The sequence below is a fragment of the Amblyomma americanum genome, chromosome 1 (assembly GCF_052857255.1).
Source record: "Amblyomma americanum isolate KBUSLIRL-KWMA chromosome 1, ASM5285725v1, whole genome shotgun sequence".
Lineage (NCBI taxonomy): Eukaryota > Metazoa > Arthropoda > Arachnida > Ixodida > Ixodidae > Amblyomma > Amblyomma americanum.
In genome coordinates this window covers 101,591,253-101,662,805 of record NC_135497.1, presented here as the reverse complement: position 1 = coordinate 101,662,805, position 71,553 = coordinate 101,591,253, and the positions used below count along the sequence as shown (strand labels likewise).

At 49.2% G+C, this 71,553-nt stretch overlaps 1 protein-coding gene and 2 pseudogenes across 2 annotated transcripts; 1 reads left to right on the top strand and 2 right to left on the bottom strand.

Moving 5' to 3' along the window:
* Positions 1–11,432: 11,432 nt before the first annotated feature.
* Positions 11,433–20,949, bottom strand: LOC144112873 (uncharacterized; annotated as a pseudogene).
* Positions 20,950–38,125: 17,176 nt separating this feature from the next.
* Positions 38,126–39,399, top strand: LOC144134585 (uncharacterized). Of its 2 annotated transcripts, XM_077667483.1 has the most exons (3): positions 38,126–38,407; positions 38,479–38,649; positions 38,733–39,399. In XM_077667483.1, the coding sequence occupies exons 2-3, from the start codon at positions 38,611–38,613 to the stop codon at positions 38,988–38,990; spliced, it is 297 nt and encodes a 98-aa protein (XP_077523609.1). In that variant the 5' UTR covers positions 38,126–38,407; positions 38,479–38,610; the 3' UTR covers positions 38,991–39,399. The 2 variants fall into 2 exon arrangements, with proteins under 2 accessions (XP_077523609.1, XP_077523603.1); XM_077667477.1 differs by having other exon boundaries at positions 38,126–38,649.
* A 17,753-nt stretch (positions 39,400–57,152) lies between these two features.
* Positions 57,153–67,998, bottom strand: LOC144134573 (tubulin beta-4 chain-like; annotated as a pseudogene).
* Between the last annotated feature and the right edge of the window lie 3,555 nt (positions 67,999–71,553).

Below are 71,553 nucleotides of genomic sequence, written 5' to 3'. Positions count from 1 at the left end.
GGGACGCGTCTCGTGCATGTGCCGGTATTCGCCTGGCTGGAATGAACCTGCCCAGTTGGCGTCTCGACACAAGTGGCTAATGCTTGCCAGCGGCTGGACCGCGGAACTGCTTCTGATTAGGAGAATGAGAGCAGGGGCGCTGTAAATTTTAGTAATATCTATAGCTCTTTGTCTAGATATGAGAGACGCTGTCATTTATTGTATCCTGTGAATATCTTTACTTATTTATTTATTTATTCATTTATTTATTTAACCCTCTAGGCCAGGCATGTTTTATAGACAGGGATTGAAATGTAGCATATCGAAACATAAGAAAGCAGATTGGACTTCGCGATCGAGTTGAACGCCAGCTGTTGCAGAATTTCGCGTAACACTGCCGTAAATGTGAAGCCATTTCTTCCTGGAGCTCCTAACTACACTGCGCGGCCTTCGAAACTCTTTCCGCGTTGATGACGGGCTGTAGCTCACTGCTCCCCCGCGCTTCGCTTTCGCCCATTGTTTAGCAGTAGGAAATGTGGCGCTGGTAGCAGTGATTTTACTTACAAAAGGAGGAGGAAAAGGGAATTGTAGAAACTGCCTACGATCGATCACGTAAACTGTGGCCGGTGAAAATAAAAGGTGACTAGAGTGACAGTCAGGAGAGCAAAAATACAGGCAGTAGGAGAAGAGTAGACAGAGGACGGCCATGGAGGCTATTAGCATGTTCTAACGGGAAAACACACGCCCTGCATGTTGTCAGGCTTCGTGAAATTTACAGCACCGTGGTTCTTTTCGACCACACCACCTCGTAGGTTGAGTTCCCAGTTTCAGTCAACAATCGCACACTTTCTGAATTGTTCTCAATTTCAATCATCGAACCTGCAGTATTTTTTTGTTGCTTATTTCAAAAACATTTTTAAGTATCTGTCAGTGACCGCCTGTGTCCTGATCAATTCCCCGCAGTGGGTGCGTGCCACTAACTTATTGAGAAGGACAACGAAAAGAGACCAACAGCAGCAGCACTGATGCCCAGTTAAAAAGAACGAAGCCAAATGTTCAAGGAAATAGGGGAAGGGTAAGGAAAATAAGGAGAGATAATGGCAGTGTTACATGAGTATAGACTGTGCTTTGAATCTACCCCAATCTCCAGACAGCACAGCTTTGTCACGCCAGCTGAGGTTGCAGAGCATTAGTGAGGTGAGGAGAGTGTCTAAACTTCGCGAAGGACGCGTACTTGTTCCGTGCTGAGTGACGGGGTAAAATGGCGCGGTTTTCCCCGATATTCTGCTAATGTTCAGCGATTTGCTCTTTGTATGTTGTGGCGCCTCCCGCTGACGTCGGTGGCTCATGAACGCTGGTATGAGAAAGGGGCTGTCCCTGCTGGCTACAGCGTGCGACGCGCTGCTACAACCGGCGACCGTGCAAAACTTACCCGTTTTACCCTTCGCGTCTTGCGGGCATCGTTTCTCTGCGTCAGGTTTGCAGGAAAAGTTTACGTGATTCGGGTGTGCAGATAAATTATATCGATGCATTCAAGCAAGCCTATCGCGCGAAAAGCCTGCAAGTATGTCAGCGTAGATAATGCATGAGCTCCAGTGCCAACGCTATAGGCTTCTCAATCTCCAATGTAGCATCAAGGTAGGTGGGGTGCGGCTCTATTTGCTCCTTCCCTCTGCGGTGATTACTGCTCAGAGCCGGCTGGAGGGGTATGGGTATGGAAGAAGGGAGGGGGTCCGAAAAAGGCTACAATGCTTAGCCCGAAGCCGCCGCTTTGCAAACCGATGCCTCCGACAGGCGACGAGAATCACAGCCAAAATTGCATGCGCAGTCAGTACGGCCGCCCGCTCTCTTCTTGCATACGTCTGGTGACTCACATTGTTGCCGGCTTTCGGCGGCACCGCTTCGCGAAGTGCGGCGGCCACGTTTTGCCATCTTACTTCTAAGTATATTCTAAGTATGACACATACTGTACAACACACATAAGTCGTGCATTATAGAACAAATTATTTTTTAGCAAGAACCGAGGAAGCGTGTTTGAATACGGACTGCATTGATGCTACAAGACATGCCCCTAGTTGCGGAGAGGTAATAGCCTCTAGCGACACATCTGAGTGCATTCTTGAACATAGCCGCCCAGCTCGGGGACCATGGATGCAGCTCAGCGCTGACATTTGCCCTCTCTTCTTTCCGGCCATGGCTGCATGAAGCGTCTCAAGGAGTAACTGCAGTGGTTCTCAAGTTGCCTTTTATCCCCTCCCCCTCCCCCGCCCCGCTCGCTCTCTATGTCGCATTCCTCCTCCTTTCTGCGGTAATGACACCACAGCGATCGACGCGTTCCCTAGTGGCGAAGAGGAAAACGGAAAGGCGAAGTGTGCGTAATTTGCTTAATATTGACAGGTAGAATAGTACGCTTTGTAATGAGCAAATGTTAATTGATACCATCGCAGTGAAGCTTCATTTAAAACTACAGTGAACAAATACTTGCTGCGGGCCGTAAAAGACGACGACCCCAGACTTCAGGTGCGGACGGCCACGTGGATGGTCGAGGAAGAGACGCCTTCTGCTTGACCCTCTACTCCGCCGGCACCGCCGCCACCAGAAGCGACGCAGTTTTTCGCCAGCCGCAGCCGGTGAGCACTTCTTCTCCAGCGTCGCGGCGCCACATCCAAAACAGAGATGCTTCCTCGCGCATAAACCCCCGCCCCCTTCCCTGTGGTGGTGGCATGGAAGCGAAATTTTGGCTTTGTCTAGGAGGAGCTTGGACGCCTGCACCTGGCTCAGCTGCTCGCTCGTCCAAGACCCCGCGGTGCGGCAGACGTCGAAGTCATCTTTCCTCGGGGACGACGGAAGACGCTTGCGGGCAGGCATGGGGGTACCTGTGCGGCTGAGGTCAGCAGCATCGGCCGAGGACTTGGGGCCGAAGTTCAACGCTTCCTCGACGTCAGCGAGGTTTCAGTTGATGACTCCGGCCTCCGCTGCGGCTGCCGCTGGGGTCAGTCGAGGCGAATTTAGTAGTTAAATGATGTCGTCTGAAGTTCAGCAAAAAACTGGAAATATATAGCTGTATTAGTAAATTCGTTATGCAAAAATAAAACGTGCAGTATTGTCAGTCTCACGGTCAACACCTCAATCGTGCCTTTATGGAGGGGATGAAGAACGTAATGAAGGTAAGATCAAACAGGGAGCTGTAGTGGAGGGCTCAGTATTGGTTTCGGACACCTGGGGTTCTTCAACGTGCGCTCACTTCGTACCCCAAACGGACGTGGTTTGCATTTCGCTTCTATCAAAGGGCTACCAGCGCGGCCATGGTTTGTTCCAGCGTCACCGTGTTCAGCAGATGAATGCTCTAAGCACTGAAGAACCGTGGCAGGTTCGAGCTCAAACGACGAGAAAAAGTACAGCGCTTCAGAACAACACCAGGAATGTCATCTACGTGAAAGATCAATAGATTATTGCGAGGTTGTAAAGTGGAGCACAGTGTACAGCCTTTGTCAGAAGTTTAAAGCACAGGGGGCAGTCTTGTACATAACGTGTTACAGGTAATTGATTACTTGTAATAAATTTCATTTTCATCGAATTTTGTAATGCACTGATTTCTTTTAATGCGATAACATCCACATTTTCTTCTCACAACAAAAAATTCTGCCTTCTATGCCACGAAATTCTCTGATTGGTCGAGGGAAGTTACGTCAACAGTCGCAACTCTTCATTTTGTTCCGTTGGTTCTCGCGTGCCTCAGGGCTCTGTGTTAGGTCCTCTGTTCTTCATAATATACATTAATGACCTACCTGACTGTGTATCCTCTAACGTTCATTTATTTGCTCATGATTGCGTTGTCTTTCGGGAAATTAGCAGTTGGGACGATACTAATGCCTTGCAACATGATATGGATGCTATTACTAATTGGTGTGACTTGTGGAAAATGGACCTTAATACATCTAAATATAAAGCATTACGTGTCTCTAGAAATTCCTGCAGTCCTAGTGTCGATTACTTTAACAGTGCGCTCGAATCCGTCACTTCCTATCGTTATCTCGGCATCGAAATCAGTTCTGATTTTACTTGGTCCCTTCACATAAACACTATAATTAACAATGCTAATCGCATGCTTGCTTATCTTCGCCGTAAGTTTTCTTCTGCCCTCAGCTCAATTAAAGTTCTCCTGTACAAGAAACTAATCCGTAGCAAACTAGAATACCCTGCATCCATTTGGGACCCTAGCTGTGCTAACCAAACCTATGCCCTGGAGCTTGTCCGGAATAACTGCGTTCGTTTCATTCCGCATAACTACCATCGTACTGCTAGCATATCATCAATGAAACGCATGTTAAACCTTCCTTCATTAGCGTCTCGTCGAAAATTTTCTGGAATTTGCTTATTCCATAATTTTTTTTCTTATTTGTGCCATGATTCGTAGCGCACTCATCCCTTCGCCTTCGTACATCTCATCTCGTCTGGACCACGCACACAAGGTTGGAATTGCTCCACTCAGGACGAAAACATGCAGCAACTCCTTCATTCCTCGAACATCCACGGACTGGAACCACCTTCACGGACCGATTGCCAGCATTGTAGACATTACTCATTTTAGAACTGCATTAGCCACCATTGTTTATGTCGATCATTAATTTGTCTGCTTCGTGTTATCTTTTCTGTATTGTATCTGATTCAACCACTCCCCACTGTAATGCCCCAGGCCTTGAGGGTAAAATAAGGAAATTAAAATTAATAAACTTGTGACGTCATCACCACATGGCCACCGTGACAGGAGTCAATCTGTCCACAGGTTTTTGAGTAAAGTTCATAGGATCCTTATAGGGGAGCTCGGGATGATCAACCTGGGTCTCACAGACCCCACCGATGGCTGTGTTTGAAACAGGCACCTGTCGGGAGGAGGAGGAGGAAGAAAAACGTTTAGTGACCAAACAATAAGTGTTGTCTGAGCTTGTGGTAGGAATCTTCAGTTTAGGACCGCACTGATTTGGCCGACGAGCGCTTGTCGGCACTCCAATTGGACGGTGGTCATTTGTATCCCCACTGCTAGGGTGACGTGCCCGGTGTTTAAATGTTGCGGTTTAGCCAGGCACCCCCATGATACTATGCATCAATGGTGTCCCAGCGCTGACATTCGCCCTCTCTTCTTTCCGGCCATGGCTGCATTAAGCGCCTCAAGGCACTGTGGTAACAAGCAGTAACTCTAGTGGTCTTCACGTGGCCTTTCATCCTCCCGCCTCTCCCCTCGCCCTCCATCGCGCATCCTACTCCTCTCTGCAGTAACGTCACCACAGCGATCGAAGCGTTCCCTAGTGGCGAAAAGGAATACGAAAACTCGAAGTGTGCGTAATTTCCTTAATATTGAGAGGTAGAATAGTACGCAATGCAATGAGCAAATATGTATTACCAACCATCGCAGTGAACCTTCATTTAAAACTGCCGTGAACAGTGAGTGAGTGAGTAAAAACTTTATTGAAAGAAAGTAGATTCGTGGTCAGTAAGTGAGGTCCAGACCATGTAGGTATCGTACCGCACAGGCCCATTCGACAGCCTTGACTTGAGTGCCTCGGTCGTCGCTGACCTTTACTGAAAGCCACGCGTCAGGTGAGGGAGCAGCCATGAGATCTGGGGGTGGGGGATGTGCTTTACAGTCCCAGATTATGTGGTCTAAAGTAGCATTTGCACCGCAGAAGCGGCAGTTAGGGCTGGAGGTTGTAATAAATATGTGCTAGTACACATTTGGGTTGCGGAAAGAGTCGGTGTGTTGTCTTCTCCACGCCACCTGCTGCTCCCTTGACAGGGAGGGGTGCGGCGGCGGGAACTGCCTACGTGCGAGTCTAAAATGGGTGGTGTGGTCGTGATAGGAGGTTAGCGCTTCACCGGTTGCCTCCGGGTTCGGACCGTCTACTGCTCGGCCGGCTTTAACTCGAGCTTGTGCGTTGGCGGCCTCGTTTCCGGGGTTTCCGGCGTGCGCCGGGACCCATACCAGGTCAATGTCTCGGAGGGGGGATGTGTCTTTAACATTTTCCAGGATATTTCTGGCCGTGAGTGAGATGCGGCCTTTGGCAAAGTTCGCAATGACATATTTGAAATCGCTAACGATGGTTGTAGCGTCCGTAAAGGCGATAGCAGCTGCAATTGCAGCTTCTTCCGCGGTTTCCGCGTTCTTGGTAAATACTGTAGCGGCCATGAGTGGAGTGGCCGGGTCCGGGTCCTGAGGATGAGATACCCCACAGATGCCGAATCTGTGGGGGCTGTCTTGGTAGTTGGCTGCATCGACGTAGATGATGTCTGGAAGACTCTGCAAGCGTCGATGCAGAGCTCTGGCTCTTGCTTCCCGCCGACCCTGTTGGGTTTGCGGGTTCATGTTCTAGGGTAGAGGTAATATTTTTATCTTTTTTCGGATATGGCTAGGAACGGGGCCTGGATGGTCCGCCATAGGCTCGCCTTCGATGTCAAGTCTGTCCAGGATGATTCTGCCCGTTGCAGTGCTGGAGAGTCGAGCCGTCTGTGTTGTTAGCTGGGCTTCCTTAAGTTCAGAAAAGATATTGTGTACTCCCAGGGCGAGGAGTTTCTCGTTGGCTGTGAATTTAGAAAGGCCCAACGCCGTTTTGTATGCATGCCGTATTAGGGTATCGATCTTTTGTTGTTCTCCTTTCTTGAGATGGAGATATGGGAAGGCATATGTAATTTTGCTGATGACGAATGCTTGAAGGAGTTTGTATAGGTCATGCTCCTTCATGCCTCGTCTCTTGTTGGCGATGCGCCTGATCATGCGCGCCACCCGGTGTACTGAGCTTTCGAGTCTCCCCAGTGCTACAGTGTTGCGGGAGGTGTTGGAGATGTGGAGTCCTAAGACCCGTATGTTCTCCACTTCATCTATGTTTTTGCCTTGGATCGTAATGTTGATGGGGATCCTGTCTTCAGGTTTCTTGCTCCGCCGTACGATTAGGAGTTCTGATTTTGGTTGGGAACACTCGAGGCCGGCTCACATTGCCTCCAACTCACCCGTTTCAGCCGCTGCTTGGAGATCTTCAATTTGTCCATCGGAGCCGCGGTTCGTCCAGATAGTTATGTCGTCTGCGTACAGAGTGTGATGGATGTTTCGAATTGCGTTGAGCCTGTCTGGAAGCTTGATTAAAGCCAGATTAAAGAGGAAGGGCGACAGGACTGCTCCTTGTTGTGTCCCTCTATTTCCGAGCCTGATTGGGGTGGATTTCAGTGGTCCAACGGTGATCTCCACCGCTCTATTTTCTAGTAAGGCTTTAACATAATTGTACGCCCGTTCGCCTGGGTTGAGGTCGGCTAGGTGTTTCAGAATGGTATTGTGTGACACGTTGTCGAATGCCTTTTTGAGATCGAGGCTCAATATTGCTCTTGTGTTCTTAATGGAGGGGTCGAGTATGTCACGTGATAGTTGGAGCATGACGTCTTGGGTGGAGAGTCATCTTCTGAAGCGCACCATGGAGTGTGGCATGAGGTTGTGGTCTTTGGTGTAGTCCCGTAGTCTGTTCAGAAACACGTGCTCCATGAGTTTCCCGAGACAGGATGTGAGGGAAATGGGTCTTAGGTTGTCCACATTGAGTTTCTTGTTGGGTTTTGGAATAAATGTCACTCGGGCATGTTACCATCTGCTGGGAATGATTCCTGTCTCCCAGCATCCCAGCATACGTTGAAATAATCCGTGACTGCAGTGACAGATTTCAGGTCCAGGTTACGGAGGACCTTATTCGTAATCAGATCTGGTCCTGCCGCTGAGGTTGTTCTAAGCTGGCCCAGCGCTGCCCAGACTTCTGCATCACTGAACGGCTCGTCCAGCTGCGGATTTGGTTGTCCCGAATACTGGGGCCTCGTTTCTCCGTCGTATGCGGTATTTAGGTATTTGTCCCTGAGGAGGTCCAAGAAGTAGTGTTTGTCCCCGGGGTGTTGATGGATGACTTTAGCGAGCTGTCCTTGCGCAGCCGACTTGGACTGTGTGGGGTCGAGAAGGTGGCGGAGCAGGTGCCACGCCCTCTTACTACCCAGTTGTCCGTTCAGGCTGTCACAGGTTTGAAACCATTGTTGCCGGGTAAGTTCTATCGCATATTGTTCAATTTCTCTTTCGAGTTGGGCGATTCGACTTCGTAGCCTTTTGTTGAGTCGCTGTCTCTTCCACCTCTTCATAAGACTATTTTTTGCCTCCCACATGTGTGCCAATCTTGAATCGAGGTTAGCTTGTGCGGCGTCTGTTGTTATTTCGCTTGTGTGCGACTCTACATCCTTGCATATTGATTGAACCCAATCTTGGATGTCTTCGATTTCAGTCGGGGCCGTTTGATCCCGTTCTTTCCGAAATTTTTCCCAGTCTGTAAATTTTGTTACCTTCCAGCCCTTCTTCCGAATCTCGGTGCGAAGGGTAATGGCCAGGATGTAGTGATCGCTGTTTAGATCCGTGCCTGTGTTTCGCCAGGCGGGGTTCTGCACATTCCTGGCTAGCGTGAGGTCCGGGGTGGTGTCTCGGCTAACGCTGTTGCCAGTTCTGGTCGCTGTGCTAGGATCGTTTAGTAGCGAGAGTCCTAATCCTTGGATTTTGTTCCAGAGGATGTTGCCTTTCTTGCTTGACTACTGGTATCCCCACTCTACGTGTGGCGCGTTGAAGTCGCCCGTAATCACTAGCTGCCCATTCTTGGCTAATTTCGTGGTGGACTCTAGTAATGCCGCGATTTCTCTGGATTGATCTTTTGGGGAGCTGTATAGGTTAAGAACGTATAGGCTCCCCTGCCTCTTTCTGGCGGGAATAATTTCGGTGAGCGTGTAGTCTGCTTGAGAATCGTCGAATTCATGTTGAATGGCCGTGAGTTGGTTACCCACTAGCGTGGCTGTCATTGCTGCTTTGTGTGGTATGTTTTTTTGTGATATGGTTTTGTATCCTGGTAAACTAACGGGTCCCATCGGCTCTTGGATCGTAATAATGTCCGGTTTGACTTCTAATTTTTGAATATAAAGCTGCAGATTGGATTTTTTGTCTCGAAAACCTCTACAGTTCCATTGCCAGATGATGATATCTTGATTACGAGCTGCCATGTTGGGGCACTGTCTGCTGCGTAACGGCGCTCGCTATTGCGCTCACTTGGGCTTGTAATGCCTTGATGGCGTCAATCATTTCTTCTCTGGTCTGTTGTAGGTTCTTGGCGATATCTGTGCATGTCGCGTATAACCTATCTGCTCGGGCTTCCAGTTTGTTGACCCTCTCATTCTGCTGGAGAGGTAGCTTGGCTTTAACAGCGAAAGTTGACGTCGGTTGGGACGCCGCGTCTGTTTCAATTCGCTTCTTGGGATTCTGGGCCTCTTGCTGGTCTTTTGGGGCCTGTCTTTTTTGAGCCTTCGGTTGTTCTATGTCCATACCCGCACCTTCGGAAGGAGGGAGGGATTGAGACCTGTTATTAGCGGTTGTCGCGCTTTCAATGTGGCGTTGGGTTTGCGTGAGGCTCGCTAGTTTACTGCCTAGCTCACTGATCTGGGACTGCATGCGTTCTATTAAAATGGCTTGCTCCCTCGCCTGATTGCGAAGTGCCTGCTTCTCCGGATCTTCCTGCCACTTGAGAGCCTTTTCTTCTGGCTTTGTCCAGGGGTTCTTGGGGTCCCGCTTCCGGCTGGACGATGGCAGGTCCTGTCGAAGGTCTTGCGACTGGCTGCGTCGTGTAGCAGACTTGCTTCTACTTCGTGGCAGCGGCGGGAAGGACTCCTCCCTCTCGTCGCCTAGGGTCAGCGTCTCTTTTTGTCGGGTTCTGTCCCGCGATTGGCGGCCGAAGGTGTCACTCTGCCCGGCGTTTTGGTCATCGTTCCTGGCCAGGTCGGGTTTCTGGGTGGCTTGCTGCTTGACGAATTTGAACTTGCAGCTGGTGCTCCCGGTTCTGTGCGCCCCCGTGCAGACGATGCAAACGGGGACGAAGGTTGGTGGTTGTCCGTCATGTGGTGGGGGGGTGCTCTTCTCGGCACCTGACGCAGCAGGTTCGTTTTGTTTGTGGTCAGACGTCTTGTCGGTGCCGTGTCTTGCGGCAGTTGAAGCAGGCCTCTACTCGGTTGAAAAATAGGACCACTTTATGTCTTGTGCCGGGGTATCGGAGTAGTCGGGGGAGCTCCGTTCCGGCTACCGTAATGATTATATGATTTGTTCTCCCATACTGTCTTGCCGATAGGATAGTCCAGTCGGGGTTGTAGGTGTTGTAGTTATGAACAAGCTGCGCGTCCGTTTCGCCACAATACTCGTTGTGGATGAGGCCTCTTACCGAGAGATCCGGGGAAGGCGCGTAAGCTTTGATGGGGTACTGCTTTTCCCCCATGACGAACGCTTGCAGGTTGAGGTAAGCGTTCGCACGTTTCTCGTTGGGCGTGCTTATCGTGAAGGTGTGGTTTACTGGGTGTTTCTGAAGAATATCTTCGGTAAGGGTGTTGTCGTCGGTAATCTTGGCGGCTTGACGAAACGCTTCGAGCAGTAGCGCTCCGCCATGGGTGGGAAGGTCAAGGGGAGACTGCGGTCTGATTACAATTTTATAATGCTCTGCCGGTAGCCTCGGGATCGGGGGTCTTCTTCTTCTATGGGGAGGCCTAGGCTTCCTATGGGTAGAGTCAAGGGGCTTGCCTTTCTTCGCGTAGTCATGGGCGCCAGTAATGGCGGCGGCCTCGTCCCCAACGCCGGGCGTCCCGATGGCGGCTCGGCCCGGCGCCGAGCGTCCGTCTTCTTTGTCGACGCCGCGCCGGCGGAATCGTTGCTGGTTCTTGAATGTCATGGAGGTCCATGTTCCGTCGTTCAAATCATGTTCTGTGATCGGATCACCCTCGACGGTGACTTCCATGTTGCAGGCGTGTCAGCTCCCTCCGGGGAGCCGAGGTCGTCGGGAGTGGTTACCGCCAGGCGGCCGTACTCGTGCTAGGCCTATCAGGCCTAGGGGCGGAAAAATTGTGGTCGACGCAAAATGCGCCGAAAAATAGGCACACGAGCACTTGCACGCAAACACCGGTCGTCGTCGTGGTCCGGACGAGGTCCTGAAGGCGTTAGTAAAGGTTTCAGCAGCCGGTCGAGGGCTATTCCGCGGGTGGTAGCCGTAATCCTCGGAGCTCATGCGAAACGCGTCCGCACGCTCTCGCAACGCGGGTAACTTTCCTGCCGTGAACAAATAACTGCTGCGGGCCGTAAAAGACGGCGACGTGCAATGGGAGTGCGCGAGCAGGGAGAAGCAGAAGAGAAAAGAACGTTTTTTCAGATGATGCCAGCAGGTTCGGTCAGCGTGCTTGTTCCGAGGCTTGATGTCACATCTGCGGGGCCCAAGATGCGAATCCGACCTCAGACCTCAAATGCGGACGGCCACGCGGACGCTCGACGAGGAGGCGCCTTCCGCTTGACCCGCAACTCCACCGTCACCACCGGCACCAGGAGCGACGCAGTCCTTCGCCAACCGCAGCGGGTGAGCACTGCTTCTTCAGCGTCGCGGCGCCACATCCAAAACACCGATGCTTCCTCGCGCCTTCACCCCGCCACCTTCCCTGTGGTGGTGTTGTGGAAGCGAAATTTTGGCGTTGTCCGGGAGGAGCTTCGACGGCTGCACCTGGCTCGACTGCTCTCTCGTCCAGGACACCACGGTGCGGCTAACGTCGAAGTCATCCTTCTTCGGGGAAGACGGAAGACGTTTGCGGGCAGGCACAGGCGTACCTGTGCGGCTGAGGACAGCAGCATCGCCCGCAGACTTGGGGCTGGAGTGGAACTCATATCCGACGTCGCCCTCTTCATGTCTCTGGACAATGTTGCGCCTACTGCTCGCATCAGTCGAGAGGAGTGCATTTAGCAGAACAAAGAGACTGCACGAAGCTCGGAAAATGAAAAGAAACTATGAAGCTATAAATTCGTTATCCCATTAAGTAACGGTGCAGCAACCGCCTCACTTCTCTCAGCCGCAGCCGCGCCTTGATTGAAGTTTTAATAAAAGCGGGGTCGAAAGGAGTTAGAGAGAGAGACGCCGTGGCTAAGGGCTTTTTATTAGTTTAACCACCTGTGGTTCTTTAGAAATCACTGATATCGCATAGCACACGATCGCCTTTAGCTAATTCGCCTCCATCGAAACCCGGCTGCCGCGGCCGCGGTTTGATACCGCATCGTATACAGCTACTCAGCAGCCGAACCGACGACCACCGCAACTGGATCGAGCTAAACGGTGACAAAGAAAAATTCACCGTTCTAAAACTACGAAATGAATGGCCATCTAAGTATAATATGAAGAGATTGCGTCGTAGTCGTAAAGCGAATCACAGTGTGAGTAATTGAAAAACTATTTTAACTTCCTTGAATTAGTAAAAAAAAAATCTCCGTGATCATCATCATATTACAGCGATAGGTGGCTCAGTTTCCTTCCCAGGTTTCACCTAGTCGTCGCCGGTCTCGATGTCGCGCCGTCAGTCTCGCGTCTCGTGCCTCGCGCTGCATTCGTCCTCGTCGGCTTAGGACACGATAGTCCCCGTTCATGGGACTGCCTCGAGCACGCAGTCCGTACGCTACGCCTCGTGGTGCGTTCACAGTCAGCAAGGAGGGAAGCGGGAGATATTTTCAACAAGACGTCACCAAATGCCTCTCAGGAAAACATCCCGGAACTGGAGAACTGCATCCAGATTCGTTCACTGCAACCTCAAGGCTACATGGGAGTTTAAAAAAACGAAACTCACTGCTAAGGTGACCTAGTACATAGGGCCAGGTTTGCAAACTCATCAGCGGGCTATGAAGGGACAATGGTAGAGAGACGGCAGGTTGATGAGCTTTTTTACAGCACAAACACAGCGAACAAGGGAGGGGCGGTCCTGAGAGTCCTTAGCCAAGGTTTCGGCAAGAGGGCTTGTCATAGTCGAACAACTCCTCTGCTCAAAACTTTGGCTAAGATCCCTGTAGCTATCCCGTCCCTTGTTCACATTGTGTTATGAGGGACAGGTATTTTAATACGGCAGAGCGTACGGCGCTTCGTTTTCTGGTAAAATTCGATTTTAACCGACTCTTGCACCCCGCGCAGTTTTCTTGAAGATCGGTTTGGACCCGGTTTCTAACCAAAAAAAAAAGGCTTCTAGGTTACTCAGTTGCCCTTTGGACAAAGCTGAATACACCACAAGGGAACTTAGCGGACACCTTGTGCGGAAGCCAGAGGAATGTTTTCAATACTCTGATCATTTCAAACTTTTTTTAACGCTTTTAATTAATGAAGTTGCTATTTGAGGAAATGCGACAAGAGTGCGTTTTAGATGTAAGAAGCAAAGACACCAACTCGCCCAATCTGCCGTTCTCCAAAAGCACGAGCACTAACTGAGGAGGCGTCCTCTTGGCATCACTGTATCGTGCGCTGCACACGCTAACGGCATCCTGTTGCAAGACTCGTCTGCGTTTAAATTCATCACATTTACGTTGAATGCATGGTGTTGCAGTGTACAAACAACGGCAGGTCGTTGTTTCACGGACGCAGAAGTGCGGCGTTATAGTTTATAACTTACGAAGCGAAATATTTAAAATGAAAGAGAAAATAAAGAAATACCTGATTTTATGGTAGGTTGCAGTGCAACCTGCCATTACTTCATTGTTTTCAAAAAGGGACAAAAAATAGGGCATTTTATGTCTCGCACAAAAACGACACTTAAAGCGAATTGTCTGTTTTCACTCAATATGACCCGATCAAACCATAGTTTGTGGGAAGCCTGCTAGATTCCCGCCGTGGCGTCTGCGCTGCATCCCGCGTCGCTCTCTTTCCCTTTCTCCCGCCTCGGGCGGCGGAGACACGGCTGGTGGCTAATCGCTGTCATTCGGCCGCAGCTCCGCCCCCGGCTTCCCAAGGGCCTTTGCCATTGGTGACTTTTGGCGGGAATTCGAGACCCGTTTTGGGTGGTCGCGCGGCGCGCGACCGTCTGAGCGGGGCCCAGACAGAGATGGAGACCCCCTCCGAGACAGCGTAAGGTGCGTACGTTACTGTTCGTCCGGGCCGGCCTCTGCCGTTCAGACTAGTTGATACTCGAGCTCGCCAGCGTGGGTCCTCGATCCGCCGCGGCTCGAGCCTGTCCAGGGGTCCAACGACCTCTGACAGGCGCACCTTGCGTTGACTGCCCACTCTCTCTCGCAAACGGCCCAATGGCCGACACGAGAGAGATCACAGCACTGCCGCGGGGACAATCTCCTGCAGCGGCGTGCTAGCGGCGCGCATTTCTCTTGTTGCCCCGAGTGCGCACCGGAGCCTTGCTCTGAGCGCGCCCCGGGACGGGGTGACTGTTGAGTGTGTGTGTGTGTACCGCTGGAGGACGGCGTCAATAAACGTCTCCTTTGTGAATTTGGAGGCGTTTCTTGCGGCGAGCCGCTCTCCTCTCTGCAGAGGTTGAACGCCGCCGCAGCGGTGCCCCAGGGTGCGTGTGGTGACGGCTGATCGGGGCCCTTGGCTCGCGCGAAGCTCGAACCCGCGGTGGGTAGTGGCCTGTGCCTACTTAGAAACCCACAACTGGCGCCCAAAGTGCTAAGTCACTGGCTCTTAGCCTTTGATAGCACATTTGCCGAGCAGGTCGCCTTGACGATCACGCTTGCGCACCATGTCTGCCACCCCCAACGGGGCACTCGGCAGCTACGTGTCGGCTCCCTTAGTTGTCGTAGCGTCCTTTGATCCGTTGGCGGCTGTTTCTTCAAATAGCCAAACACCGTTGTTGGCCGCGGCCCCCATTGGGGCATACGGCGGTACAACCCCCAAGGTCGATCACACAGCTCCCATTGGAGCTGTTTCGGGAGCACCCTGCGGTGCACCCGTCAATCACATGCCTCCGCTGTGCGTGCTTTGCGCCCCGTGCGAAAGCGGTGCGTGCGACACTGCCGCAACCGGTCGTCCTGCACAGCAGCAGCCGTGCCCCGCGAGCAGTCAATTCTGCTCTGGGAACGGTGAGGCGCCGGCCCGGCTCCCTGTGGAAACCGCGCCGCTCATCGAACGGGGCTGGGCGCCTTGCCTCCTGCGTTCGTGCAGCCCGCCCAAGCCTCCTCTGAGACCGGGGCGCAGTCGCTGCTAAGTGCTGCCCAGATGATTCAGTCGCTCTCAGGGGCGGCTGAGAAGCTTGTGGCCGCGCCGAAGGTGTCAGTAGAATTTCAAAAGGTCGTTCGTTTCTTCGAGGATGGTTCACAAACCCTTCCTCTAGTGTCGTTCGGCTTGGAAGATGAACAGGAGGCGAACTTGTAGATGATGACAGCAGAGCATATATTTACAACATACATATACAGAGGGTTAATCTGGAAAAAGCAGAACTGAATTTACAAAAGAACAAACTTTGCACTACTTTACTCATCGACCGGGCAGGTTAGAGCCTAAGTGGCATCACATTACATGCTAAGCATGGAGCCTCAGCTCAGACTGGACTGGACTGCATCCGTTTACATGCGCTTTTAAGCACTTGATTAACAAAGGACTAAGGGCGGTCATTTTCAGTGGCCCGCCCTAAGCATCAATTCTCCAATGAAAAATAACATGAGAGATGGGGACAACCCCTTGGGCTGGGCTTAGCCTCGAACCCAGTCTGTTAACAATACAAACTAAATAAACAACAAAAACGCCACCACTCTCTCTCAAGTGAAAGTATCCACAGGCTCTCCCTTCGGAGCTAATCCTTGCCTCAGGCATGCATACCGCCACCCACCATCGGTCCGCGTCGCTCGTCAGCAACAGAGGAGGGGCGAAAGGGCCCACGATGCTGCCGCGCTACCGACGGCGGGACACAGCTAATAAGCATGAAGGGGTTCGTCTGTCGCTCCGGGAAACCAGATTAAGGGTCGCCCCTGTCTTCCCACATTCTTGGCGAGTCTTGCCTGTCCGCCATGACAGGTGTCCGTCACGGCCATCCTGGGAATGCGCTTTTGTTCACTAGCGCCTGTCTTTCCACATTCTTGGTGAGTACTGCCTGTCCGCCATGACAGGTGTCCGTCACGGCCCTCCTGGGAATGCGCTTTTGTTCACGAGGCACTGCGGGAAGCTGTGGGTGCCTTCCCGGCGATAGCCCACGTCGTAAGGGGGTGGGGGGGGTCTGTGCGTCAAGCGACAATTTTCGTTCCCTGTATGTACTCGGGGGCTCTCGCTTATACTGGGGAGCGGTTTCCGCGTGTGCCGGCGTCCTGCTTTCTGCAAAGGTATGCAGCTGGAAAAGAGGGGCGGCCTTACACGCCCCCTCTAAGAGTATAAACCGAGCTTGCTATCAGCTCGTTTATGCTTCCTAACAAAGAGGCCGCAACACTTTCACATTACAAATGTCAGCCCTCCCGGGGCAGAGTTTCTCCTGGGTACTCAAATCTTCGAGAACCAAAGCAAAGAAACAATCAACAACAAAAAAAACTACAAGGCACAACATTGGTGCATGCTGCTGTACAGTTCGCTGAACGGGCAGCCACATCATGCACTGCGCAGAGTCCACATTTGAAGCACACACAAAGCCACATTGTTCATTACTGTTCACAAGTCTGCGCACAACACTCACGGGCGCCGTTCTATGTAGACACCAGGCAGAAGTCTCTTCGTAAGTGCCCGACTTCAACACACGGCACCCTGCTCATCGAGCGTCGGTTGAGTGGGAACATTCACGCCTTGTCTAGGCTGGCATGGTGGTACCGACTGGCTCCCATGTCAAGTTGGGGAGCCTGGATAGCGCATCTGCGTTTCCATTCTTGGTGCCTTTTCTATGTTTCACCGTTATGTTATAACGCTGGAGTGCCAGCGCCCATCTAGCCAATTTTGCCCCGTGTGGAGTGCACGTCGTCAAGTATGACAGGGGGTTGTGGTCAGAGACGACATTGACCACAGAGCCAAAGAGCCAATAATCGAACTTCTTAAGAGCCCATATAATAGCGAACGCTTCGCGCTCTATGGTCGACCATCTCGCCTGAGTCGCATCGAAGCGATGACTCGCGAACGCTATAGGCCTTTCTTTGCCCTCTTCTGTCATTTGTGCCAAGCAAGCCCCGGCAGCCGTCGCTGATGCGTCAGTGAAAAGCCAATACGGTTGGTGAGGTTGTGGAGTGCTCAATGCCACTGCTCTGCAGAGCGAGTCTTTCAGCTCTTCAAATGCGCGCTGCGCATCTTCTGGCCACGGGATCAAGCTGGGAACGCCCCGCTTGGTCAAAGTCGTTAGGGGGCCAGCTATTTCAGCGTATCTAGGGACATATTCTCTATAATATCCACACAGTCCTAGCAAGCTTCGCAGCTCTTTCTTTGTGTTAGGCTGCACTAAGCCTTTTATGGCGGATATCTTCTCCGGGTAAGGTGCATGCGTCCCTGAACCCACTATGTGTCCTAGATAGCGAATGTGAGGCTGTCCTACTTGACATTTTTCAGGGCTAGCCTTTAGTCCGGCCCTTCTAAGCAGCCAAAAGATAGCATTGATGTGCTCTAGGTGTTCCTTCCAAGTACTGAAGAAAATTGCTATATCATCCAGATATGCAGTGGCATAGTCTTGGTGCTTAGATAGGAGCGTATTGACTATTCTTTGGAAGGTCGCTGCAGAGTTCTTTAGCCCAAAGGGCATCACTGTCCACGCATATTGCCCCTCATGCGTCACAAATGCGGTAAGCGCTTGGCTGTGCGGGTCCATCGGTACCTGCCAGTAGCCACGCCTTAAATCCACTAGCGTGATAAACTGCGCGCGGCCGACCCGAAAAATTAGCTCCTGGGAGTTAGTCATCGGAAACGCGTCTGAACGAGTTCCTGCATTCAAAGTTCGGTAGTCAATACACATTCGCACCGACCCATCTTTCTTTCCCACACACACAACTGGGTGTGCAAATTCACTTTCTACAAGATAAATTAATCCTAACTTAAGTAACTCCTCCACTTGGCGGCTTACTTCTTTCTTGAGTAATTCAGGCACCCGATAAGGAAAAGCTTTTTTCGGTTTGAACCCTTCTTCTAGCTCAATTCGGTGTACGCCTACTTTTGCCAGTCCCGGCTTGCCATCGAAAAGTGAGCGGTGCTTTGTGAACAGTCTTCGCACTTCATTCTGCTCCTGCTCCCGTAGGTGGGCTAACTTTTCTAATGGTATTAGTTCCTCGTCTAGTAGCGGTGGCGCAACTTGTGGCGCGCACTCTAGTTACCCAAACTCATGATCTTCATCAAACACCACCCCAATATGGCTCACCCTCGCATAGTACGGTCTCATCCGGTTGGCGTGCACCACTGATCTTTTTCCCTGTTCGTTCTCTACCCGATACGAATGTTGTCCCTCACACCCAATTACTGTGACGGGACCGAACCACTTCGGGGCCAACTTAGTGGTGCGGTCTGTGTCAAAAATGAGCACTTGATCGCCCACGTTAAAGACTTTGTTCCGCGTCCTTCTGTTGTAGGCTTCTGCGTAGCTAGCCTGTCGCACCGTGCTTGTGAGCCCAGCCACACTGGCCGCTAGCTCAAACTTTTCCCGTAGCTGTTTCAAGTATTTAGCTGGCTCCTCCCTTAGCGTCGCTGGTACACTGACTTCTCCTGCCCACGTTTGGCGAGGAACCGTAAGCTGTCCTGTCGGGTTTCGGCCATACAAAAGCTGAAAGGGTGCTACGCCCGTAGTGTCGTGGGGAACTTCGCGGTAAGCCCACAACACAAAAGGGAGCAGCTTATCCCAATTATGCGGATCCTTTTCCATGACATGAAACAGCATATTCTTAAGCACCCGATTCCACCTTTCCACGGTGCCATTGCTTTCAGGATGTTCTGGGGTAAAAAATCGAGGGGAACAACCTAATTTTTCTAGCATTAGTTGCCTGAGTTGAGCCTTAAAATTTGTTCCCTGATCCGAAGAGATTGTCTGCGGAATTCCGGTTCGACTGAATATTTCTAAAAGGGCGTCACATGCAGCCTTTGCAGTCAGGGAACGAAGGCATACGACTTCTGGCCATTTCGTGCATAAATCGACAAGGCACAGAGCATATTTGTGACCCTTTCCAGATGGCGTGTCAAGAGGCCCTATGACATCTATGTTAACAACCTGAAAGGGGTGTTCAGGCCGAGTCAATGGGGTGATGGGTATGTTGTCAGAGTGACGCCGGTCTGAGCGTATTTGGCACCCATGACAAGACTGGCAGTACTGTGAGATCTCCTTTTCCATACCAGGCCAATAAAAGTTGTACTTTATGCGGGCCTTGGTCTTCCTTGGACCCAGGTGCCCACCCCACAGCGATTCGTGCGCCAAGAACAGAACTTCCTTTCGTCTTTCTTGCGGAAGCACCAGTTGTCGCACTTTAGTGCCCGCTATTGAGTCCCAATGGTGTAAAATTCCCTCAGTAAAGAACATACCCGCCTTTCCGTGCTTAGAATTTTCCCATGCCTTCCTCAAGCTCTCGTCAGCGAGCTGCGCTGCTCGAAACATTTCTCGCTGGCTAGACAGTGCCACTGCATCTTCTGTCCCAGGTGGCTCTGCTTCGTCTCGCGGAACGTCATCATTTGGTACCCTGCCAACTTCGCATGCCAGTGCCTCACAATTCTGATTTGCCGCATTTTTAGGTTCTTGATTTGCCGCCATACTGACTGCAGTACTAGTACTTGTTGTGAACGCTCTATCGCTGTGCTTCCTAAGCAGCTGCCAGTCTTCTGACGACAGCAAACAGTCCACCCCCTCAGTAAGCTCATTGGTGAGGGCACATACTATGCCTATCTTTTGATCGTCTGCGATGGTTGAGAAACACTTAGAGGGACTGTCGCCAATTTCGCCTGAATAGATCTGCCGAAAGCCGACACTAGCTTCACTGTCCCCGATGGTTCCGCCAGCGCCTGCGGTAGTATGCTCTCTCTTATTACCGTGATTTCACTACCCGTATCAAGCAATGCCTCTGTGCAGACATCTCCGCATAAAAGCTCTACGAACTGCAGTCTCGATGCGGCTGCCCTTGAATTTTGCAGAAGCATTCCTACTTTTGCAGTTAAAACCGCGGCTTGGTTTACCGCTGCGTCCTTTCCTTCTGTCTCATCTACCAGCGCGACCTTTTGCACCCTCCGCCTGTGCCCATATGCTTGTTGCTGGCGCGGCTCATTTGCTGTTACACGGGGGATTCCTAGCAACATGGCCCAGTCCATGGCACTGGTGGCACTTTACTGCGGGTTTTTCAACATTACCCTGCTTTTGGCCCGTTTGCAGTACAGGCACTGTAATCTGTTTCGCAGCCCGCCCTTTACCCTTTGCTTGCTCGAAGGTCTGTAGAGCCTTTGATATTTCTTTAGGCTTCAGCCAACTCTTTCCTTCTCGAAGGCGCACATATTCAATGCCCTCCGGGCTGAGGCTTGCCTTAATGCGATCGGACACCATGAGATCGGTCAAAGCCTCTTTTGAATCTACCTCTCTAGCCTGGATGTAGTACATTAAATACGTTTTCACGCGAGACGCAAACTGAGCCCACGTTTCCTCCTTCCTTTTCGCTGCTTTTTCAAATCTCTCAAGGTACTCAGTCGGAGTGAGTTTTAATTCTTCTAGAACCGCTGTTTTTACAGCCTCGTAATCAGTGCATTCGGCTCGGTCGAGGTTACGAAGTAAGTATCTGACTCACTCTGTCAGTGCCGGCAAAATTAAGTGCACTCGGCTACTGTCTGGAACATTGAAAGTAGTGAAAAGCTTCTCCACCTCCTCAAACCACAATGGTACATCTGCATCGCATGGAATTCTGTAGCCCTTAAGGACTTTCGCATATTGTGATATTGAATCTGAGCCTATACACCGTTCATCACTCTGTCCCGACCCAAGCGGTGACATTCGACCATTCGACAGCCCAAGCTCCATCTGCTTAAGTGCCAGTCGCTCCCTGGATTCAATTTCACGCATTCGTAGTTCCATTTCCATTTTTAACTCCATACGGCGAATAGCCATTTTTTCTGTATCAGTTCCTGTAGCGCCTAGCAACAATGTCTGTCTCTGGTCATCGGCCTGTAACCTGCTCTCCACACTGAAATCATCCTCCATATTCGTTCCCTCGTTCTGATCCATCCCCGTTCCTACACCGCCCTCTAGCGATTGCTGCTCCTGGCGAGGATACGACCTCATTTCATTCTCAGGATTAGATTCGCTATCTTTAGAGGCTAACGTTCTCCTCGTATCGACCATGGACCTCACAAACTAACCACCATACCTGCCTCAACAAAACGCAAGAAATCCCACTCACCCGGCGGAGATCTGTTGTCTGCCGCCCAGAGCCCGGATGATGCGTCCGTTCCACCAACGTTGGCAGCAGCCGAGGTGGAGTCGTCCTTTGACAGCTCCTCGCTGCTCCGTGTCGGATGGCCTGTGGTTGTCACTGCGATGCCTGGCCTTGAGATGAGACGTGCCGAAGCCTGTCGTGCTTCGCCAGTAGAATTTCAAAAGGTCGTCCGTTTCTTCGAGGATGGTTCACAAACTCTTCCTCTAGTGTCGTTCGGCTTGGAAGATGAACAGGAGACGAGCTTGTAGATGATGACAGCAGAGCATATATTTACAACATACATATACAGAGAGCCTAAGTAGCATCACATTACATGCTAAGCATGGAGCCTCAGCTCAGACTGGACTGGACTGCATCCGTTTACATGCGCTTTTAAACACTTGATTAACAAAGGACTAAGGGCGGTCATTTTCAGTGGCCCGCCCTAAGCATCAATTCTCCAATCAAAAATAACATGAGAGATGGGGACAACCCCTTGGGCTGGGCTTAGCCTCGAACCCAGAGTCTGTTAACAATACAAACTAAATAAACAACAAAAACGCCACCACTCTCTCTCAAGTGAGAGTATCCACAGGCTCTCCCTTCGGAGCTAATCCTTGCCTCAGGCATGCATACAGCCACCCACCATCGGTCCGCGTCGCTCGTCAGCAACAGAGGAGGGGGCGAAAGGGCCCACGATGCTGCCGCGCTACCGACGGCGGGACACAGCTAATAAGCATGAAGGGGTTCGTCTGTCGCTCCGGGAAACCAGATTAAGGGTCGCCCCTGTCTTCCCACATTCTTGACGAGTCTTGCCTGTCCGCCATGACAGGTGTCCGTCACGGCCATCCTGGTAATGCGCTTTTGTTCACTAGCGCCTGTCTTTCCACATTCTTGGCGAGTACTGCCTGTCCGCCATGACAGGTGTCCGTCACGGCCCTCCTGGGAATGCGCTTTTGTTCACGAGGCACGGCGGGAAGCTGTGGGTGCCTTCCCGGCGATAGCCCACGTCGTAAGGGGGTGGGGGGGGGGTCCCCGCGTCAAGCGACAATTTTCGTTCCCGGTATGTACTCGGGGGCTCTCGCTTATACTGGGGAGCGGTTTCCGCGTGTGCCGGCATCCTGCTTTCTGCAAAGGTATGCAGCTGGAAAAGAGGGGCGGGCTTACAGTGTCTCACCCCGCGGTCAAGTTGCCCATGCCAACATACCGCGGGTATGATGACCTCCTCAGTGCCCGGGATTTCCTTGAGTCCCTCACCCATTACCAGAGAGCTTTGGGTCTCACTGATCAGGTTGTGCTTGCACACATCATCCCCACCGCACTGACTGACACGGCAGCTAGGTGGCATCGGCTTTCCGGCCACCGGGCAGCGACTCTCGAGGAGTTCCGTGCAGCATTCTTGCGCGAATTCCTGCCCGCTGACTATGAGCGTAGGATGCGGCGAGAGTTGGAGCTCCGTACACAGGCTCCGGATGAGTCACTCCTGGAGTACATACGTGCGATGGAGGACCTTTTCTCAATCGCCGAGCCCAGAGCCTCGAACGAGGAACGTGTGGAAAGGACGATCAGGCAGGCACATCCGATTTTTCGGCATACCTGCGCGGAGGCCGGTTCCGAGATTTTGAGGAGCTGGCCGCCGAGGCAAAGCGCATTCAAGGCGACATTCTCGCCGCGCGCGCCTATCGTCCTCCACCGCCGGCAAGCGAGGCCCTCGAGCCACGCTGTGCATGGAGAGGGGCCATGCCCCGACCCAACCGGCGACCACCCGCACACGCTGCCTCTGCAGCCGTTAGCGGGCAAAACGAAGTATGGGAGTTGAGCGAACGATCTCTCGATCCCTACTCCTACAGGAGACGGACAGCCTGCGCTGCACCGTTTTCTGGACCGCCTGCCCAGGGACGCCAAGCGCCCCAACGCACAGCGGAGGGGGAAACCCGAATCAGTCGGCCCTTTGGCCGTGCAACGGGCGGAACCAGGCAGGGAGAGGCGCCATTGTTCCGCGACCAAGCTCGCGGTGGTGTGCGCTGTTTCCGCTGTCAAGAGACGGGGCACTTAGCGAGGGAATGCCCCGTAACCAGGTCTCCTTTGAGGCAGGGAAATGGCGGCGCGGGTCGGTCGTAAAGGGACGACCGGCCCAATCCTTGCTAATCCCCTCAGCGTACAGAGCAAGCTGCCTTGCTAATGCGCACGCGCCGTTTATTCCGGTCACCATTGCTGGCCGCGAATTTTTGGGGCTACTGGATACGGGAGCCACTGCCTCCTTGTTCGGTGAAGAGGTGTTGTCCCACTTGCAAAAGCACTCTGTGCGTTTGCGGGACTGCCGTACGACATTCAACTTTGCGAAAGGCGTAGCCCATTCGGCTGGCGCCGCGAGGCTGACTGTCAGGTGGGGAGAGCGGACGAGACGCACGCGTTTCATCCACCTCCCAGGGCTCAGTGTGCCCGTGATTCTTGGAAGGGACTTTCTCCTGAAAACCGGGATCGTGGTGGACATTGCGAATGGCGGCTATCGCGACGGACCATTTTCCCAGCTGAAGCCGTTCATCTGCCCACCGGCGTCAATAACTGCCTGCGCATTGAAGGCGTTCGGAGAGTGCCACGTTCAGCGACCAGGGCCAAGCCCTTGTGTCGAGCGTTCCGTCGTTCACGCTCCCCTTTGGGACCGAGCGGCGCGGCACGACCAGGCACCACATCCGCTGGCCGCCTTTGCGGTAACGTTGGATGACACTCAGAAGGCTCGTTTGACAGCACTGTTGCGTCAGTACGATGAGCTCTTCACGGATCAACCTGGCTGTACTAATTTAGTGAGCCACAAGATCCACACCGGAGATGCGCTTCCTTTGAAGTGCAACCCCAGACCCGTCACCCTTGCGAAAAGGCAGGTGATCGATGGGTTGCTGGATGAGATGCTGTCGGCGGACATTATCCGTCGCTCGTCCAGCGCTTGGGAGTCTCCGGTTGTGTTGGTGCCTAAGAAAGATGGCAGCCACCGGTTGTGTGTGGATTGTCGCCGTCTGAATGCGCTGACTCGAAAGGATGCCCATCCGCTCCCGACGATCAGCTCAATCGTAGGAAACCTGGGCAGTGCGCGGTACTTTTCCACGCTAGATGCCTCCAAAGGTTACCTACAGGTCCAGATGGCGGACGCTGACCGGTCTAAGACCGCGTTCACGTGCCACAGAGGGCTGTTTGAGTTCACTCGCATGCCCTTCGGTCTCTGCAATGGTCCTGCTACTTTTCAGAGGCTCATGGACCGCGTCCTAGGGGAAGCTAAATGGTCTCACGCCATGTGCTACCTGGACGATATCGTGATGTATTCACGAACCTTCGATGAGCACTTAGGCCACGTTGCCGACGTGCTCGCGAGGGTACAGGCTGCCGGGATGACTTTGAATCCTGCGAAAGACCAAATAGCGCGGACCCGAGTTCAGTTGCTAGGGTTCACGCTGGGCGAGGGCTCCATTGAGCCCGATGCGGACAAACTCCGAGCCATACTCGAGTTTCCCGTGCCCAAGGATGTACGCGGCCTCCACCGTTTTCTGGGAATGGCCAATTTCTATCGGTCGTTCATCCCGTCCTGTGCCCGCGTGCAGGCACCCTTGACCAAGCTCTTGGGAAAGACTGCCGCGTGGCGATGGGGGCCCGAGCAAGAGCGATCCTTTCGCCTCCTGTCTAGTGCCATTGCCGAGACAGCGCAGCTCAGGCTACCCGACCTGACCAGACAGTTCGTAGTCCAGACTGACGCGAGCGATCTGGGTTTAGGAGCAGTTCTACAGGATTTCGATGGCGTGCTGCAGCCGCTGGCCTTTGCCAGCCGCTCCTTGCTGCCCTCGGAGAGGAATTATTCTGTGACCGAGAAGGAGTGCCTCGCCATCGTGTTTGCACTGCGGAAATTCGACGTCTACCTTGACGGAACTCAATTCATGGTGCAGACAGACCACAGTGCGCTCAGTTGGCTGATGCGGCTCCGCGAGCCTGCGGGTCGGCTGGCGCGCTGGGCTCTCCTGATACAGCATTACGACTTTTCGGTGCAGTATCGAAAGGGGAGCACGAATGTGGTAGCTGACGCGCTATCCCGTGCCCCACTCGCCAGCGGCGCCTTGACGCCAGCAGGCGGAGCGGGCGAAAAAGCGGACGAGCCACCGGGCGGCAAGGAGGGGGAGCCCGCAAACGGGCTAACCCATTCCGATAACCAGGCAAGCAGCGCTTTGCAAAGCGGGTGAGAGGCAAAGCTCGCGTGAGCGCCTCGGAGACGCCGTCGCGAGCGGAAATTTTGGCTGCAAACCTGAAGGGGGACGAGACCAGGCCCCCCTCTGGGGTAACTGGAATCGTTTTCAGCCGGAAAGAGCTGCTGAAAGCCCAGCAAAATGACTCCATGTGTCGCGAGATGAGCGACGGTCTCAGGGAGACGGAGCGCCGGGACGCTACTTGTATTGTAGCGGGCGCAGGGGGTAAAAGCCAGCGTGTGTCGCGGCGAGCCCCGGGGGATTCATATTTGCTGGACCATGACGGGCTCGTGCTGAAATTCATAGCCACCGATGATGAGTCCATTGACCCGTTCAAGGTGGTTATCCCCAAAAGTCTGAGGGGCGCACTGTTGCGATTTTCTCATGACGAACCACTGGCCGGTCACCTGAGTGGCTCCAAAGTTCTTGCAAAACTGAGTCGATCGGTGACGTGGCACGGCATGAAGCGTGACATTTTCCGCTATTGCTGTTCCTGCCATGCCTGTCAAGCGCTGAAGTCAAGGGGTGGCAAGCCGCCTGGAATGATGAAACCAATTGACAGTGTGCGTCCGTGGCAGATGGCCACCTGCGACCTGATGGGGCCTTTCCCCAGGAGTAAGCAGGGGTTCATTCACCTGATGGTAGTAGCTGACCATTTTTCCAAATGGGTCGAGTTGTACCCGCTTCGGAAAGTGTCAGCACGAGCGGTGCTGGATAAACTCCAGGAAGTGTTCTGTCGGTTCGGCTTTCCGGAAAGACTGATCACGGACAATGCGTCCTATTTCACCGCTCGGGTGTTGGGTAACACGTGCCGTTCCCTCGGAATTGAGCACTACACCACTTCACCCTACCATCCCCAGTCCAACTTGACCGAGCGAATCAACCGAACGCTCAAGCCAATGCTGGCGGCCTTTGCCGAGTGTCAAAAGGACTGGGCAGACCCTTTGAGCGAATTTGCGTTCGCCATTCGAGCAGCTGAGAATCGCTCAACTGGTTTCTCTCCCGCCTTCCTCAATTTCGGGAGGGAGCTGGCGAATCCGATGTCAAACGTCGTGCAGAGCCAGCTCGGGGATGAGCAGATGCGGGCAGACTGCTCTGCTTATGCGTCGACGCTTCGGGACCGGCTTGGTCGGGCTCTCAACAGAGCAAGGCAGAGTTTGGCGGCAGCCAGAGCCCAACAGAAGGCTCAGTATGACCGCAGTCACCACAGCCTGACTTTTCAGGCGGGTGATCTTGTCCTGAAGCGCAACCACGTTCTTAGTGATGCGAGCAAGGGGTTCTCAGCCTCGCTCGCTTCTAAGTGGCTTGGTCCGTACCGAGTGGTCAGAGTCTGGTCGCCGCTCGCGTACCTGCTGGAGGATCCCCTTACGGGGAAAACCAGCCGTGCCCACATCGCAGACCTGAAGGCCTATGCGTCACGGTCTGACGAGTTTGCGTCGGTACCCATTGGTATCACAAGCAAGCGCAAAGGCACAACTGGTGCTGCGGAACGCAACCGTACCGAGCACCGGTACAATCTGAGGCGACGGTCACCGATGTGATTGATGCCGGATGGCGGACTCTTCCGCAACCGAAGGCACGCAGCCTCAGCTAGCTGGCGAGCTTTCTCGCCGGGCCCTACCCCAGGTGAAGAACGGCGGTTTCTTTTTTTTTTTGTTTGCGGCATGCTCAGTTCCAGCATTGTGCAGTTATTTAGTCGTTTGTTTGTTTTAGTCAGTCAGTAGCATGTTTTTGTTTCCAGTTTATTCGTTGTTTCTTGTAACGTTCCGAGATGTGTACATATGTAATATAATTTTGCGTTTGCGTTGTTTTTTTTTTAAACCAGTCTTGTACATATGTAAACTTCAGCCTACTCGCGATTGCACTTTTCTTGTAGCGCAGAGATGGCCTTCTCTTGTACAGCGCGCCTTCTTTTCATTTACGTTCTGACCCCACGGGTGCGGCCTCCCTCGCGAACACGGAACCGGCTGGTTCGCTGAGGGGTCGGAGAAAGTCTCCCCTTCCGGCTGGGGAGTAGTTTGCTCGTTAAGGAGCGAGTGTCTCGCGGCATGGTTTTTGTGTGGCTATATGAATGTCCGCTTCTGGGCCGGTGCGTGCCTGGGATGATGTGCGTGTTCCCAAGATCAAAGGCAACGCCGAGAGGGGGGCAGGAAGGACAGCACCCTTTCCCGTGCGGGTCCTCTTCGGGATCGTCGAGCGTCGTCGACGTCTTCATGCTCAACTTTGATGATCTTGTGGAGGACATGGGACCGCCGTCAATAAATCGTCCACCGGGACCCTGAAGGCAGAAAAAGCGTGAGTTGGCCGCCGACAGGCCCAATGGGCCGCGCCACCGAACATTATGAGGCTGCAGGCCACCTGTCAGCTGGCCTTGTGTACAGTGTACAGTGTAGTTTGTTTTGTCTCTTTGAAACGTATGCAAGTGTTGTTTGTTTTCTGTTCTTATTTGTTGGTCGTTTGAGTTTATGGCTGGAACTGAAGTGTGGTAGTTTTATATGGATTAATTGTTTATTTTTTTATTTTGCCGCACGCTTTCGCCGATGGGTAGGAGGGCATTTAAGGAGAGGAGGATGTGGGAAGCCTGCTAGATTCCCGCCGTGGCGTCTGCGCGGCATCCCGCGTCGCTCTCTTTCCCTTTCTCCCGCCTCGGGCGGCGGAGAGACGGCTGGTGGCTAATCGCTGTCATTCGGCCGCAGCTCCGCCCCCGGCTTCCCAAGGGCCTTTGCCATTGGTGACTTTTGGCGGGAATTCGGGACCCGTTTGGGGTGGTCGCGCTACCGTCCGAGCGGGGCCCAGAGACAGAGAGAGGAGACCCCTCCGAGACAGCGTAAGGTGCGTACGTTACTGTTCGTCCGAGCCGGCCTCTGCTGTTCGGACCAGTTCATACTCGAGCTCGCCAGCGTGGGTCCTCGATCCGCCGCGGCTCGAGCCTGTCCAGGGGTCCAACGACCTCTGACAGGCGCACCTTGCGTTGACTGCCCACTCTCTCTCGCAAACGGCCCAACGGCCGACACGAGAGAGATCACAGCACTGCCGCGGAGACAATCTCCTGCAGCGGCGTGCTAGCGGCGCGCATTTCTCTTGTTGCCCCGAGCGCGCACCGGAGCCTTGCTCTGAGCGCGCCCCGGAACGGGGTGACTTTTGAGTGTGTGTGTGTACCGCTGGAGGACGGCGTCAATAAACGTCTCCTTTGTGAACTTGGAGGCCTGTTTCTTGCGGCAAGCCGCCCTCCTCTCTGCAGAGGTTGAACGCCGCCGCAGCGGTGCCCCACGGTGCGTGTGGTGACGGCTGATGGGGGCCCTTGGCTCGCGCGAAGCTCGAACCCGCGGTGGGTAGTGGCCTGTGCCTACTGAGAAACCCACAAGTTATGAAACCTCTTGACGAATAATCCGCTTTGTACCCGAATTACAGCTCACAAAATATCGGCCGATTTTTACCCTCCGAATTCAGGAAAAAATAAATCCCGAAAACGAATGGCCCTAGACGCAACACACACTTTAAAGCGCTTCCTTCCTGTTCCTGTTTATTCCTACCATTCTTCTTTGAATTACATGAAACTGAAAATGTGGAGTATACATATGGTTCAGGCTTTCACAGCTATCAGACTGGAGAAAAAGTGGAAATAATGGTAATTAGTGGTAGCAGTTAGGGTATGCGAGAAAAACGAGAAGGTGAAAACAACGAAACCCGCTTTTGTGCACTGACAGCACAACAAAAAGGAAATACGGAAAGCGTGTCATACCTAAAGGCAACAATCCAAGAGGAGGATATCCAGGACACTACACAACACCACACAACAGGAACACTGCACTGCCGTGGAGGGACCTAGATGGTAGGTCTGCCCGCACAGCGACTGTCCGGTTATGGAATGGGAGTGACAGCGACGGTGCACGGACATGATCTAACCAGCTCCCCTGCAATTTTACAGGGTATTTTCCTGTGCGCTGTCTTGGATGTTACCTTTCCCTATTCATCCATGTTGGATTTCGGGACATACAGTAATAAGGGATGATAAGAATGTTCTGGTGGCTATAGGTGAGCATTGAACTGCTAAAACGTGTTTCACCCAACATGTCCACGGACTGCCGTGTGTGTTTGAAGGCGTTTGCACCAGACTGTCTATTTCTTTTATGCACTGAATGTGGCAACCGATATCACGCAGGAAAGTGCTCAGGTGTTACAAAGACTAGTCTTAAAAGCATGCCAAAGGACAAGCTGCGGGCCTGGTCTTGTCCCACCTGTATTGCGGGCAAATCTCGGTTGACATGTGGTCAGGGCAGCACCGAGTCTATCGCTGATCCCTCATCTGAAAACCTTCAGGAACCGTCCCTGATGAATGTCATGGAAAAATTGAACCTTGTTATTCTTCGTCTAGGAAGACTAGAACAGAAGCAGGAGGAGCAAATGGCAAAACATGAATTGACACAGAGTAGCATCCAAGAGCAAAGCGAAACAATTCAGGGCATACAAAATTCAATAGAATTCCTTGCATCTAAGTATGATGATGCGCTGAGCACTCTAAGCTCGCACAAGGGAGACACAAAAGATCTCAAAGAAAAAACAGGCGGCCTCGAGGCTCTACTAGCTGACAAAAGTGCACAAATTTCGCGGTTAGAAGGAGCTGTAGAGAGTCTGGAATTGTTTTTGTGGAAAAATAACTCGGAGATTCAAGCGGTAAAGGAAAGCCAAAATGAGAATCTGATGGACACGCTCTAATTTATAGCAAGCAAACTTGGTCTGGATGCTCCCAGTCTTGATGACATCGAGGCAGTTCATCGAATTAAAGGCAAACCAGACACGACTCCACCAATACTAGTGAGGTTTGCAAGGCGCACGACCAAAGAAAAATAGATGGAAAAGAAGAGCGCGCTTTTAGTAGATGAGGAGGAAAAATTCTATCTAAACGAGAACCTGACACCGGCTATAAACAAGCTTCTCTGGGAGACTAAAACTCGAGAAAAGAAAAAGTAGTATCGTTGTGTCTGGCTTCGAAATGGGCGCATTTTGGTAACAAAGGCGTAAGGTTCCTGTGTTATCTTCGCTAACAAGGAGGAAGATTTGAGCGCAATAACATGAGAAACCTAAATGTGCAACTTACTACGCACCAAAGTAAGCCACAACGAGGCTGGTTTATTCGGTGGTCTCACTACCTATGCATCCAGAAAGACCTACTTGAATCTAAAACGGTTAAAATTATTCTTTCAACATGGCAAGACCCATGACTCGCGATAAGAATTTCAATACTAGCCCTCTGAAGCCGCGTGATTTGGTAGCGGCCGTTGACACTAACAAAGGCACCATTTCATGCTTACTCATGAATGCTCAGTCAGCCAGAAATAAGGAAGACGACATCATAACGTTACTTGATTGCTTTACTTTCCGTTTCGACGTGATAATGGTGACTGAAACATGGTACCGCGACGAATGCGAAGTGTTGAAATTACCTGGATATGTATCGTTCTTTTTAAACCCCTCGAAAAAGAAAGGTGGTGGTGTTATGTTACTGGTCAAAAACACTTTTGACAGCGATGTACTTACTCACTGGTCAAAGCTAACAACCGATTACGAGGTTTTGTCGATGAAAAGCCTGTTTGATATTCTCTCGACCATTTATAGGCCACCTGGAGCAGACGTAGAAATTTTTTTTTCATTTCTTGACTCATATTTGGGTTGTGTTAAGGATAATAGCTACGATTTTATTCTCGGTGGCGATATAAACATGAATCTCTTGATCCCGTCAAGCAATCGGGATGACCTTGCTAACTTATTAACAGCTGACGCATGCACAAATGTTATAACGACTCCAACCAGCACTCAGCTGAACACGTAGACGTTGATTGACGTTTTTGTCACACACTCTAAAAACACACCGCTTTGTTCTGGTGCTTTAGCTGTACACGTAACTGATCACTTGCCAATTTGTTTGGTACTCAGATGCGGTTAGCTCCTGTAAAAAAACTCAGATGCCCGTCTAAGCAGATTTAAAGATATTAATAATAGGACGACTGAACTATTTTGTAACTGCCTGTCTAAAATTGATTGGCATGAGGTATTTCGTTCTAAAGATGCTGAAGAGGCATATGAACTGTTCATAGAAAAATTTAAAGCGTGCTACAACAGTTGCGTTCCGTATGTCACGAAAACGCGTCCGCGATTAGCACGCAAGCCTTGGGTTACACTCGATTGTCTCAGGGCTATACGTGAAAAAAATGCCCTTTGAGCGCCTCCTTAAGACCAGGAATTCGGACGACCTAAAATCGCTTTAAAAAACAACAAAATAAAACGAACAAGCTTTTGCGTAGAAGTAAGACGCATTACTTTGAAAACCTGTTCAACAATTTTACAACCAAGCGATCTGACCTCAAGTGGAAGCGCTTGAACGCTGTTTTAAATTGCCATTCAGGCCATAGTGACTGTCCAATTCAGTTGACTGTCAATGACAAAACCAATATCGGTCACGAACTTGCTGAAGCGTTTTACATTTTTTTTTATGTCTGGGGCGCGCAGTAAGCATTGCATGAGTTATCTGAAGAACAGAATACCCGAAAGTGCGTTTTTGTTACCGGTGACTGTGCCTGAAATCAAACAAGTGTTCTAAACTCTGAAAACAAGTAGGTGTGTCGATGTTGATGACTTGCAGGTTCAACCGATTAAGCATGCTATTGATATTTTAGCGTCCGTGATGGAACATGTTATCAACGTTTCCTTTCCGACTGGGCATTTTCCATGTCGCTTACATAAGGCAAAAGTGTCTGTCATTTTTAGAGCAGGAGGCAAAAACATGTCTAATTACCGACCGATATCAATCCTATCAGTCTTTTAAAGGGCACTGAAAAATTGAGGCACAAAAGAATAAAGTTTTCTCGCTAAGCACAACATGTTAACGCCTCTGCAATTTGGGTTTACAAAGCACCGTTCAACTGAGACCACGTTACGAACACAAAAGGAAATCATTTTAGACTCTTTTGAGAGAGAACACTGTGTGCTGGGTATTTTCGTGGACTTCTCGAAGGCCTTCGATCGAATTAACCATAAAAATCCTTTAGCTAAACTTGAGCACTACGGTTTTCGAGGCATATTTCTGATGCTTTTGCAAAGTTACTTAAGAAAACGACAGCAGCAAGTACATGTGAACAGCTACACTTCTATTTTTATACGTCTACGGAGTGGTGTTCCTCAAGGCAACATTCTCGGCCCGTTATTATTTAACATTTACGTAAATGACCTAGTAAACATTAGTGATATTCGTATATGCCGATGACACGAGTCTTTTGTTTCCTGGACCTAGCTTAACCGATCTCAAATGTAAAGCAAACAATGTACTTGCGCTTTTAACAAACTGGAGCGTGGTAAACTCTCTGCTTATAAATGTCTCGAAAACGAAAGCAGAGAAAGAGCATTCCGCCCGAAAAACAAAGCGACGAACGTAACCTTCAATCTGCTGGATCCAACGTTGAAATGATGTCCGTTGTCTAAAAGTCTCGGAGTTCTTTTCCACGAAAACCTGTCGTGGGACGCTCACATTCAAATGACTTGCTCCAAAATATCTCGTAGCGTCGGAATATAATCGCGCTTGCGTTTTGTTTCCCCGCAAAAAATAAAATTATTGATTTATCTTTGCCTGCTTTTCTTAACACTAAGATATTGCTACTTAGTCCGGGGTTCTACCACTGCTACGAATATCACGAAAATACATAAGTTGCAAAAGAGAGTTGTGCATATCATATCTAATGCTGCTGACGACGCACACACTGGGCCAATTTTTGAGAAAATAGGTCTAGTTCCACTTCCTAATCTTTACAATTCACAGCTTGCCTCATGCTATCAAACCTCGATGAAGAAAAATGACCCTTATCACAAGGGACTTGCGGCTCTGAAATTACGTCACACTGTATATGACAGAAGGAACTCGGAATAGTGGCAGCTACCGTACACGCGAACAAATTACGGCCGCCAGATGCTACGGTATACCTTGCCGACTGTGTTAAATTTTGATTTCCTGGCACATTCCTAACGTGCCTTGTGCAATGTTCTGTCTTTTTCATGTATAATATTGCTTTTTCTTGAGCCTATAGCCTCCTAGTTTGCATAAGTAAACTTACTTGTTGCCTACATTTTTCTGTCCCTGTTGTTTTTTTATAGTGTTTTTTTTCCTCCTTGAAATGTTATGCCGTGACATTTTTCTTTATTTTTACACTGTGCAAAAAACTAGCACGAATTTGTCCTAAGTTTTTGTAGTGTAAACCCTTGTCTCCATATATCGCTTCTTTTTAGTGCACGAAGTGTAATTGTACTCGCTGAGCTTAGTTTTTTCTGACATGTGTATTTTGTTTCATTTTCTTTTTTTTTCTCTTTCAATCAATTTGCATACACCTTTTTATGTCAGCACTGGGTCGCTGTCATCTGCACAGGGTGCGGGCCTTGTCAGGCCTTTTATAAGGCGTTTTCCTTGCCCGCCCCCCCCCCCCCCCTCAACATCACTCCTGTCCAGTGGACGTTGGATGCTGAAAAATAAAGTTGACTGGTCCGTTACAAGCGCTTGGAGCACTGAGAGGTCACTCTTGGAAAAACACAAGGCACAGCACAAGTTACAGCACTGGAAAGTCCGGTTATGGAATGGGAGCGGTCCTTTGACTGCCATATACGAGCGCTGAGAGGTCACACTTGGGAAAATGCCACGGCACTGTGGGAAGTGAGGGTAGGATAAACTGGGGTGACGAACGAAAGTTATGCACTACCCAGTTGTTCGTTTGGGGCTGACATGGGTTGGCAGAGTATAGGCTGCAGACACACAGTAATGCATTGGTGTGCTGGGATAGAAGCTAAAGTCAGTGTGGATTAAAAGAGAGCGGCACCCCCACACACTAAGGATAACGGGTATTGATGTTGAGAACCAATTTGCACTGAAAGGTAACCGAAAAAAGTGTGTTGTGCACTGTGTTGGAATGGAAGTCCATTTGCGCAGTAAGCTAACAGAGAAAAATGTGTTGTGCACTGGCTTGGGACAAAGTTCATTTGCACTCTAAGGGAACACAGAAAGAGAACTGTGCATTGCAGAGGTAAAGTAAATAGTTGTAGGTATAAGGCCCACTGCGAGTGGAAAAAAAGAAACGTTTCGTGCAGGATGGGTCAAATATGTGGTAAAAATGGTACCTTTGGGCTGCAATTGTAGATAGGAAAAAGGGTATATGGCAAGACGCATTGTTAAAGTCATAGGACTGAGGAGAAGGTTTTGCGGTGAAGGAAAGTGAGGATATGTTGACAGGCTCGCAGGATGTGCCGTTTGTAGAAGGGGAGGTGGTTTTCAGATTCCGCAGGCATTCCGAGCTGTCTGTAATTGTGAATTAATGTGTTTATCTGCCAGTCATTTGCCGGGCAGGCGGAAAGATGACCAATGGTCTCAGTATCACAGCACTGAGGACAGTTTTGGTTTGGGGCTAGACTGTGGCTGAACTTGCTGGACCTGGTCCAGGTGCAGCCAATTCTCATACGAAGTAGGAGGGATTATTCTCTTCTTCGAAGGTTTACTGGAAGGCGCTTGAAGGGGAGACCTGAGGAGATTTTTGAGTCACGATGGTAAGAGAGTGTGTTGTTGCGGAGGTGTCTTTTGGGGTAGTCTAGGAGTCTGACTGCTGGTGATATGTCAGTGGAAGTAGAGTGAGCCGATTTGGCTAATGCGTCGACAGCTTCGTTACCTAGAATTGCGGAGTGGTAAGGCACCCATTGGGGAGAAATGTCAATGCCCGTATCCACTAGAGCCATAAGGCGAGTCTCGAGGAAAGCTGGTGCTGAAGAGGTATCTTCTGGGTGGTGTAGGCTCGAGAGTGCAGGCTGGCAGGATAGAGACGCTGTATTGAGGGTTAAGTTGTTCATTAAGGTCTTTAGCTGGATGGGGAGCTTCAATTTCTGAGGCAGTTGAACAGGCTGGAAAGCAAAGCCTACATGTTTTCGATATTGTGAGAGACGGAATGAAGCAGGCGGCAACGGCCTGACAAATTTGAGGTAAGATATACTCATCTGCTATTATGAACTGAAGTGGCTGTTTTTGCTTGTTGGTCAGTGATCATGGTTAAAGAATGCAGTGCGAGAAGACAAGGACAAACGAAGAAGTGCACAGGACTGTCGCTTACTACCAACACATTTATAGAGAGGAATGAGCAGCTTTTATAATGCCATCGAAGACGCACGTGACCACATAAAACAGCAGTCTTGGGAAAACTATCTAAAACAGATACACATCGTTGCACACAATATCAAAGTAACAGCACATCGAGGCGACGCAACGTGCGCCCCGAACGCAAAAAAACTAGAGGACCAGGAAGAGCCATAAGATACCAGCATACAAAAGGATGAGTTAGCGACTTTTGCCGCCCACGCAGCACAAGGCAAATAACAAAAAAGGAACAAAAACCAACATAAATACCAAAACAACAAAGTAGTCTTCGCAGAACTCTGTCAAAAGTCGAAGCAAAGCAGTCAAATGGCGAGACGCATAACAAAAAAAAAGCTACGCTACAGCTTAGTCAACCGCTTAAAGCCATACAAAGTCACAGAAAAAGTTCAAAAGTTCTAGAGAAGAAGACTTATAGGAATTGTCATGCAAAAAAGAGACGTAATTACAGTGGACCTAGAAAACTGGACTCCTTGTCTGAAAGTAAAACTGAAGTCGTGCTGATGCACTTGTCTCCTGCTTTGGCGATCATCCGTGCCTCAATAATGACTCTTACAAATTTCGATCCTCGCACGTCCTCTGATAACCGTGCGCATGTAGAATGTTTCGCACCCTTTGCCAGTCTCGCAATGGTCGTCCAGGTGCCCACCGCTTTTGTTACGTACCTTGCGGCGGGGTTCAAGCAATCTCTCGTTGAGGCACCTGCCGGTTTGCCCAATATACACGCTTCCACACGTCAAAGGTATCTCGGAGATGACACATGTAGCACAATGCGTGAATGGATCTACATGTCTTATATAGCAAACCTTTTTCTTTTGCTTTGCACGCAGGCTACACACTCGTGATAGTTTGCACGGGGCTGAGAAGACAAGGTTAACATTGTTCCTTTTCGCAACCTTCTTTAAGTTATGGGACAACTTGTGTAGATACGGGATTGCGGCCAGGGGAGTCCATTTTGCCTGTTCTAGCTTGCCTGCGTCTTTGCTTTGCACTCTTAATATCTGGAAAAGGGTTTCTGAAACGCTAGCACCAGTGCTGGTGAGTAGCCAGCACTATAAAGACGTTGGACTTGTTTCTGAACGCTGCTCTGCATCATAGGGGGACAGCTTTTCGTAAGCGCTGCCTGGATGGCAGAAGAAACAATGCCTCGCCTAACCAATTTCGAGTGAGCGCGCTTTCATGCGGAAGAAGACCCTTCTTAGAGAAAGGGTTATACGTCCAACAGGGGTAAGTTTGTTCAAATCTCAACAACAGGTCCAAAAACTGTACAGCCTTGTCTTTCGGAGGTTCACACATAAAGTTGAGTCCCCAGAATGGAATTTGAAAAGGGCGACAATCTCAGAAGTAACGCGGTCAACAGAACCTGGTGGGAAAATTTTGAGGACAATCAGAAAATCGTCCACATACCGGAAGACCGACTGGACCGCAGCACTCGGGCGAACCTGGCTAATGCGCTTATCGGCGGCGGCCAGGTAGATGTCACACAGGACTGGTGCGATTCACGACCCGATGCATATGCCATTCTTTTGCACGAAGTACCGACCGCTGGGTTGAACAACAGAAGATTCAAGATAGAACTAATGAAGTTGAAGGAAATTGTCGCTGCTCACACCTGAGCTGTTCTAGAAACACACTTCACCCGACTTATGGATCACATCGCGCACCACTGCGTATAAAACTGTGTGGAACGGATAAAACAAATCTTCAGCGTCAATTGTGAAGCTAGTCGTAGCGTCTGTACTGCCTTTACTGAGTCTCTGTATTACCTCTGACGAGTTCCTTACCAGAAAAGGGTCATCTATAGGTAGGCCATCCAAGTGGCGTTCAAGGTAGGAACCGACTTCAGCTTGCCACGTTTTTCCAAGATGATGGTCCTCGGAGGGCAGTCGGGCTAACGGGTTTTGCCTGTGAAGAACACTTCCAAGTAACAGTCTCGTGCCTTCTCAGCCGATTATCTTGTTCTATCGAGATGAAAACTTGTCAGTAGGTTCAAAGCAATTGCTTTCCGTCTACTGCGACGGAATTGAACATTCTTGAAATTCTTTTCGAGCGCAACCTCACCCTTCTCCTGGTACAAGTGGTCAGGGAGGATGACAAATCCGCCTTCTTTGTCGCTTTGCAGTGCCATAAGGTTTCCCTCCTTGAGGCATTTGGCAATGGACACAATGGGAGGCTTAGTCTGCGTGAGCGAGGCCCCACAGCGACGTAGAATGACCCGTGCCTTGTCTTTCTCCGGAACTCGTTGTGCCAACTGCCGCATCAAAGTCAGGAGCTGGCACATGTTTGATGGTCGTTGAAAGCTGAATTTGAGACCCTTCTGTAGGACCTTCAAGTCCTCAGGCGAGATGCATGCACCTCCGAGAATGGTGACGTTGGTCGTAGGTGACTTCATTTCCTTCTCCTTCTCTGGAAGATGCAGCAGGACTGGTGCCATAGGATTTCAGTCGAGTGTTCTGCGAGCTTTCTATACTATTCGTACCTGCAGCTCACCCCGGTCAAATGAGAAGCGTTTCGGTGCAGGTGGGCTGGAAACGCTGATTGGTCGATGGGATGCGCTTCTCCGTGACGTTTTTCTGCTTCTCCCTCGTTCTCAACCGGACGTGGGTTCGCCGCGCCTCTCTCGGCCTGTCCCTAGAGTGCCTAGGGAATCGCTAGGGCCGGCCGCCGGGCGTGCGTGGTCTGCGGGCATTCTCTTCGTGAGCGTAGGCGGCGGCGCGCGCGTTTCGGAAGCTGTCCAGGTATGGCTTTTTTTTTTTGCGTGGTGCGCTCGTCGGCGCAGCCAGCTGAAATTTCTGTACAGTTCTTGCTTCCACGACATTGCGACGACCCCCAAAAGGCGCTGACCCGCGAGAAATCGCCAGCGACATAAAGGTACGCATTTTATCTCAAATTTCGCTTCATGAAGTGCTGTACCGCTTACCTACATGCCTTGCGCATTCCAGGACCTCGTTTTCCTGCTGCAGGAGCACGTCGTGCTGGTGTTCAAAATTTTGCAACTCCATTACGACGACCCACATAAGGTGCGGTTTGAGGACCGCCGGCGTCGCCATCTGAACCGCCGTCTGACAGCCACGATGAAGCGCTTGTCGGGCGTGCACGTTCTCAATCACGAGGTAAGGGTTGAACAACGTTTTCGCAAGTTTTCTCGTGCAGAACTCGCCAAATTGCGGCGCTTGTAACGTAACTTTTTTTGCAGCATCGTTTCCTGGATGCTTCTGGCGAGCCGATGCTGTCCTTGTTTGCCGCAGACCGGGGCATCGACCAGATGTCAAAGATTATCGTCGCGGCCCTCGTCAAGATCTACGGACCAGGGATAGCGTCGGCTTCAAGGGCAAGACCAGGAGAGGTGTACGTCGTGCACCGGTGTCGTCGGTGCGGAGCCAAAGGGCACAAGACGGACCACTGCTGGGCCTACTGCTCACCGCGCCGCCACGCCGCTGCAGGTCGCGGTTGAAGTGCTCCTGCAAACGGCCCTTTTTAGGGCCACCTCATTGTTTCCTGGCAGATCGCGAGCGTCCCGTTTCGTGCCCGTATTCCCTCTCTGTCGAAATCGACGCCAGACATCAAAATCGCGTGGTGTGAGCTAGTAAATCGCTGGTAGAGACAAAAACTCGTGCTTGTATACAGACTTACTCATCTCCAGTGCGCCTTTGTTTATTTCCGTAGGCACTACTCGCGCTTTGTAGAAATCGACGCCAGCCGCGAAATTTTACATGTTAGACCTCGCTACAGCATTAGCGCAGCGTGCCTTCGTCTCTTTACGTTCTAACTTTTATGCAGCGCACCTTTGTTTGCTCGTTACTTTTGTTCTTTTCAGTCGTTTCCTGAATCCGTCCAAAGAGCCGGGCTAAATGGATGATTATGGAACCACATGGCGATTGCACTGCATACAGCACGACTTTGGTCCCTGTGTTTTTAAATAAAAACATCAGATGTCGAAGGTCATGGTCGTGTCCGAGGATGGCTTCCACAGCTGGGGCCTAACCATAGGGACCGCACACGCTTTGTCGTCGTTGCCAAGTGGAGAGGCCCAAGATGGCTGGCATCCTTAATAAAGATCCCTTCTCGGGGCCGCTTTAGTGTTTCCTGGCAGATCACGCGCTTTCCACCCTGTGCACATGCTCTCATTTCCAATTAAAAAGGTCCTTTAATAACAAGATGTTGCATGGTACTTGAACAATAGCGGCTACAATGACAAAGGTGAAGAAGTGCTGGAGTTACACGGAAATAAAAAAGGTTGGGGGTGCCCACATAACAACCTGAAATGGTTTTGGACAGGACTCCTAGTTAATTGCATTTGGAAGAGAAAGACAAGGTTTAATTTTGCAGTGTAAGCTTGCTTCTCTAGAATGAACAGAGAACGTTGCCTCACACTGCTTGGGCCACCTTCCTTGACCCCATGAAAAAAAAAAACAGGATGCCTCTGGGAAACTATTTGCGGAATCTCCGCGCCCCCCCCCCCCCCTATTCAGGAGGGAAGGGTGGGGGGGGGGGTGACGGCCTCCTCTTTGTCGGGCTCGGCGCGACGCACGATGGACAAGACGGCGAAAGGAAGGGGGCTGTCAGTGACGCATGTTCCGCGCTCTTCGCTTAGCCAGCGTACAAGTCCCTTCGACAGCCTGAAATGCCTTCGGTGGGCATCGTCACGCATGTCGAAAGGATTGTCATGCACGTGCGACCGCCGATAACATTCCTTGCAAGCTTATTCATTGCCGTGAAAATCACGTCCTCCCCGTATCTCGCCCCAATTTTTTTGAGCCGGTGTGAAATTCAATGGATGTATGGAATGCCCACACCACTTGTCTACGTCCACCGTCCTCTTTTTTACTAGCATGGGCCTCCCTCCTTTGAACAGGATCCTTTCGGAGATCTGAGCCAACTCAGATCAGGATACCCGGCTTCTTTCAGCCTCTCTACCTGCCCCAGGAAGCTAGCCTCCGCTCTGTGTGTACAGGATTTCCCAAGAGCTCTTTTAAGCATGAAGTCGCTATACCCGCCTTGACGAGTGTGGAATGCCCCTAACTGACGTTCAAGAGAGGTTTTTTTTTTGTCCTATGGTGATATTCGCAACAGACCCTGCTCTCTAGATAATGGATCCGGAGGTATAAAATTTTTTTTATGGCGCAAGGGCATCTATGGCCAAATACGCCTTGACACAAGGTATTTTCTTTTTCTCAAGGTGGGGTCAAAGACCCATTTCCCAAGCATTTCACCCTAAATAAGCCGAGCACCAGACCAGAGAAGAGCTTGTACCCATTGTATCCCCGGCACTGGGGATCGAACCCCGCACCTCCCGCATGCGAGGCGGATGCTCAACCACTTGGCCACCGCTGCGGTCGGTCTAAAAACTGTAGGGTAGCTGAGCTGGGTAGTTCGAAGGTGAATCGCAGGCCACTACCTGTATCTTTGAAGATTTTGACGACGTCCGGAACTGCCCTGGGAGAGTTCGACTTAAGAATGATTAAAAAATCATCGACGTAACGGAACACTTTTAGCGCGAGGTCAGCAAGATTTTGTGCCAGTTCTTGATCCATCCTGCTCAAGTAAATATCGCTCAAAACGGGTGCCACACGGGAGCCGATGCACACACCCGATTTTTGGACGTACACCTTTTCGCCCCGCCCAACAACGGTTGACTCTAGGTAAAATGATAGCAGCTCCAGGAAACTTTCTATGGAAACCCCCGCACCCCGCCACGAACACCAACTCGTCATTGTCTTTTACAATGCAGTCTTTCACTCTCTGCATGAGCTGAGCATGGGGTAGCGAATAAAATAAGTCCTCCACATCGATGCTGAAGGTAGAGTACTTTTTCTTATCCAGCCCAGACAGGTACTTAACCACACTTGCGGAATTGTTCACCAAGAAAGGATCCGAAAGCTTGAGTGAGCTCAAATGTCGCCGTAGAAATCCCGACACAACATGCTGCCAAGTGTTGCGCTCGGATATGATTGTCCTGAACGTTCAGGGAATGGAATTTCACACCGGCTCAAAAAAGTTGGGCCGAGATACGGGGCGGACGTGATTTTCATGGCAAAGAATAAGCTTTCAAGGACTTGTAGTGCTGTGCGAAAGAAGCTCGAGCCTGAGAGCAATCGTGCTGGAGCTGAGTGCTCGATAGCGCACAGACAGAAAACCAGGCTCACAGAGTGTAAGACTGGAGTCGTATACGAAGTCCCCCTCTCGTGTGGGAAGAAGTACATCGGCCAGACGGGTCGATGTATTAACGAGATGTTAGCAGAGCATCGCAGGTCGTTGAAGGGCGCACCTTCCTCTAATCTCGCCTTGCACTGCAAAGAGTGCAAAGATTGCTTCCCACGATTGAACATGACCAGCGTCTTGTTTAAACACAGGGATCAGGTTTGCAGGGAGTTGGTGGAAGCGTACCAGATCAAGAAGGAATCAGATGACTGTGTAGCATCACCATCTGTAGGCCTCATTGATGGGGCGATGCCTTTTTTGCGCAGTTTCTTTAGCGCAAGCAGGCGGTGTGGAGCGCTAGCTTGGCAGGAGTGTGCCTGTGAGTTCGCTGTTTGTTTTGTATCTTGTCTCTGACGATGCGGAGATTGCTTTTAGGTTGTGATCAGTGGCATCACGTTACATGTGCCAAGATGGTGTGTGATAGGGTTTGCGCTTTCGGGTTTTTTAGCATGTTTTTCGCGGGATGAAGATGCATATATAAACCTTTTTTCCTTGAAAAAAAAATCGGTTGATAGTCTGCGCTCGTGTCGTGCCTTCTTGTTCTCTGTCTTCGTTTCTTTGCGCAGTTAAACATGACACATACCCAGCTCCAGTGCGCCTTTGTTTATCTCTGGGATGCCTCTGGGAAACTATTTGCGGAATTTCCGCCCCCCCCGCCCCCCGATTCAGAAGGGGAAGGGGGGGGGGGGGTGACGGCCTTTTCTTTGTCGGGCTCGGCGCGACGCACGATGGACAAGACGGCGAAAGGAAGGGGGCTGTCAGTGACGCATGTTCTGCGCTGTCATTAGGACGAGCTGCCCAGCCTCTCCGCGGCAGCTCCCCTTTGAACCACCCCCCGCCTGTTCAATCGGAGGCGGGCGACGGCGGGGTGGTGTTGAAAAGGAGCGCCCTTGGGGTCAAGTGCCCCCCCCATAGAGACAGAGACGGCCGAGCGCTTTGAATCTCGCGTATTGTTCGCGCCCGAACCGAACAAGACGCGGCTGAGACCAATTTGAGTCAAACCAGGTCCAGATGTGGCGGTGGCCAGCCGGTTTACCGGCTTCGGGCTAAGCCGCGCGCGAGCAACGCGCAATTCCCCTGGAAGGTCAAGACAAGCGGTCATGCGGGCACAGCGAAAGCGCCTCGCGACAGACGATCTGGCGACACAGCTAATTGAATACAGCGGGAGCGGCCGATCGTCAGCGAAAATCAGTCGCACGTGTGCGCGCGCGAAGCGTTGGTGCTTTCGTCTCCCGAGAAAGACGAAACCAACCGCACTTGTGTTTGCTTTCCTTCCGAGAGGAGAGCTAACCGAGTGCACATGCGGACACGACGCCGGGTGGTATTTGCTTGCCTTCTCCTGAGGGACCCAGGTAGCACCGAAACGTTGCAATAATGTTACATTTTTGTTGAAGACTATATTAAAACGCTTCTTTAGAGCGTTAAAATAGAGTTTTCTGCATAACACACGTTATATGTTAATTTTTAACGTATTACAATGAAACATGTAACGTTACTGCAACTTGGATAACATTTTTATAACACTATTCTAATGTTCGGTACTACCTGGGGAGAGAGTCCCGCAATGCTGTGGATGTAGGGGGCACGGCATGCAAACCTGGTGGGCCAATGATTCCGAGGGTCCATTCTCGGAATTCAATTGCTCATAGTAGTTTTGATGTTTTTTCATGCTATATATTTTTGAGAGCAGATTTGGAAATTTGCTGAAACTTGAAGGCGTGCCACGCGGCTCATGAACCAATCATGTGGTATATTGTGATTGGGTGATGCAAGGGATGGGCCGGGCCTTTAGGTCTTTAAAACCAGGGCCCGGAGCCATGGAAAAGGGTTCTGGGCTACGGTCTGATGTGATGCATCTTCGGCTATGCCGAGTAGGGGCCTCCCCTAGTGGTAGCCAGTTCCACTTTTCTGCTGTTTAACCTTTCTAACCTTTTTGCCACTTTTAACTTGTCTTTCATGTGTATCAATCTGCTTGCAATGTAAATATTTGTGTAAATACAGTCAAGTTATACTCCCCTGAAATACCTGCATTCTGCAAAGTCGCAATATCGTCTCTGACGGAGCACCTTTGGTGCCAAGAAGCCTTTGGTCATCCAACCAAGTAACCGTCTCGGGCGGTGAGCATTTCTGGTGCGAAGTCAAGGGACTTAGTAAGGTCTGCAAGGAAAGACCTTACGCAACTTTACTGGGGCATAGCCGCCTTTCCGAAATTAACCGTGACAAGTGCCTAGCTGTCTTTGGATTCCAGCGAAGTTGCAGCTGTACCTCCGAATCCTCCTCGCCCGTTCCCACGCGGTTTCGCATGCCATGTCGCCATGTGCGGTAAAAAGAACAGTTTGCAGAGTTTAAATGGTTCAAGTATGAAGCTATGCAATGAAGCCAATTACAGACTTCTGTACAACAGCTAGAGGAATTTCAAGAGCATGCTGTGTGATGCTAGTCAAAACTAATGCAGTCAACTATTATTTCGTATTTTTTTGACCAAACAGACATGAAATGTCTGAAGATGAATGTGTACCAAACACATCGGTGCATCAGTTAATTGTGATGCGTGAAAAAAATTGTACTAACTTATAAATGCCCATATGTCGTCATAATCAGGAATACTGAAGAATTAAGGAAAATAAAAAGTTTTTTTTTTGTTCACGCCCACACACCTGCTACAAACATCTTTATACGCGTACGTAAGAATTTATGACTCTGTAAGAAGCATTTTGGGTAAAAAGTACAGTATGGCAGAAAGGAATCTTTAGGAAATGCACTGTGTAGAAATAGCCATACCAATTTCATGTGATCGTTCGATAAATGTAACAAATACCGTGCAAACAAGCTCGCTGCATAGTATAGTTTTTTTGCAAGTTACTGGTTGCAGACCGCTCTGCAGTCACTGGACTGTGATTGTGTAAGTACTGCATGACAGTGCATGGATTGCACAGCAGTTGCTTGTTCATTTCGTTTACCACCATCATTTGTAAGAAGGGGCCATTTCTCATATACATGTGTTTCTCTGCGAGTGTCGTTCTGCGCAGCGAGCGTTCTTTTGTGCCCGCATGTGTGCTTTCGGTGCGGGAGGGCGTCCTTGGCGGCACCCTCCGTTCTGCGAACGGACCGATGGGCGCCCGCTTCGTTAGCTTATTGGTGTGGTCGTTAGGGCCGCGGGAAATGCCGCCGCTGCCAGAAGTACGAACCGGAGAGCCGTGCGGCGTCTCCTTTCAAGTGGACCCATGCACGTGTGCGGGTGAGAGTGTGTGTGTTTGTGTGTGTGTGCGCTTCCGGTGCACTGCAGGTGCGCGGTAACCTGCAGCGCTTGGAGGCGACTCAGTCAAGTGACAGACGACAAGGAACCCGTGAGAGTGTGTGTGCGATGCTATTTTAGCTTGTAAATAAGTTTTCGTAAATATACCCTTTTGTATTTCCTTCACATGAGGGTTTAATCGTTTCATTTCTTCAGCGCGTATTTGTAACATTAATTTAATCTTAAGCCTCATTTCAAACACAATGAAACAGGACGTGTAACTTTTTGACATGTTCCTTTTTGGCAGCCTCTAAAAATATTTCCGCATGAATGGGCTAGCTTAATTGTTTTGCAGCAATATAACCACGGGACTGCTGTAACTTGCAACATTTTCAAATTGTGTGAGCATCACTGCATGTGAGGGGTCACAACCATATCCTAGCTGTTTCTTGAAGGTCCCGTTGCTTTGATGGCAATGCTTGGACAACCATGACCATCTTCCGCATTCATGCGTACAGGGTATGCCCATTACGTGCATGCCTTTCTACCTATTAATGCCTTACAATGCAAACAGACAACAAATAAAAGGAAGAGCACAAGTACAGACAGTGTTTGTAGCCCACACTCTTCTTCTTCACGTCAGTAAATATATATGGCACATACCCACGCGGGGGGATTGGCCAAGGTACAGTGGAGATTGCCAATGAAATATTTGCACGGGGGAAAAAAAAGACGTGAGGCGGCGGCGTAGAAGACTGAATCAGGATAAAAATTGGAAAATTCAATAAAATTTAAGAAATATGAATTACCGAGAATAGAATCAAGCATTTTAGACATGCAACAGAATTTTGTATGCAGCTGACAAGGTGACCGATCAGTCGCACTTATGTAATCATGAAGGTAGCCACAAACACTGCTTAACGGGAATTCCTTGGCGCTCGCACCGAACGAGAGAAGAACTGGAAGAGACAGAGGGAGTCCTAACCTCGAAAGAGGGACCTCCAAATACTGCTTTCCTTGAACTGCGAACCGCCGGCGAGAGAGGAGAAAATGACCTATTGTTTCAACTTGCCCACATGAGACACAAAGGTTTGTCGCAGCGAACCCGCATCGGCGCAAGTATAAATTTAAGTGAGGGATTTTGCATCGCAGAAGCGTCACTGACACCTCGCAACGCCTTGATTTACACCACTGGACATTCCATGGGTAATTTAAGTGGTGAAAATCCACGGTATTGAGCAACGGATCACTCAAGCTGGCTGAAATATGTTGGAACCGCTGGAAACGTGAAGTTTCCAACATAATGAGGTGAAGGACAGGAAAGATTACAGGAGCGCTGAGAGCTGACCTTGCCAATAAATCAGCCACCTCGTTAAAATAAACACCCGAATAGGCAGGTACTCAGACCAAGTGGATCTCATGCACTGTGCACGGAACATAAAACCTAAGCGACCAATTCAATAACGATTTTCCGGAATTTTGGAGACTAGAACTGAAAGGCAGTCTGCAAGAATGAGAACTCAAGCTACATGCCTGGGAATTAAGAGAAGAGCCAAAATAACCAAAAACTCTACGAAGAATATAGGAGTATAATCAGGGATACAAACAGAATAGCTCCAAGCCAGATCCTGCGAATATATCCCAATTGTAATGTTTAGTAGCTTCTTCTGAATTTAAAAGTAATGCTACTACTTTGAACTTTAAACTTTGGGGGTTCGAATAATAGCTGATAAATCACAGGGGGACAAAAACTGAATAACGGTAACAGAAACTTTGGCTATATTCAAGAAACATTACAAATGTCTTCCTTCGACGACTCTTCTTCCCGCACTGCCCCGTCCACCCGTTTTCTTCAGCAACTCGTTGCAAGGAGATCAGATCAACTTGAAGCGGAGCTAACAAATTCTGCGTGAACCTAACTTGCGGAAGCTGATAGCGTGGCCAATGCCTCCCATGCCTACTACGGATGGAATCAATACAAAGTCGAAGAAAAAGTATACCGCAGCACACATGATTGGAAGTGAAAGACGAATTTTGTTGATGTTGTTAGCCTATCAAAAGATGGCACATACCTACACTGGGCGATCAGCCAAGAATCCGGTGGCTATTCACCTGTACTCAGTTAAAAAAAAGAAAGCCGCGCGGGAACGCAATACTGGTGGATGTGCTGAATTTCAGGAACAAACGTATCGTGCAACAAGTAACAAAAATATTCGTGAATCAGATTTTACATTGCATAATGAACCATGACTGCACCAAAGCAATGAGATATAAGTGAAGCATTTCGTTGCTTTCGTGACAGAAATGAGTTATGAGGTTTGTTGAATAAAAAAAAAGTGATTTTTGATGGCAGCCAGCATGAGCCATTTAAAGTTATAGCTCAACATTAGTCACATCTGATATAGATGACACGCATGCTTTGAAAACAAGATAATGTTTTTCTTTTTTTTTATGAGAAATGCACAGGCAGTTTCAAGGCTTGCTTCACAATTTCATTTCTGGCGTATACACAAAGGCATGTCTATAAATTATTCGTGCGTTACACCAGAACCAACACTACTTAAGTTGGTAAATCATGTTCATTACCTGGGTGTCATTAATAGCAAACATATACTAATGCTGCTAATCCTATAGAAGAACAAACAGCGGTTTTATGAAGACGTTAAATAATACGTGATACTGCATGTGTCCATCAGGCAATGAACTGTGCGGCAGTTTCAGTTTCTCTTCTCTTATTTTCAGTTTCGGTTGTCTTACTTTCAGTTTCGCTTCTTCAGAGTTTCAGTCACATGCATGTCTCTTGACACCACGTATACGTGACGCAAGAAAAGTAGAGGGGGGGGGGGGGGGGGTTCGGCGGAAACTTGGCGTCATCATGACATCGCTCGCTCCGGTGTGTCGTTCGATCTTGCATCTACAATACAACAACGTGTCGACGAGGTAAACCTATGAGTTGCACGGGATCTTACGCCCCCTCGTACATTCCTAGAAACACCGGGCCAGTCACCAGTACCATGGAACCAGTGGAAGGCACTGTTTTCTACCTACTTTCAGGAGGCGTCTGGCCTGAGTTTGCTGCAACCCGGCGCAAAGCCATGCCTTTGCAGTCGCGCGGCGTCGAAGGTCAGCGTCGTTCCGCAATTAACGCCTCCTGCCACGAGCGCAAAATGAAGGAGCAGGGACCTAAATTAATGGCGATTTCCACTGGTCGTGCTGGAGCAGCTTTTCTTGCTCCGCGACGACGAATTCGAGTTCAACTGGTCGACCTGGACCGACCGCGCGAATTCCGCTGGTCGATTGGAGCAACTCCGTTCCAACGGAGCTCACAAGGTTGATACGCCGACCAGTGGCGGATCTGCTCCGAGGCGGTTTGGGGCGCTCTTTTGCGATTCGAGCGCCTCACTTCAGATCCACCAGTGGAATTCGCCATAAGTGAAGTTACGAAAGGCGAAGATACGTTTCAAACCGCGCTCAGCACTTGCAACCGTCTGTCCTCAGCCACGACGGAACGCTACCGCGGTTCAAGATATGTTTACAGAACCCTGGCGAGCCTGTCAGCTGCAGGTTTATATTGCTCAGTTACGCGAACCTGCGTAGAACTGCGACTTCGACAATTCCGTGAACACTGTTGTTCGTGATCAGCTCGTTTCTGGCGTTGCGTCGGACAACTTCATAGGATGTAATTGTTGCTCGAAGGTGCAGGGCGAACCGGGAAAAGGCGATTAATCGCTTGTACGAAGAGGCACTTTTTTTTAAAATTCAGTGGTCACTTTGGCGATGTAAAGTGCGCGAGGCGAAAGCCTTTCTGCGCCCACTGTGGCTGCTTCTTTTAATTTTTATTTAATTATTTTTAATTTTTCGCTTCTGAAACTGCATTGTCACATAAGTTAATCTTTCCTTTTTATTTTTGTTTCTTTAAAATTGTTATTTATTTTTATTTTAACGTTTCGTTTTGAGCTATTAATTTACTTCACAAATTAATGTGTAATTACAAACTAATGCGCAATTTCTAATCACCAATTACTTCTTAATTGCTAAGACTATATGGGTTATATCAATTATTATACCATTGATGACGTCATAGTGTGACAGATTTCGCGGACGGATGGATAACGAGAGCCATTAAAGGCTTTCGCTTTAAATGTTTGCATGAAGTCGCCTATAGGCAGCTATTGGCTCTAGATTGCAGTTATTCGTTTCGGGCCCCTGATTATACACCTATATTCGCTGTTCATTTTCTAGGGGTTCAGTTGGCCCTATAGATAAGGTCTCTTGCATCGTTACTGATGTCATTATACTTGCTGACAGCCTTTCTGTCCTGACTCACTCGAAGGCTCGAAGGACGCTCTTCTGGGCCATTCTCTAAGATTTTTCATTCCACTACATGTAAAAGAAATGCGCTTTCACTGGATACCTGGACACTGCGGCATTGATGCTAACAAGACGGCCGATTTTTTAAACAAAATCTGCGCTTTGTGGGCCTGTGGTACCATTTACTCTAAACACTGTGCATTGACAACAGCTTGCTTCCAATGGTTCCTGCATCTGCATTTTTTCAGTCATGAGCCTCTTCGTGCTGCAGCGGATTTTCAACATTCCCTTGGAGTGTGCTTTGATGCTCCCCTGCTCCACGTGTTTTATAAATACTGTCGAAAATCGTACTCGAATATAACAACTTCGAATTCATTTTCAACATTCCCTTGGAGTGTGCTTTGATGCTCCCCTGCTCCACGTGTTTTATAAATACTGTCGAAAATCGTACTCGAATATAACAACTTCGAATTCATCAATCAACACTATTCACAAATTAACGGCACAGCCATGGGTACAAGGATGGCCCACACCTACGTCAACATCTTCATGCATAGTAATAAGTCTAAATTTTTGAAAGATTGTCCCATTAAGCCCACCCTATACAAACGCTACTTGGATGACATCTTTTTAATTTGGACTGACACACCTCGTCCACCCCAACATATCTTTCACTTACACGTGCGCCCACACCACAATTAACTTCCTAGATGTTGAGATTTTGGTAAACGAAAGCTCACTCACCACCAGTGTATATAGAAAACCGACGGACCGTCAACAATACGTACACTTCCAAAGCTGCCATCCTCGTCACTCTAAAACAAGCATCCCATACTCTCAGGCACATCGATCTAAAGGGATATGTTCCCAAGATGAAGACTTCGTAAAAAATTCCAAACGCATGCAAGAAGTCCTCATTAAGCAGCGATACCCGTCGCCATTGCCGACGATGCCATTCAAAGGACATCTAAACCCAACCGAGAGCAAATACTGGAGTGACGTCGATACAGCGAGCAAACAGACCATCAGGCAAATATCGTACTTCCCTTCACCAGTAACCCAGCCGCCTAACGTACGTAAACAAAATCTTCAAAAAAACATTTCAACATTCTCAAACAAAGCGAGCTAGCGCCTCGCCAAAATTTTCACTGCTCTCCCTCATGCAGTCTACAGACGACCGAAAAACATTCGAAACATTCTAATACACTCAGTCACATAAAGAGCCGGTTTTGGGGTGTCGACCTTGTGGAAAAAGTAGATTCCAGGTCTGCAAACACATTACAAACATCAAGCTGTGAAATAAGCACAGCTTCAGGATTCAAATGGAAAATTAATGACAACTCTGATTGGGATTTCTGCAACGTAATATACCTCCTAGGATGCAGTGTGTGCAGTACGCAGTACATTGGGCAGGCCGTTAACTTTATACGAATTCGCTTTAATAACCACCGCGCGCATATTTTATCCCTACCTCCCCTTGTTAAAACACATATATTAATGAGAAAAACGACCCATTTGATGCAATTAAGTTAACAGTCCTACAGGGTGGGTTCCACAACAAAGAGATCTCGAGCAACGCGAGTCGTACTTTATTTACAAACTTAATAACAATTCCTCACGGCATTAATGAAAGTCCGGGTGTATTGACCTCCATCGCCCCTTGCAGAGCCAATGCTGACCTTAGGAATTCCGGCGCGACAAACCTCGGTCGTTTGTCGCCAGCGGCATCTTTTTCAAACTTCGCTGCCCGCTTACACAAAGCTCTGAATTCATCCCCCACCCCTGTCTTGCCAGTTCGACGCACCACCTTGCCGAGCGGGGTGCAATTGAAGAACCAAGAACCCTTGATGGGCACAAAAGAAAAATACTAGAAAAAGGAGAAAGAAATAAAGAGAAAAAGAAAAACGCTTTGTCCCCTGCCGCCCAGCGAGCTTGCGCGGGAGGCCAGCCCGGGGGAAAAAAGGAATAACGAGGGGAGGGAGGGCATCCGAGCCCTCAAAGCAACAATGACAGACTTTGGCGGAGTCCCGGAGCAGATAAGAATCATAGATGCATGTACTGCCCGTGCCGCCGGCCAAAACGAGCAAACAAATAAACAATAAATTCAGACAGGGCAGGAGACGTTCCAGGAGCGTCTTCGGTACGAATAGTGAAGGCGGAATCAGCGGCGCAGTTAGCTTAACTACACACACGTGCACTGTGCATGAAACACACACACAAAAGAAAAAGGCGGCAAAACATACGAGTTCGCGAAAGTGTCCTGTGGGGGGGTAAAGGTGAATGGCAGGAGCATTTAATCAAGGGTTCTTGGTTCTTCAATTGCACCCCGCTCGACAAGGTGGTACGTCGAACTGGGAAGACAGGGGTGGGGGATGAATTATGAGCTTTGTGTAAGCGGACGGGCAGCGAAGCTTGAAAAAGATGCCGCTGGCGGCAAACGACCGAGGTTTGACGCGCCGGCACTCCTAAGGTCAGCACTGGCTCTGAAAGGGGCGATGGAGGTCAATAAACCCGGACTTTCATTAATGCCGTGAGCAATTGTTACAAATTTGTAAATAAAGTACGACTCCCGTTGCTCTCTTTGTTGTGGAACCCACCCTGTAGGACTGTGAACTTAATTGCATCAAATGGGTCGTTTTTCTCATTAATATATGTGTTCTGACAAAGGGATGATGGGTAGGAATAAGATATTTACTTATGCAAGAGTGACTAGCTATGCGCAAAAATTTCCGTGTTTCAATTTTCAAAACTGCGAACTTTGACCGCAGCGTCCCGGACAAATAATTCCAACTCCCGACCGCGTTTTTAAATTCATTCTAAACGGGGTACGTGTTTACTGGTACCTGCAGTGGTCGGCTGCGCAACTATATATATAAGCTATCGCGTGCAGCTGTCATATTATAAAAGAAAATCCGCACAAAACAAAAATTACGCAGCAACGGGCTGTGGCGAATGATTGCGCGCAATATTTTTTCGCGGGTTAGTGAAACGAACAGTTTTGTTTTAAATCACGAGAGTTGTATCAAAAGCCTTTATATGTCGTCATTAATTACGATAGGTACGACGACACAGTGAATAGGAGTTTATATAGACTGTCGTCCTTCAAAGACCCAATGCTTTTCTCCTCCAAAACGTCGTGTAGAACAAAACCGGACCGCCAAATTTTGACACGGTTGTACGAAATTTCTGCACTAACGAAAGCTATGAGTGTAGTCTCCTGCATGTAGAGAATGTAGAATACAAGGAAAAATTATAATATGTATGCTCTAGGTCAGGTTCATAGTCCTACAGCACTCGATTGTAAATGCAGGCACTCGACGGAGCGCTGATAGACGGGCGTGGTCACCTGTAGGCGCATTTGCGTGGCTTTGCATGGATAGTACGTGTTTAACCTCTCAGGTCTGCAAAAGCTGTATCGGGTCCGCCAGGTAGTGGCGATTATAATAAATGCACAACGAAGCGCGCCGTTCGAGCGCACTAAAATAATACACCAGCAGTTCAAGGATATCATATATAATAAAAATATAGAAACGCGCATGCAGTGCGTGAAAGCGCGGCGCATCAGGTGCGCTTTTTGAACCCGCGCGCGCTGTCAAAAACGTGGGGAATTCCGAGAAAAACCTAGGGAAAATATGTCTCTTCCCAACCGGACACGACGTCATTAAAAGTCACGTGGCCATGACGTCACGTGACGTTTTAGACGTGACGTCACATTTTGTTTGACCAATCAGCGTTTCCAGCCCGCCTGCACCGAAACGCTTGTGTCAAATGTGGCCACTGAAGCGAGAGCACTCCGAGCCAGTCTTAGAAAAGACGCACTTGTCTCCAGAGCTCTGACTTCAAAATCTCGCACATACGTCGAGCATGCCCTCAAGATGGCTCCACAGGGCCGAAGAACACCCGCACTTCAAACGGCCCAATTTTCTTTTAGAGGTGGAACGAGAGGATCCTGGCCTTGCAAGTAGGAATTGCGATAAGATTCGCGCAGGTTATGGCGGTATCTTGCCTGCTCATGGTAGAAAGAAGAGCCCAATGGAGAAGAAATCTGATGAACTAAAGTTACTGTTTGGGCTTGTTGTTCAGTGATCGTGGTTAAGGAATGCAGCGCGAAAAGACAAGGACAAACGAAAAAGTGGACAGGACCGGCGCTCGGGGCTTGGGTTCGGTGCTTACATTGTGTATCCTCGATGTGCTGTTACTTTGATATTGTGTGCAACGATCTTATCTTCTGTATCTGTATCTTAGTTTCCCCACGACTGCTGTTTTATCTGGTCACGTGGGTCTTGGATGGCATTAAAAAAGCTGCTCATTTCTCTGAATAAATGTGTTTATTGTCAGCGCCAGTCCTGTCCACTTCTTCGTTTGTCCTTGTCTTTTCGCGCTGCATTCCTTAACCATGTGAATATGAGGAGCCTGTTCCGAAGCTATTCGTGTAGAAGTCTGGCTGCAGCCTGTTCGAGATGGGCCGCTTAGGTACGATGTTAATGAAGGCCTTCCAAAGTGGTGCGCACGTCAAGAGGACAGCTGGTGGGAGGAAGATGAGAGACTGCGCTTGGCGGAGGAAGGTCTTCATCGAAAATATCTTCAAATACCGCGTGGAGGATACCTGCTCTGGATGAGCAACGTGATGAAAGTTTTGAGAAGAGCTGCAATCCTTCAGGAAGATTGTAAATGTGATTGATGTGGACGAATCATCTTTGCAGGAGAAAGAGAGAGGGGGGAGGACTCCAGCCTCGGTCATGGTAGGGGAAACTTGGGAGTTGTTGGGTACACCCAAAAACTTTCCCATGTTGTTGCGGGGAAGGACTTCGAGTTTACGAAGACTGGGGGGAAGGGGAGGGAGAGACGAATGGGCGGGCATAGAAGATACAGGAAGTCGCTGCGGCTTCAAAGAGAGTTATGGCCCATTTGGTGCTACAGCCAAGTCCACCGGCTAGCAATCTCATTATGGCCTAGCCAACTCTGTGTATATGAGATGTGAGGGACTTTTCTGCAGGTATCCAGGAGAGTATTTTGCCAATTGTGAGGCCCAGAAAGTGGACTTGATTCCGCCAAGCCAGCGAACGGCCACTGACTTTGAGTTTCGGTACTCTGGCAAGAGAGATTTTTGGGTGGATGAGAAGGGCTTCAGACTTCTCTGGAGAGTCAGCAAGGCCGATGCGGGCGATGTATTTCTCTAGAGCAGACAGAGCCTGCTGAAAGTGTTTTCGGGCAGTTGCGAGATATTTTGTAGGACAGCGCTTGAGGAAATGTTGGACAAGGGCTTATTATGCTTACCTATAGGCAGGACAATGGCTAATCGTCAAGGGTCAGGAATGTCCCCAGAGTTCCATATTCTGTTCAGAAAGTAAAGGAGAGTGTCTTTTTCAGGGCTGTCGAGGTTCCTGAGCATTTCGTTTCTTACTCCGTCAGGCTTCTCAGTCGAGAGGCAGCGATACAGTTAATTTGTTCCCAAGCACACGCATCCAGTTACCTGTCGCTGCTGACTGCGTAGGTAGTAACATATCTGAGTCACTTGTGATAAGCGTTGTGTTTTAATGACCATAAAAAATATGCACAGACGGTGACTCAGTCTGCAGTTGCTTGAGTTAGCGGCAGCTCACACGCGGAAGATAGGCTCGCGACGCGCATTGTGGCTGGCGTTAGCCATCTTGTTCGGCCTTGAGCGAGCACTAGCCAACCACAAACGGTCGCAAGCAAAGATAAGGGGTTTTAAAACATAAAAGTACGCAAAGGGACTGAACAGAGATATGTGTTTTAAAATTTTTCTAAGCCAGCTTGCCCGCCCTAATACGCTCTTTAAAGCGAAGTGGATTTTCTCTAAACTTGCGGCTGAAGGCTCTGGTTTCGCCTCCAGTATTTGCTTGGTCCTTGCTGCGTTTCGTTTCGGCTACTGCGGCTCGAAGTGTGGGTCCTTGTCCTTTGAGGCGCTTCTTTTCCGTTTCGGCGATTGGAATGGCGGGATACCGACGTCGCCGACATTGCGTTTCCGCTGCTGGCGTTGACGGCGTTTGGCCTCAGCCTCGGCTGCTCGCTCTGTGGGATCATGTTGGCGCCGCTGCCGCGCTTGGGATTTCGCGGCCCCCTCGGCGGCTCCCACATGAAAATTTGACGAGCCGGACACATCCGCAGCAGAAGTGACGCGTCGTCTTGAAGAAGCGGTTTCTGCAGGGTGTTTCACCTAACACTTTACATAGTTTATAAATATATGCTTTTTCCAGTTAGAAGAGTGATTTTTTTCGGCATAGCATTGTCATCACTGTAATGCATCTGATTACAACTAAGATGTAGTAAATAGCATGGTGGTTAGCTAATATAGAAAACTTAACTTTTGAACTATTACTATTAGGCACCTTAATTACTGAGATGCTTGTAGCCCACAGTAAACAGTGACCCTATCAGTTTTTAGATAGATAGTGCCGCTGAACACAAACGCTAGTGGAAGCTGATTTCTAAAATGTGGGTTGTCGTGTTATCACTGGGCTTCTGAACAAAGGCGTGGGGAATAGCTTGATCTGCGTGTTGACAGCAATCATGTGATTGCAGCTGAATCGTCTTGGTAGGCAGAGCATGACACTTTTTTCCCTCTAAGGCATAAGATCAAGCGTCCTTACATGCATTGGAGAAACCTGCATGAAAAGTGATTGCCCTAAACAGGTAATCACAACGAGCAGCGCTACTCTTGCCGAGGACGTTTGGCAAAAAGGCAGAACCTCCCAGTCTGCATAGACGCGCAATGTGCCGGAGCGATACCTATAAATGCAGAGGTTAATTTCAAACGGTACCCCGCGTATCCACGCTCCTGGCTAAGAAATGTTATTTATCGCCTTTGACTGAGTGTAAGTACCACTCGATATCCAGTTAGCTGCGGCGCGCATATGTCAATAGCAACCTTTTCCGGAAAAAACCGAAAAATGTAGCCTGTAGTTACAGCATAGAGGCCCCAGTCCGCGTGGCACTGCAGTTGTTCTTCCTTCTCGTCTCTCTCTCTCTCCTTCCTTTCTGTCCCGTTCTTATCCTCGTGGCACTGCTTCGCGGTTACGCCAACGCTGAGCTACGCCGAGATCTCGAGGTGCGAGGTATTAACAGCTGAAGCTGTAAAATAAGGACTCCTTCAACTAATGAAGTGCACATATAACTATTATTGCGATAGAATTAAAAGTCCAGATCACGAGAAAAGCCAGCGTCTGTCCGTCCGTGTCAGTTTCCGGGGCCCACCTGCTACGCTGGGAAGCTGATAACCTGCCCACCATAGCACGTTGCAATGAAATTCAAAGAAATTGAAAGTGCAGTTGCCACCAGCCTACTGTAGCACTGCGCGTCAGCTCATTGGTCCAGGGATATATAGGAAGTCTCCCGAAGAACTGTAGATGCAAATGTGAGTCTTACGGGAGCTCTGAAAAAGCATCCGCAAGTAAATAACAATGTAGTGCAGGTGGTGCAAGAAGGCCCTAAACCGAGTGCCGTGCTCTGAACCCTACAACACCACTGTTAGTTTCCAATAGTTTAGATGAAATTAGTGGACGAATAGCGCATTCAGTGTGCTGCTATTCAAATCCAACCCTTTATTTCTGGATTGAAAGAGCGGACAGAAGATATGCCTAATACAACAATTCTTTCTGCTATCAGATGTGAAATTTTAAACATGATATTAAAGAATTTCAACTGATAAAAAATGGGCCATTTCGGTACCTTTTTGTAATGATCCCTTAAAGAGCTAAGCTGCCACCTGTTTAGGTGACGTATTCCGAAGCGCATTGTCATGTTAATAAAATGCTTGTCAGCAGGTACCGAGGCCAGAGGGAATGTTCCTCTAGCACGTCCAGTGAAGGTACGAGGCGAACAGAGTCGGATGTTTGAAAGGCAAAATGACACAAAAAGAACAAGGCTTTACTGAAAAACCTACTTGCGAAAAAAGGGGTCTGCCTACTGTCTCCACTAGTAAAAAAAGTAAAAAAAAATAGTTAAGCCTCTACATTCTATACGCCTTGGAACTCTCCCTCTTCCTCCTCGACTGTAGCTTCCTGGTGCTGCTGGTATTCTGAAATCAGATCGTTCATGTAGTACTCTGCCTCAGTGAACTCCAGTTCCTCCATGCCCTCCCCGGTGTACCAACGCAAGAAGGCCTTGCGGCGGAACATGGCTGCGAAAAACATAAGTACGCTTGGTCACCAGACATGGTTCACAGGTACTACAACTTGTACGCTGTTACAATAAATAGGTATGAATTGGCGGCATAATGCAGGCATGTGGCCAAAAAGAAAAGTGCAAGAACGAGCGGCGCTTACACGTCAACTGCTTGGAGATTCGCTTGAAGAGCTCCTGGATGGCCGTGCTGTTGCCAATGAAAGTATCAGACAGCTTGAGACCACGAGGTGGGATGTCATAGACTGCGGTCTTAACGTTGTTCGCGAGCCACTCGACGAAGAAGGAAGAGTTCTTGTTCTGGATTTTCAGCATTTGTTCTTCGACTTCTTTCATGGTCATTCATCCCCTGAAGATCGCCGCCACTATCATGTAATGACCATGGCGGGGGTCACAAGCAACCATCATGTTTCTGGCGTCGAACATCTGCTGTGTCAACTCCTGCACAGACAGTGGCCAGTACTGTTCGCTGTGTCGGGACGTGAGTGGAGCAAAGCCAGGCATGAAGAGGTGCAGGCGTGGGAACGGTACCATGTTTACGGCCAGTTTGCGAAGGTCAGCGTTCAGCTGCCCAGGAAACCTGAGAGGAAAGCGAATAGGCTTGATAAGCGTCGACTCAGACTTTCCAACGATGTCGCTTTGGTTAGGATGGTTGGAACAACATATTGGCAGATCCTCTCTGTCTTGATTTTTCCACCCTCACTTTCAAACCCCTGCCCGATTTTCGCCCTCATTCCCATTTGCTGACCCTCCCTGGCCCTCACCCTCACTTCTTTGCTTCCTTGGACACTTCATTATCTCCTCTTAAATACGCGCCAACCCTTCCTGCAGCGTCCTCACTCATTCCAGCACCTTTAATATCAGAGTTATTTTTGTTCTAATACTTCCTGCGTGTTTCGGACATTGAATGCAGGTCATCAGTGCTATATTCTGTAGAAGTTGATCATTCCAAGCTTCTATCCTTTAATAAAAGCCAGTCCACAAAAAGTAGCGGCGATTCTGAACATATCACTTGGTTCAGACGCGTCTTAAAACGACCTCGCATGGCACTCCATATACGAAGCAGTTAGTGTCATCGGAAAACCTAAATTCTGGCCAGGATGCATGCTTTCTTGTTCATGCTGAGGAAATAAGTCCCCTTTTGATGTCACACAAGTCGAGAGGAATAAAGAGTGCTGTGGTCTTCGGAGCTTCCTTCAGGCAAAATACTAGGAACACAACAACGAATAATAAAAACAAGCCGCAACGAGGTAAATGTTTGTGGACATACAGGCTTGAAGCATTAAGGACATTGGGTTAAAAGGCTTTATGCACTTTACAAGTGCAATTTACAATGCGAAAACTGCGCCCCAACTCGATATTCAGAAAAGTGCCGGACACTGATATACGGTCTTAAATCCTTTTCAGAACTCGCGCTGCTCATTCCTAAGCGCAGAAACTTTCATCGCAGTTTCTTTTCAACTCGACAAATGAATGTGTCAGAAAAGTGTAACCGTGCCCTGAAATTCAGTTCGGAGATTATTATATCCCAAGAGAAACGTTGAACGCTGCCCTCTCGCATTACAGGATGACAAAGGTCTGCTTCGTGTAAATAAAAAAAATTATTTAAGGACTGGAGCTCGTATTAGCGAATGTACCCAGCTCTCAACAGCTTGATAAAGCAACCGCTGAACGCGGTAACTGCCGGGATTCATGGAGCGTTTTTACGGCGGCAGGTCTACGATTGATAAAAATTCGAGCGGAAGGCACGGGCAATGTATGTGCGTCGCATCTAAGGGTTTATTTTTTTCTACAGACTGCGTTCTGTGGTAGCCTAGTCACATCCCCCTCGGTTCCGAATGCAAAGGTGCAAATATCGTTATTATATGTGTCAAGTGCTGTCGAAAAACACTTCGCTCTGAACTACGCTAGATATATCACGCTTCGTCTGCATTCTTTCCCTTCTCGCTACACACGCGACAACCCATCTGGCGTCAGGGCGTCAGGTAAGCGAAGCACCGCATTCACATGTGTTAGATTCTGCGTCATTCCTGACTTTCACTGCAGTGTGCGCCTACTTTTCGGAAAAAGTTCAAATCACGTGTCAAGAGAGCGCGGTTGACATACTTGTGGCGTAATTCAATGGGCCATCCAGAGCTCGTTGTCTTGCTCCCCGAGACCGGAATGCGTGTTTCAATGGACGACGTGGATTCAGGTCCTTAGTTCTATTAGAAAATGACGACATGTTTCCTAGATTCCCTCGATATCTTGCTCCTTCCCGGATTTGGAGATGCGCTCTGTATCGCAGACTGGAATTCGCCATTAGCCATTTCAATCCAGACAGCTTCCAAGCGCTAGCCACCGTCAGCACCACCGATCTTATTCTTTCCAGGGCATAAGCTTGTACTAAAATAAATTCTTGGCTTTTCAGCATGTCTGCGTGAGTTGCTGCCTGCTTGGAACAAGTGAATCACTGTCTCCTTTCGTCATATCCGAAGCAGAAATCTGGTAGAGCACTCTGAGCATGTCTCAGGTACCCTACGCTCAGCAAGCGCGCTCAGGTTGCTTGCTTGTTCCCGTCATAGGACCGCAACGGTTTGCGTTGCTACGCAAGCTGCGACCGGAGTTTTGTGCGAGGAATCGCGGCAGACTGAATTCAACAAGACGGAAACACTCGCGAATGAGAGCTCAGACAGGAGAAGGGCGTTCTTTCGCGCATGTTTTCGTCCTGTAGTAACGATACTACCGCGGCTCCGTGCCCAGTAAGCAACCAACCGGACCGCGTTCTTACCTTGCTATAGCTTTTTGGGGTTCCGATGCATGCTGATTTAGTGCACATGTATAGATAAAGTTAAGCACCCCCCTTAGACATGTGGTTACACCCGATATTGTTGCAGACACCAAGTGGTTGAGATCTCCGTAAGTGGGAGTCGTGATCTTGAGGGCCCGGAAGCAGATGTCATACAGAGCCTCGTTGTCAATACAAAATGTACCGTCTGAGTACTCCAGCAACTTGTGCACAGCCAGGGTGGCATTGTAGGGCTCCACAACGGTGTCCGACACCTGGAGGTGGAACGCCGCCCCTTATAAATGTGGCATATCAGATGCACCACGGGTACAACGAATTCGCATCCAAAGGGTTTTATCACTAACCTTAGGACTGGGGACCACGCTGAACGTGTTCATGAGGCGATCGGGGTACTCTTCCAGGATCTTGACCAGGAGCAGTGTCCCCATGCCGGATCCGGTGCCGCCGCCGAGTGAGTGCGTCATCTGGAAGCCCTGGAGGCAGTCGCATGTCTCCGCTTCCTTGCGGACCACGTCCAGCACGGAGTCCACCAGTTCGCCTCCTTTCGTGTAGTGCCCCTTGGCCCAGTTATTGCCCGCTCCACACTGTCCTGAATAGGCAAACAGTTAAAGTCGTATGTTTTTAACAAAAAAAACCTGAGAAAAAAATTGTTACCAGAAATCGCACAAAGGAAATGTCACGTATTGAACACACTGCTCCAACAATTCCCGAGAGGAGGTCATTCTGTATGAATGGAGCAACGACTACAGCGATTAAAAGCAGGCAACAGATGGAGTTCCCGGATAGGACATGTTGTGCTGCCAGCGCATTGACACTCCAGAAAGCGCCTCATGCGGAATTTTATGTTAAACGCTTCGGCAGCAGTATACGGACGTGCGATTAATAGAAATTTTTGAGCAGTGTATCAAATATCTTTCTATTCGATTGTTTGGCTGAGCGAATCAAATTGCATTCGTTCAAAATTATTCCAAACGAATCGAAATTAACCGAATATTTTTCGAATAAGAACGTCGACTAAGGCATGCCGTAGTTTTCTTCCATGGCCATTAAAGAAAACGGTCCATTCAGACGGCGCACAGCACACTGATGCTATCGATCTGCAAGGTTTGTAAGGTTCCACGCCGCCACTATTCATTTCCATTCTTGTGGCAGCGTTCATAATGATCGAATATGAGCTCTAAGACTGGGCTACACGAGAAGGGCTGGGGTAGGTTTAGCAGACCCTGCGGTTATGTGCCCTCACAAAAACCATGATTCCTACGCAGCTCTCGCTCCTCAGCTATTGAAATATGCCGCTAGATTTACGGTATCGTCATAAGTATAAAAGACAACTGTCCTGTCAGTAGTTTGACATGATGGTCGTAAAGCTAATATTCTGACTTCATGTACCCCCTTGGAAGATAAGTGTTGCCTCATTTGACAGCTCTCTCTCCACAGCTCCATATGTCCTACCTCCGTACCGCAGTGCCGCCGTTAGCGCTTCTCTGTGTCGCACGTCATTTCTTTTGTGAGAATACTCACACAGGCAGCGAATAATCGTAAAATATTTGATTCATAATTGAGTCGCTTTTAATCACTAATCGATTCGTATTTATTTCGATTTTAGCGGTACTATTCTATTCGATTTCATAGCGAACCTGCGCTATTCGTATTTGTCTCGGTTCTTAGAAAGTGCTATTCGTACACCCCTAGGCCGCAAGACGTCACCCACACTGCAGCAAGATGTGTAGTAGCGTGAGCCCATGTGTGTGTGCAAGAGGTGCGAAGATCACAAGGCTGCTAATCAGCCTGTCAGGTTCCTAACTCGCTTTAAGGATCACTGAACGTAAATGTCAAACCAAGCAAGATGAATAGATTATTCCTCGAGAACAGTAACGACGTTTTTCTGCGGAGTCGTTGCGATTTCTACGTATGTGAATTGCCTCCTATGGTTTGCAAGAGAAAACGAATCAGGGTAGCTTTTGCTGCAAAAAATGAACTAAATACCCATTTTTGTTAATGGCCACGAACTGATTTCTTAATTTTACGGTGATAGCAAAGTTATGAGTATCAGAGTTTCTTAATATTTCCTATAGAGGTAAATATGGAGGAGCATTGCGTATATTCCTCGATGAACAGGACTACTGATACATGGAAGATGAGGTTTCGTATTTTGCTTGGCTATTGTTTGGCATGAAATGTGAATTTAGCCGTAGGAATAAGACTTCTCGAGATAAACCACAAAGAAATTCTCCTAAAGTTTGCATACCAGCCTCACACTTGCGTTAAATTCATTAAAAATGGATAGTTAAATTAAGGGAAGAACAACTTTTACTAGCGTCTTGTTCTCATCATTTTTGTTTTACTGACTCCTTCCTATGTAATACAAGAAAGGGCCCTTAGAGTATATAAACAACTAAAATGATAAATAAATACATAAACAAATAAGCTAAACGTGTGCGCAGAGGGGAGCATGGCGATGCGGCTACTGATTCAGAGGTGAAATCCACGTTTACGGACCAAATATGCCAAACCAAAAATGAAACCCCATCTTCCTGGCATTCCCGTGGTGGAAGAAGCGCGCTCTAAAAGACTCGCATAGACGATGGCACCACTTCTCCCTCTAGATAATATTGACTATGGTAACTACAAAATGGAGGCGATGTTTTTTTTTTCGATCATTTCTTGATGATTTTGAAACTAAAAATCAAAAAGAAGCAATGCTACTGACTATCGTTTACTGAGCACTGTTATACATGCCCACAATACAAGAACGAGAGCGTTGAAGCCGTAAGTGGGCTTGTGTGATGACAACCGGCAGCCGCAATCATTTTCGCGACTCATCAGCTACGCTTCAACTAAAAGAATAGGAAGGCTGGTTGCTATCCTGCCAACACGTGTTCCTGTCACGTACGGAGAATGGAAAGCGATTTGTCACCTCAATTTTGAGGAAATTTGCGCAATTGTCATCATCATCGGCCTGTGTGCACGGAGGGACAAAGGCCGCTCCATATTCTTCCAATTTACTCCGTCCTGTTCCAGCTGCGGTCACCATACCCCCGCAAACTTCCTAATACACTCCGCCCACCTGACTTTCTTCCGGCCCCTACTGCGCTTGCCTTCTCTCGGAGCCCTTCCAGTATTGGCGGCCCATCGGCTATCTCGATTTCGCATTACATGTGCTGCCCATGATTTCAACTATATCGTTTGCTGATCTGTTCTCTTCATTTTCGCTTGCATTGCTCGCTACGCTGTCCGCAACTTAATTTTGAGCCTTTTAGTTAAGCTTCAAGACTCCGTCCCACAGGTGACTGCTGTCAAGACGCAACTTTGTGCACTTGCTTCTTGAGGAATAGTTGTACACTCCTATTCATGACCCCAGAGTGCCTGCAAAATGCGCACCAACCCATTCTTATTCTGCTAGCTTTTCACTCTTGTGGTCCGTGCCTGGCACTGATTTGGCCTTGTTGAACGAAGAACGTTTTCTTTGACACCGATCGTGAGAGGGTTAAAAAATTCACAGGTAAACATTCCGGTTGCTGCGGTTGAGTTTGCGCTGGTAGTGCCATCCCTCTCCACTTGCCACATTCCCACGTTGCTCCTCTCTAGTTTCATCCTCTCCAGTATTTCCTCATCCTCACTACCCTCCTCTTCAGTTTCTCTAAAGCTTCAAATTGAACAAGCGGCGGCATTTTTCAACGTATTACTAAAGGCCGAGACACTCGGAGCGATTTTCCCGCGAAAAACTGGCCAACAGCCGCACGGCGGCGTCCACCGGGCGGCCGGCGGCAGTTCGCCATCGATCATGTCGAGCTGGATAGGTTCGACGAGCGATCAGCTGCTCGCCGAAAGCGGCCAATCCTTGTCTGCCTGATCCGACCAATCAGGGCGTGACCGCGCCTGACCTCTGCCCACTTCATTTCACTCGGCTAGCCAGCTAGGGTGAATGTGGCTACGCAAGCTGTGCGCGTCATGTAATATGATATTGATCGAAGACGCGTTCAGACGGGACCAATACTTTTCTAGCAGACAAAAACGCTATAGCACCTCGCCCAGCTACACGCCGCGGCTAGACCCGATCACAGTCACCACTGCACAGTGTGCGCAGCCCGTCCTGCTAGAATCTTTACAGAGGCTAGAATCACGCCCTTTCTAGCAACACTGAAATCATGGCAACAGCGGGCGCCGGTTTTTCGCCGCAAGTGCGCAGCATGACGACGGCACTTTCGTCGGGAAAGTTCGCTCTGTGTGGGTCGGCCTCCACACAGCTAGCGGAGTAAAATGTGTCAGGTCATGGTGAAAGGAGCTCAGTGTCACGTGACAGTGTGAGGAGAGTCAGCAAAAAGGTTGGATTGTGGGCGGGTCTCGTTATGCTTGAAAAGCTGGTTGGTTTGACACCCACTTTTTCAAGGTTAAAAAGGTACCATGTCTTGTTGCTACTGGACGTCACTGTCACCATGTGGCTGCGCCGCCACGCTGTCACGTGGTTGGTCATATGGTGCACAGCAGCTGCCGGCGGCGTGGCGCCGTGGCTGATGGCGTAGTTCGTCACGTGGTTGGCCACGTGACCAAGTTCCACTCGGCCAGCTGTAGCTATCGCGTCACTCCAGGTTTAATGAAAGCTAAACCACCGCCAATTTTTCCACAAAGAATACAATATATTTCTTCGGGAAACTGGTTCACTGCACGAGAACGATTATTTAATCGGCAGCGCAGTGGTGCAACCCTCGTAAAACCTACGGTGGCAAAATGAAACCACTGTGCATTGCCTTCCGTGTTTATAACGCAGACTTGTGAAATAGGTTTGCAAGTTTAATAAAATCAAAACAAAAAGGCTGCTTATATTCAGGGACGCCGTACTGAAGCATGCCATACGAACCGCTCATCTGGAGTTACGACATTATTGAGTCCCAAGATGGTATGAGAAAATAAAAGAAAATATGTTTGCCTTCGATATGTCCGCAGTAAGGCGTCCCTTAACTTTCCAATCAATTTCACGTGATATTAATGTGGTATGCATGGCGTCATACGAAGTCCGCATGTTCGCGTATGCCCTGTCGATGAGCCCATATCTAAACCGTATGCTTCATATCGACTTCATATGCACCATTTAGAAAGCATATGAAATTATAGCAGTCGTAATATTCACCATTTCAGTAGGGAAATTTATGGACGATTCATGCTGGGAGCGCTCTTGTTTGGGCAATGCATGTTCTTGGACTTTCGGCGGCGAAAAAAGAATTGGTGATTTTCTAGGGAATATTTATCGCTGTGGAAATGCCATCCCCTTCCTATTTTCTCGCCTAAACATTGGCTGAGTCACGTCAACATACTTGTATGAACTATATGCCTAAAATTTGTGGTTCGCGACAAAAGTCTGTGTACTATAATGGTGCGGCTGGCGTAAGATTAAGATCACACACTATTCGGAAAATTTGTCTCTAATAGCGGTCAGGTTAAACACTGTAGATTAAGGACTAGTTGGACAGGAAAGAAGTAGTGTTTGGGCGGGTGTATTTGCAAATGTAGCTTTTTCTTTTCATTAAAGGTGTAATTGATGTTCCCCGCTCATTTAGGCACGGGATTAAGTCCTGTTGTTTAAGCCTCTCTTAAAATCCAAGTCCGCAGGAGCACAGACAGTGAAGAGCAGCCACTTACCAAACACGAAGTTGTCTGGGGGAAACAGCGCCCCCAGTCGATTCGAGCGGACGGCGTCCATGGTACCTGGCTCCAGGTCAACCAGGATCGAACGAGGAACGTACCTCCCACCTGAAGCAAAAATGAAATCTCATTCAGAACGCGGCAGAAAAGATGATATGTGTCAATTACGAATGAATGCATCACCTCGCTTGAATGGTTCCAGGGAGCGGTACAGACGAAAACGCGACAGAAATGAGAAAATAAGCAAGCCAAAGCAACAAGGATGAGAAAACATGCGGCTAAACAATTCAAAGCAAGTCAGAGCCGAGAGAAAAACCTTTAATAAGAGTTTTAAAAGCATCAATTACACTGGGTGTGGAGTAAAAAATAAGCATGTGGAAGGGTTATTTTAAAAGATTGTTAAAAGAAACTAAATTGAAGTGACAGCGGCAGCCAGAAATTTCTCGCTGTGATCCGGTCATTCCGATAAGAGGCCATGTTACACCTAAAGTATTGATTGGACCACTTGGAATCAAATAAATAAATAAATGAAACTCGTACGGCAAACAGGGCAACGAGACAGAACTTCGCCTGCTGAGGAGAAAATTAGCGTACTTTTGGCGCCACAACGATGCGGTACAAGACGCACACGTCAAGGGCACTCAAAGAGAGATTTGTGGGAATGCAGACAATCAAGCTGGAAAAGCTGCAATAATGCAAAATGTCTCAAATGCAAAACGCTGCTAGACGCTACACTGTCAATGCCACAAAATCATGCACGAATAGAACGCAAAGCTCAAACAACACGGGCATGTCGCCGACTGCTCCACTGTGAAATCAGGCGTCATTTTAATTGCGTGAAAAAGCAGCACGGCGCACTCAACGTGACGCGACAGCTGTACAGTGAAAGTAATGAACTAGAGAAAGGCACGCACCACCGGCATCAGCATAGAATACGTTGATTCTTTCAAGCCTCTGATCGGAAGATCCGGTGTATTCGCCGTTGGCATCAACCGAATGTTCAGCGCTAATGTCCTCCCAGAACTGCAAGCGGGAAAAGAAATCACAAACCAGCATGCCGTCACATCAAGTGCCCACGACCATCAAAGGACGATCAGCGCCTGAAAATCGCGCGAAACATGAAATCATGTCAAACGCCTCAGGCAACAAATCTACAGCTACCGGGTCCTTTTTGTCGGAGCAGACGGATTCGCGGTCCCAGGTCCCGCAGCAAACCGGCCGCGGGATTTCGGCAGAGACTCACAGTTACTTCAATCCTTTCAGTCGCGTTACGAGTGTTAGTCACACCACGAGCAAAACAATTGTCAACTATTTCCCTTTCCCCCTTCTTGGCAGATAATCGACAACAATTGGCTGCAGCCTTCGCAATCTGCGACCCACCAGCGATACCAAATAGCTCAGCAAAGTTCAAACAAATCTCAGACGACGGCTAAGGTCGCACTCAAGTAGTGCTAGCGGTCGTTAAAACATAAACGTGAAAGCATCCCTCTTAAAACACGCAATGCGTTCCGAGCCGGAGCCGAACAATGTGACACAGAAGCCGCGACTAGGTATAGAGGAACTGCGGCTACAAGCAGCCGCGACTTGTTCACAACTCGATGCTTACGCCCACAGCCTGAAATGAGGTTCTTGAGCACGGTGCTACCGACCCGACGTGAATTTGCGAATAAAACTCACTGCAACATACTCTAAAACAAAAACAAACCAGCATGGGCTTGAGCGGCGAAATTACAGACGCTTGAAGAGGTGACTTACCTTCGAACCGATCTGGTTTCCACATTGGCCTACCTGGATTTGGACAATTTCGCGCATCGTGAAAGATGCCCTCTGGTTTCTCTCAGAAGGGCTTCCACCCAACTGTTCCGGTATTTGTATTACCCTTCGCTGGAACACGTCTCTCTCGACCGTGCTCCTATTCGTACGAGGGACAGCTCAGCAGCGGCTAAGAAAATGTCACGGCTTATTGCGGTCAAGTTAGACTCGGCTGCGAGTTCAGATGGAAAGACTTAAGCTCACGCGACTGATCCGACGTCAAGGTTATGCCTAGTGGAATAGGAATTATTTCTTTTTCGGAAATCGCGAGGTCCTCACATGTAGCCGCACGGGCGAACGGGGTAGTCGTCACCTGCATGCTTCATGCCTTTCCTTGTCTTCCTTTTCTTCGTGCTTAAAATTACTCGCTCCAGAAAGAGCCGATAGTGGCGCTGAATCTCCAGATTCTTTTTTTTTTCTAGTGTTGCTTCAGTTCACCGATGCACCGCGTTCAATATTAGAACTAGGACTTCTTATTTGCCTGGTGCACCTGTCTTCAAGCTTGGACTTCTTGTTTTTTTTTTTGGAGCAGAAAATACTTTGGTCGAGTATATAGAGCTTACCAAGTTTGTTTTAATTAACATGTTACAACCTTGGAGCGCTAATTCTACCACCCTTAAGTGTTTTTCAGTTTTCACTGAGCAGATATGACTCAGGCCACAAAAACTGTGCTTCCACCGATCCCCAATTCAGCTTCCCTGCCAGCGCTCCAATGTAGAAGCGCACATTGCTCTCGTCTTCACGCCCCACATATTATTTAAGTACAAGCACTGCGTGGTGCTTTAAATGGGCAGATGTGTAATATCCTTTCTGCGCTCTTTAGTGTGGGACGTCTGTCAATACGATATCTGGTACAGCACTCTCTCCTCAATGACCCTTTTGCCGTGAACCAGAATCAGCAGAGCGTTCTTGGCTGTTTCGCTGCCTCTTATCCTTCTTGAGAATTAGGGCGTTAAAAGAGCCCGTGCTTCCTCTTGTGGCACATTCCAGCGGGCGAACAGGAGCAGACGTGCCGAGCAGGGAAGCACTAAAGCAGTAGCACGCCGGGGGAAGGAGTGCTTGGGCCACTGGAACGGTCACTGCGCTGCTAGAGCTGTATGCCACTTCACGACGCTCGCTTTCCGACTATTCTCTTCATGCGTGCAAGCTAACATGACTGGCAATCATTGTTTCAAGATTATTCATTGCTGCAGTGGCAATCATCCTCGTGCGTTTCGACAACTCCATCGTTTTCTCGATATTTGCCAGAAGGGATGCTGAACTGAAGTCCGCATTCAGAATGAAATTAAAGCTATATTCAGGCTTTCTTAACAAACGTGCCGCACTTTCGGGAATGTGCAACAAAAGCAAAATAATGCCCGCGAACGCCGGATTCGCGATCCAGTCCGCTTCCACCAGGCGCCAACTGCGCGTGCGAAGTGGCAGATGCGGGCTTTCAGGTGCTACTGGCACCTGTCGTGAATCCGCGCTGCCCATGCATCGTATGACTCGGCGGTTTGTTTTCAACTAGTGGATCCTGGGAGAAGGCAAAGAAAGGCGCGCATGCGCAGAACGACGGAACAGAAATAAAAGCACGGAGCAGCACGGATTGCTCACGACTTGCATCGGCGCAGCGGAACTGCGCATGCCCTACCTCCGCATGAAAGTGCTCCCACTTCCGTTCGCCCACTGTCATGCTCCATTGGCCTCAGTTAGAGCATTCTAGTTCTTCTACCATCTGGCACCGCCATTCTCAGGCACAGCTCCATCTTACAAATTTTTCTCATCGGGATCACATCGGTTCTCTTGCTAAAGCCTGCGATAATCCCGCATCTCGGTTCAATACATTTAACACAATACCTTGCTTGTATTACGTCAACCTAGCTATGCTCAACTGCTCGTTTTTGTATCTTCCTTCTAATTCTTGTTGACTAATTCGTGTCCTGCTAATTAACCAACTAGCACTTTCCATTTTTGGCCGATTATGGAGAACACCAGTGAGCGGTCCATACAGGCAGAGCATCTTAGCAGTTATTTTACCAGACGTGTATAAGGTGTTCCATATGTCACTCCCGGTTAGCGCTGCTTAACAATGGATCATGGAACGCTCCAGTAACGCTATTGAATCCTCGGACGTCAAAAAGTTGGAGCTCGCCTGGATAACCAGCGATACACAGCACGTCCAAATACAAGCGCGGTGTGCATGCGTTTGTATGTTGCCAAGTTTACAGGCCAAAGATGGGACTTCAAAATAGTTTGCTGTAATTTACAGATCCCCAATATCCAGGTGCATAGGAGAGAACCACTTAAGAGTGTTCGTAGCATCGACAATCTGAGCGCGAATTGAAATGGTAGGAAGGTTTGTTGCCGGTAATGTCACAAGACTCAACGGTCACAAAGGCAAGCTCAAATTAAGGCGATGAGGATACGTCGGAAAAACTCGCCTACTGCCAGTTACCTCGCAGGATTTTGTAAATACACTTGCAAGGAAGCCTCCGCGATTGCGTAAGTGTATATCCAGGCGAAGGATTCACAGATGCGCGCAAGGTGAAGCCTAGTGAGACGTTCCGCTTACTCAATCAGGATCAACGTTACTTGCGCTGTACGAACGACCGAGGGTCGACGTAAAGAAAAGACACGACTATACAGTATGGACCGCTAGCACTTCGCCATCGTGTGCCGTCCATCGGTATTCGATATTGCGCGAGTATCGTTACAGAAGGACCAATGAGTCCAAACAATATATTTTCCGAACCAGGAACTGATTTACTATCAGTAATCGAAGACTGCTGCTGGCTTCGCAAGGTTAATCGCTTGCACCCATTAGGAGCGATCGGCCAAGATTCTGGCGATGGCGAAATAACGCAGTAAAAGAACACGTCATAATCGTGAACACATATTTAAATTTTGTGCGAAGAACGAGTCGCCGAAAACCCCCAACCTTCGTCTACCACTTCTTTAGGCTGAATCGTCTGGTTGCCCTTGGAGCAGAAACACTGCCAGGTTCATTCATTAACTTCGTAATAACAATAATAATCATTCATTCATACATTGCCGGTCCCAACTAAACTTGAGGCTGTTCATATGCTAGAAGTGGCTAATGCTCTCATTGGCTGGGCAGCGGGAACTGCTTCTGACTAGGACAATGATTGCAGGGGCACTGTATGTTCTAGTAATATCTGTAGCTCTTTTTCTGGTTATGAGAGACGCTGTCATTTATTGTGTACTGGCTACTGGGACAATACTTTTATATATTTATATATTTATTTATTTATTTGTTTTACCCCCTAGGCCAGGGGTGTTATGGAGAAAGGGAATGAAATGTAGCATATCGAACCACAAGAAAGCAGAAAGCACTTTTCCAACCCAGTTGAACGCCAACAGTTGCAGAGTTTCGAGTAACACTTCTGTGACCGTGATGCCATTTCTTCGTGGAGCTCCTAAATGCAAAGCGCGGCCTGCGAAACTCCGCCGGCGTTGTCGGCGGGCTGTAGCGCACTGCTCCCCCGCGCCTCGGTTTCGCCCGTGGTTTCGCAGTACGGCAGGCGGCGCTGGTGGCAATTGTTTTACTTGAAAATGGAGGACGAAGAGGGAGTTGTAGAAAGTGCCTTATTCATCGTGCACCTGCTGTTGTAGTGTTTAGCCTTTCAAAAGATATTACATACACACACTGGGGGATCGGCCAAGAATCGGGAGGCAGAGGTGTCTAGCCTTTCAAAAGATATTACATACACACACTGGGGGATCGGCCAAGAATCGGGAGGCAGAGGTGTCTATTCACCTGTACTCACTGATAAGAATTTTTATTTCCAAATAAATAAATACATAACTAAATAATTATATAATAATAATCATAATAATAATAATAACGAAGAGGGAGTAGAAAAGCAATTTTGAAATAAAAAT

What these genes read in the sequence shown, in the direction of transcription:
- LOC144134585 (XM_077667477.1), top strand. Translation starts at nt 38,461, where the DNA reads ATGCCTTGCGCATTCCAGGACCTCGTTTTCCTGCTGCAGGAGCACGTC. An exon ending in TGCACGTTCTCAATCACGAG is followed by an intron (nt 38,650 to 38,732) that starts GTAAGGGTTGAA and finishes CTTTTTTTGCAG; the next exon opens with CATCGTTTCCTGGATGCTTC.